General features: G+C 41.0%; 1 long non-coding RNA gene across 1 annotated transcript; it reads right to left on the bottom strand.

The window, feature by feature from the left end:
- Nucleotides 1-6,360: 6,360 nt before the first annotated feature.
- Nucleotides 6,361-43,538, bottom strand: LOC130541755 (uncharacterized). Its single transcript, XR_008955859.2, has 6 exons — nt 43,478-43,538; nt 15,546-15,682; nt 12,240-13,937; nt 11,410-11,443; nt 8,159-8,470; nt 6,361-7,878 (listed from the first exon to the last, which is right to left on the bottom strand). It is a non-coding gene; the product is annotated as an uncharacterized LOC130541755 (long non-coding RNA).
- Between the last annotated feature and the right edge of the window lie 28,551 nt (nt 43,539-72,089).

Below are 72,089 nucleotides of genomic sequence, written 5' to 3' on the forward strand. Positions count from 1 at the left end.
CAACAGAGTGAGACCTCATCTCAAAAAATATACATATATTTTGTATTTTACCCAATATATCAAAAATATTATTTCAATAAGGAATCAATATAAAAATGATTAAAGCAATCTTTTACATTTTTTAAAAGCCAATTACAGATTTTGGTAATGAGAGTGAGGTGCTGATGTAACAAATACCTGAAAGTGTGGAAGTGACTTTTGGCTTGGGCAGTGGACAAAGGCTGGAAACATTTTGAGGAGAACGATAGAAAAATCCTAGATTGCCATGAACAGATGAGAGTCTGTTCAAGAAATATGGACATTAATGACGCTGTCAATGAAGCCTGAGAAGGAAATAGGGGAGCATGGTAGAGAAAGCATGTATCACCTTAGAAAGTTGCTCAGGAGGCTGGGCACAGTGGCTCACGCCTGTTATCCCAGCACTTCAGGAGGCCGAGGCAGGTGGATCATCTGAGGTCAGGAGTTCAATATAGGCCTGGCTAACATGGTGAAACCTCACCACTAGAAAAGTATAAAAAGTAGCAGGACATGATGGCAGGTGCCTGTAATCCCAGTTACTCAGGAGGTTGAGGCAGAAGAATCACTTGAACCCAGAGGCGAAGGTTGCAGTAAGCCAAGATCGTGCCATTGCACTCCAGCTCAGGCGACAGAGCGAGACTCCGTCTCAAAAAAAGAAAAGAAAAGAAAAGAAAGTCGCTCAGTAATCATTAACAGACTGTTGGTAGGTTTAGAGGAAAAACTGTTCAGCAAAAATGTAACCAGTTAACCAGGACTTGCTGGTTTGGGGGATTCTCAGCCTTTCTGGATTGCAATTGATGCTAAAATTTAAGACTTTCACTGGCAGGAGAGAAAAAAACGCTGAGCATGTGGATGCATAAACTTTTGCTAATACCTCAAAACCATCAAAAGGTCAAGGTATTTAGTCATATGTCACAAAAAAGATTAAGTGTGTGACTAATACATCTCTTCAGCCCTCTCAGGAGAAGCCAAAAATAAAGATGAGATTGTCTAAGAAAGATTTTGGAGGACCTCTTGTCTAATGGAGTGAATCTCCAGTGCATGTGACATATACTGGAGACCTACAAGGTTCTTGAGAATTTTAAATACTAGCAGAAACATTGCCATCTTAGATCTAAAAGGACAAATAGAGTACAAAATGAAAGATGGCTGTTGGACAGCCAAAAGTCTACAGGCAGGAAACTGATAAAACTACTCAGTTGCAAAAATGTGCTACTTTTTCTGAAAAAGAAGAGGTAACTCAGAGCTGAGAGCCTAGAGAGTAGGACCCAAGCTACAGACAGGTATTCTCAGGCCTTGAAACCCAATAAAGTTTTCTCATTGAATTTCTTTTTTTTTTTTTTTTTTTTTGAGATGGTGTCTTGCTCTGTTGCCCAGGATGGAGTGCAGTGGCTTGATCTCAGCTTACTGCAACCTCTGCCTCCCAGGTTCAAGTGATTCTCCTGCCTCAGCCTCCCGAGTAGCTGGGACTACAGGCACCCACCACGCCCTGCTAATTTGTTGTATTTTTAGTAGAGACGGGGTTTCACCGTGTTAGCCAGGATGGTCTCGATCTCCTGACCTCGTGATCCACCCAACTCGTTGAATTTTTTAATTACTTGGGTCTAGTGGCTCCTTTTTTTTATTCCATGGCTTCTCTTTTTGAACAGAAATGTCTAAAACTGCTATCCTATGCCAGTCCCACTATTGCATCTTGTATGCAGATCATTTGTTTTCTAGTTTAACAGGTCGATAGATGGAGATTAATTTTTCCCCAGGATGGATTACCACCAGACCCTCACCCATACCTGATTTAGATTATTTAGATAATCAAATTTAGAATGGTTGAGCTAATAAGATGTAGATGAGGTTGTGGAGTTTGGGGTGATGCTATAATGAGCTGAGAATTAAAGACATATGTCCTCGCAAAAATGGGTACAACATGGGTGAACTTTAGAAATGTTATGCTAAGTTAAAGAAGCCATACACAAAAAGCCACATAGTGTATAATTTCATTTTTGTGAAATTTCCAGAATATGCAAACACGTAGAGATAGAGAGTAGATTGGTGGTTGCCAGGGGCTAGGGGAAGGTGAATGACTGCTATGGCTATGGGGTTTCTTTTTGAGATTATGAAAATATTCTGGATTAGATAGAGATAATGGATGCACAGCTCTGTGAAAATACTACAAACCATTGAATTGTATATTTAAAAGGGTACACTTTATGGTATATGACCTATTTCTTTTTTTTTTTTTTTTTTTTTTTGAGATGGAGTCTCACTCTGTTGCCCAGGCTCGAGTACAGTGGCATGATCTCAGCTGACTACAACCTCCGCCTCCCAGGTTCAAGCGATTCTCCTGCCTCAGCCTCCAAAGTAGCTGGGACTACAGGCGTGGGCCACCACACTCAGCTAATTTTTGTATTTTTAGTAGAGGCAGGGTTTCACCATATTGGCCAGGCTGGTCTTGAACTCCTGACCTCGTGATCCGCCCTCCTCGGCCTCCCAAAGTGCTGGGATTACAGGCATAAGCCACCGCACCTGGCCAACATATTTCAACAAAGCTGTTATTTTTTTAAAAGTTAATGCTTATCAAAATGTTCTTTGGTGATCATAAAAACTTTTATTTCGAGAATAAAACTTTCATTATATCTTGCTAACAACTTCTAACCTTCATAAAGGACTAAAAATATGAGATTTCATTTTGTTTCTTATCATGCTTAAAATCTAGTTTTTAGTTTGTGTATATTCAAAGCCATAAATATTGAGTTTTTCATTTTTATTCATTCATTCAAGAAACATTTGTTGAATGGCTATTATAAATTAGGCACGGGATCATGTACAAAAATGCAGTGATAATCTTTGTCTTTAAGAAGGTTCATAAAGGACTTTTCTAAATAAACAGAAAATAAATGTTAAGATGCCTTGAGATGGCCGGGCATGGTGGCTCACGTCTGTAATCTCAGCACTTGGGGAGGTGGAGGCGAGCAGATCACCTGAGGTCGGGAGATCGAGACCAGACTGACCAACATGGAGAAACCCTATCTCTACTAAAAATACAAAATTAGCTGGGCATGGTGGCGCATGCCTGTAATCCTAGCTATTCAGGAGGCTGAGGCAGAATTGCTTGAACCCAGAAGGCAGAGGTTGTGGTGAAGTGAGATCGCGCCATTGCACTCCAGCCTGGGCAACAAGAGCGAAACTTCGTCTCAAAAAAAAAAAAAAGATGCCTTGAGATATATGTGCAAACTGCCATGATCACATCTTCCCGCTTACTTTCATGTGTTCATATGTGCTCTAACTTCTCTCAGGTTTCTTCAAATTACGTCTGTTCCCTAAGCCCAAGTTCATGTTTCATACACAGTTATTTCTGCAGCAAGTATTTCCCTCTCTCCTGCATCATCAATATTCCCTAGATGTTTCCTACTAGATTATTTCCATCACCATGCAAACCTGCAGATATTTCTCCTTTATTCTTTTAATTTCTTTTGACTTCAATTCTCTTTTTCAGCTGCTACTATTTTTCTTTCCTTCTATTTATAGTAAAACTTCTTGAAATAGTTGTTGGTACTGTGAAAGTTGTCAGAATCAAAATGGAGTCACTTGTGTAAAAAAAAAAAAAAACCTGAAAAACAGCCAGGAAAGGTCATGAAGGGAGAGTTCTTATGCACAAATGCCTGATAACAAAACTACCACCAAAGACTGAAAAAAACACAACCTTGCACAAAGTCCATCACAATCTAACACATAAAAAATACTTCTTCGAGGACATATGTCCAGCAACTGCCTGTCCAACATTGGGCTGACACCACCCTTGCTATTGATCTTTGCAGCCAAAGATAATTATCTCAGAGGAATTATATAATCCTCCTCTTTTTTTCTTTTAAAAAGCTTTCTCTTTCTTTACCTCCCTGAATACACACATAGTTTACTGAAGTATGCATATGCCTTGCAATGCCCATTCCCAAATAGACATTATTTTCTTTTAGAAAGTCACCCTCTCTGGTTGCTATTTTTGATGATAGTACTCTGTTTCTTCCTATTTCTCCATTCTCATTTTCTCTTGAGTACATACCAGTTTTCACTCCTACTGATTCACTGAAACTATTTAACGTCACCAGTGATTCAAACACCACATGCTCCAGGTTTTACTCCCGCTTTTGACTGTTTCTTCTAAATTTCTTTTGCAGATAAAAGATACATAACAAGTGTTGGTGAGGATGTGGAGTAAAGGGAACACTTGTACACTGTTAGTGGGAATGTAAATTAGTACAATCCTTATGCAACTCAGTAGGGAGTTTCCTCAAAAAAATTGAAAACAGCACTATCATAAAACCCAGCAATCCTACTGCTAGGTGTATATTCAAAAACTATAAAAATCAGCATATCAAAGAGATGTCTGCCCTCCTTCGTTCATTTCAGCATTGTTCACAATAGCCAATATATGAAATCAATCTAAGTGTCCATCAACAGATGAATGAATAAAGAAAATGCGGCATATATACAAAATGGAGTACTAGTCAGCCTTCAAAAAGAAGGAAATCCTGTCATTGATGACAACATGGATAAACCTGCCAGACATTGTTAGGTGAAATAAGCCAGGCACAGAAAGACAATTCCTGCATTATCTTACTTATATGTGGACTCCAAAAATTCAAACTCAAGGAAGCACAGAGTAGAATGATAGTTATCAGAGCCTGGGGGCTAGATGGATTAGGAAGATCTATTGTACAAATAATGACTATAATTCATAATAATGTATTATATACCTAAAAATTGCTAGGAGTAGATTTTAAATGTTCTCACCACAATAAATGAGAAACATGTGAGGTAATGGATGTGTTAATTAGCTTGATTTAGCCTTTCCACAATGTATACATAAATTAAAACATCATGTAGTATACCACAAATACGTGCAATTTTTGTCAATTAGAAAATAAATACAATTTAAAATTAAAAAAATAAATCTCTTTTGTCCCAGATATTTTTTTTTACTCAACTCTCCTATTCTAAGGAAACTCTAGAGATTTCAATCTCCCAATCTTGGAATGTTGGAAAGCCCTAGAGCTCCGTTTTTGGTCTTATTCTATCTATATTCATTCTCTATTTTCTCTCATCTGGTCACATGATCTTAAATATATCCTTTTGCCCCAAATGTATATCTATAACCTGAACCTCTCCCCTGAACTCCAAACCTGTATATCCAGTTGCCTACTTGATATCAACAATCGATGCCTAATAAGCATCTCAAGGTCAATATGTCCAAAATGAGCTCTTGAGATTCTTCCAAAACAATTCCTTCACCTATAGTCTTCTGCATCTCATTGAAAGTAACTCTATCCTTCCAATCACTCTAGCCTAAAAACTCACCTCCCCCCTTTTTTTCCCAACTCCTACATCTGGTCCTACCATCTGCAAATCCTATCAGTAGTATCTTCAAAATAAAATTCATCAAAAGCTCAAGTACTTTTCGTTATCCCCACAGTCTCCATTTTGATGCAACAGTCGTCTCCCTTCTGGATTAGTTCAGTAACCTCCTAACTAGTCTCTCTCCTTTAGCCCCTGTCAAATCAGCCTTTTTTCAACCCAGACACATCATATTACTTTCATGCTGAAAACCTGCAAACTGATCCAGCTCGCTCAAAGTCTTTACCATTACTTAAAAGATCCTACATGGTATGGCTCTCCATTACCTCACATGTCTTCTCTCTGCCACTCATCCTCCCTCCAACCACACTGGCCCTCTGCACTTCCCTGAACCCCTCAGGCACGTTTCCACATCAGGACCTAGATGCTTGCTTGATCCTCTGCCTGGGATGTCCTTCTCTGAGACAGCTCCCTCACTTTATCCATATCTTTATTCAAAATGTACCTTCTTAGTGAGGCCTCCCCTGGCCACCTTATCTTAGTTCAATATTCCCCAGCAATTTACATCTTTTTCCTCTTTGAGTTTTTGCGGTTATCACTAGAACTATATTTGACTCCTGTATTTTATTCATCTTCTTTCTCCCTCACTAGAGTGTAAGCTCGGTAGGGACAGAAATTTTGTCCATTTTGTTCACAGTGTACCCCCAATGCATGCACGAGAGAGTCAGGCTGTGTGCAAGTCACATAGTGCTCAGAAATGAGTTATTGGATGATTCATAAATGAAGAAATACAGATGTTTTTATGAAAACAATGAAGATGGAGAATGGAGTTATCTTAAGGAAGAAAATGATAACTCATTATTGGATACAACCATAATTTGTCTCTCATATTGTGAAGAATTCTACAACAATCCTGATTCTTACTGCTCTTTGAAGCTCCAACGCATGTTTCATCTTTTTCATGAATTCTTCCCTCACGGACTTAGTACTCAGGGATTCTCACCATTGCCCACCTCCTAAACCCTTACAGTCAGCATTAACCACTTACCACTTAAAGGCCTTGTATGGTACCTTAGCTGTACATGTGTAAGTGTGTGGGTACATTTGCAAATTCTTTTTCCAGCCCAACTGTCATCTTTTTGAGAACATGACCCTTATCTTATACTTCCATGTATCCCTCTCTTCCCTCCACTGAGAACTCCTGTAATTCTGTGTATGTCTTTTATCTGTGTTTCCTGGATATGAGGGGGACTAGAGCATCAAGATGTTTTTAAAAGTCAAGATTCACCAGGGCTCAGAGCGCTGGACATTCCTAGAAGTCTACCAGGAGAAACATCTCTGAATAACAGGGGAAGGTAAGAATGGCAACATTAGGATTGCAGTTTTTCTCTTTTTTCTTTTTTTCTTCCCCCAACCCCTGCCAATTATTATTCTTTTTTATTTTGGTAACATAACATAGATAAAATTTACCATCTTAACTATTTTTAAGTACGGTTCAGTGGTATTAAGTGCATTCCCACAGTTGTGAACCATTATCCCCGTCTCTTTCTTACATAAGCCTTTTTAGATGTCTGCTTCAGAAGCAAGTTAAAGATTTTCATATTCTTCCTTACATGGCACCACTACATCAGCGGCAACCCCTAAATTCCTGGGAGCCAAAGCTGCCCTTCATTTTTTGTTTTTGTTGCTTGTTTGTTTGTTTGTTTGTCTGTTTTCTAAAGCTACCTCAGGAATTTAAGGCACCATAATTACTGAAAAGGGATCCTGGCACTGGACATGCTAACTAGATAGGAATAGGCAAATACAGAAAACCATCAAAAAGTGTCAAGTAACAGCAAGCTTGGCAAATAACGTTTAAAACTGTTCCAAATAAAATTAAAGATAACTTCAAGTAATTTTACATTACCAAGAAAGCTTCATTGCAACAAAGTTTGTTTTCATTACCCAAAGGTTATTTTATAAATTTATTACAAGTATTTCACAACAAGTAATTTATTACAAGTATTTCACAACAAGTAATTTTGTACAACAGATGTTTTCCCCTCATCCTTGTCCATTTAACAGTTGTTCTCTATGATGAGTTACCTCATTCTATGTTCCCAGTAATTGCAGGCCAGGCAAACCAAGTGAGGTTGCTGAGCCATTGTAACCAACCTCTTTACCTATCCACTGGCCTCCAGCAAGTAGCATTTCCCCTTAATCTCCTATTCCTCTCCCTGTAAAACATTTCAATGGTTTTTTTTGTTTTGTTTTGTTTTTTGCTTTTTTGTTTTGTTTTGTTTTTTTGAGACAGAGTCACTCTGTCGCCCAGGCTGGAGTGCAGTGGCACGATCTCGGCTCACTGCAACCTCCGCCTCCTGGCTTCAAGTGATTCTCCTGCCTCAGCCTCCTGAGTAGCTGGGATTACAGGCGTGTGCCACCATACCCAGCTAATTTTTATATTCTTAGTAGAGACAGGGTTTCACTATGTTGGCCAGGTGGGTCTCGAACTACTGACCTCAAGTGATCACCCGCCTCGGCCTCCCAAAGTGCTGGGATTACAGGCATGAGTCAAGGCACCTGGGCTCAATAGGTTTTTTTTTTTTAGATGGAGTCTAGCTCTGTTGTCAGGCTAGAGTGCAGTAGCGCGATCTCGGCTCACTGCAACCTCTGCCTCCCAGGTTCAAGTGATTCTCCTGCCTCAGCCTCCTGAGTAGCAGGGATTACAGGCATCCGCCACCACACCCAGCTAATTTTTATATTTTTAGTAGAGACGGGGGTTGGTCTCGAACTCCTGACCTCGTGATCCGCCCACCTCGGCCTCCCAAAGTGCTTGGATTACAGGCATGAGCCACCACGCCCAGCCCTCAATAGGTTTTTTAAAAACAAACTCATAAGTTATTTACTAAATACATAGACATAAGTCCAGAAGAAGGCACTGGGAAAAGGTATTGTCTGTGTAATACAAATTTGCAGTCCAGGGCAGTCCTCCTCAGGAAGCCATATTTGCAGCACTTCAAAGCAAAGACTTTGAGCCATGCAGGCTTCAGTTCCCATCCTGATCCCTCCATGCATGAGCTGCACAACTCAGGAAAGACACCGTATCTCTGAACTTCACCTCCAGCCACTGGAAAATGGAGTGTAATAGCAGTAGTTACTTCTCATGATGTTTGTAAAGGTTAAATGGAGTAGGTGCAACTATAGCTCTAAGTTCTGTGCCCATACACAGTAAAATGTTTGATAAGAATTTATGAAGTATGCTAATAAATAATTATTTGTATTATTATTATGTAAGAGGAAGAAAAAGCAGCAGCAATATAAAAATCAATCATCACTCTTGAAGTGGGGAGAATAAATTTTAAACTGCACCCCTTCACTAACAAACTGTGAGTAGGAAAAAAAACTGCTTAAGAATTTGATCACAGTCTGGGCAATATAGAAGACTCTGCCTCTACAAAAAATTTAAAAATTAGCCAGGTGTGGTGGTGCTACAGGTAGGTGGTCTGTAGTCCTACCTACTCAAGCGGCTAAAGTGGGAGGATCCCGTGAGCCCAGGAGTTCAAAGTTGCAGTGAGTCACGATCATGCCACTGCACTCCAGCCTAGGTGACAGAGTGAGACTCTATATCCAAAGGGGAAAAAAAAATGATCATCAAGAATTTGATTTTCTTTCTCCAAAAATCAAAGCTTTTACCAGTTCTTCATATCACATTTCCACCACGCCCAGCTAATTTTTTTATTTTTATTTTATTTTAGTAGAGACGGTGTTTCACCACATTGGGCAGGCTGGTCTTGAACTCCTGGCCTCAGGAATTCAAGAACTCGGCCTCCCAAAGTGCTGGGATTACAGGCATGAGCCACCACACCCGGCCTAATTTTTGTATTTTTAGTAGAGATGAGGTTTCACCATGTTGGCCAGGCTGGTCTCAAACTCCTGACCTCAAGTGATCTGCCTGCCTTGGACTCCCAAAGTGCTGGGATTACAGGCATGAGCCACCACACCCAGCCCCTACAACCTTCCTAACAGTCTGTTGTATGCATTGCCTTGTCGGTGGTGCATGAGGCAACGAGGAAGCAGGCACTGGGGCCGATCTGGGGTCATGTGGGCAGGAAAAAGCCAGGAGCCAAAGGACAGGAGATTGGTGAGGAGAAAATGAAATAAAAGAGCTAATACGAATTATGAGTTAAAAAGGCAGGAGAGAATAGAAGCTCTAACAAGAATCCTAGAAAGTACTGGGGAGGGCACTAGACAGACAACATGCGATGAGATGAAAGCTTCAGTTACGCTGTTTGGAACAGATGTTAAAGAAAAATAGGAAGGCTGGAGGACTCGGGGATACTATGATTACAATTGTTAATTCACATATCTGCTGCTAACTTAAAATTTTATGCAACTGTTCACTTATATTTGGTCAGATCTAATTACAAAATGTTAGCTAAGAATCATCAGTTAGGAAGTTAAAATTTACAAGGATATTTTACTTAAAACCTGTGGACAAGGTGATTATTTGATCAAAACTCTTACATTTAAATAAGTGCAAAAGTACAAATCAGTAACTATTTTAAAATATCATATAATATATTAAAAGCATGCCAGGCGTGGTGGCTCACACCTATAATCCCAGCACTTTGGGAGGCTGAAGCTGGAGGATCGCTTTAGCCCAGGAGTTTGGGGCAAGTCTCTACAAAATTCAAAAATTAGCCAGGTGTGGTGGTATGCACCTGTAGTCCCAGCTACTCAAGAGGCTGAGGCAGAAGGATCACTTGAGCCCAGGAATTCGAGGCAGTGAGCTGTGATCACGCCACCACACTCCAGCCTGGGCAATAGCAAGACCCTGCCTCAAAAAAATAAAATAAAAACTAATTTGTGTATATATGTGTGTGTATATACATGTATTTATGTGTGTGTGTGTGTGTGTGTGTATATATATATAGAGAGAGAGAGAGAGAAAGCAAAATTGATGAAAATTGATGTAGGAATCAGCCTAAGTCAATGCAAATTTCACTTTTGCTGCTTTGTGTGAGTTGGAAAACTCATTTAAGCTGGGGAACTTCCATGAGTCTTATCTGTCAGTGAGGACAAGGAAGCCCTGGTCTGTCAGGCTGGACATACACAACCCGCATACCTGACCCCACCATTCATTCATTAGTGGGCTCCCTCCATTATTGAAGCTGCCATCTCTCCAGCCCTCTTGGATTTTTCTGGACTCTCCAAAATCCTCTGTGGATTTTTTTTGACTTGAACATCCCTTAAGAGTCTGGGCCTGGCTCATTCATTCAGTTTCTGCAGCTCCTTCACTCCACCCCTCCCCACTGCCTTGGACGTGGACTTCCTACTGCAGACACCATTCCTGCCACGGCACCTGCTCGTGCCCAAGAAGCCCAGCCTCAGGAAGCAGACAAGATTTTGACAATAACACCCACCACTAGGTTCCCATGATAATCAAATGAAATCATGTCTACAGAAGTTTTGTATAAAAATAAGGCTTTAGAACATGATTTTGTATTAGTCGTCACAAAAAGATGCCTAAATACCCCATGTTTTATATTAAGTCCTTCCAGCTTGGATTTAAATATATATATGCTAATCTACATAGTGTGCTTTCAGTTGCTATTTCTCTTGTGATGACATTCTCAACAGAATCCTCCTTAACTAAGATTTTAACACCTTAGTCCAGGACATAAGTTCTACTAGATGGTTCCAGGTGCCAAGTCATTTGGTAGCTGTAACTGAGCAACCCATCATCCCTGAGGTTTGTGTAAAGTTGATGTACTGGGGTATTCTAAGTAAGAAACAGAATTTTGCCAATCATTGAAAGTTAAAATAGCTGAGCATGGTGGCTCATGCCTGTAATCCCAGCATTTTGGGAGGCTGAAGGAGGCGGATCACTTGAGCCCAAGAGTTTAAGACCAGTCTGGGAAACATGTCAAAACCCTGTCTCTATAAAAAACACAAAAATTAGCAGGGCATGGTGGCACATGCCTATGGTCCCAGCTACTCAGGAGGCTGCATTAGGAGGATTATTTGAGCCCCGGGAGGCGGAGGTAAAGTGAACTGAGATCTCACCACTGCACTCCAGCCTGGGTGATAGAGTGAGACTCTGTCTCAAAAAAAAAAAAGGTTAAAATTATTTTAAAATTGTCAAGACATTTAGTATTAAATTCATTACTGGATAAAGAAATAGTCAACATAGCATTTGTAGAGGGCAATTGCGAGCACTTTCCGGGAAACTAAGTCTATTCTCACAGACTCTGGTTAGCCGGTTTCATTAAGGCTGTCTTTCCTACTGTCCCCTCTGTCAGTTACAGTCACTGGCTGACTCAGCCACAAAAGCTCCCTGTCATTTCTGGACAGGATTCCGACAGCTTCCAGAGCATCAATTCTGTCACTAACACTTATTTCTCTCCAACCTACATAAGATTGTATTAACTTAACCAGGCTAGAGACCTTCTTGTTCTGTTAAGATCAACCTTTAGGCCAGACCTGTCCTCGCTCTGAGTTTTTCTGCAGGGTCCACTTCAAGGCCTCTCCTTCCTGCTCCCTCTCAGCTGCCTCAGTCAGTGACTCAGTTCATGGTAGTCACGCTCAAGAACACACAAAAAAATGTTTCCCTCGGTTAACACTCCATTAGCTTTGGAGGTGAATTACTTTAGAGGTGGGCTTCTGCTAAATTATAACTGGCACATTCAGGTCAATTTCCCCTCCTCTATCTATTCTGACATATTTCTCTCTGGGGCAGTAAGAACTGCCACTTCTCTCCCAGAACCACCCGCTGTGCCTCTGCACAGGTGGTGCCCAGGTGCCGGAGCTGCCCAGGTGGGGGAGCATTCCAAACTATCTCCCTTGAAGAACACTCATGCTTCCAAGTGTCCCTCATGTATGTCATGAAAACTCACACAACACTGAAGATGCATCATGGTTATTTTCCACACAGAGGATACCCCGGGACCTTTTGCTGATTTCTGTAGAAATAACACAATATGCGTTAATGTTTGCTAATAATAATTAAGCTCAGTGAACTAGTCCATGTAGGATATCATGTAAAATTGACTGGACTTGGAAACTAACTGGAAATGGAGATGAGAGAGGTTTTACAAAAGGTTGAGTAGAGTGAGGAGGCGGGTGGTGAAGCCTTTACATGAAAATGGAATTTCAGGAGTGGGAGCAGGGTGGGAGAGGGATTGAAAGGTGGAGGAGCAGGGGAATAGCAGGGAATTAAATTGATTTTAGATATGTTGTGTTTGAGATACCTACAAAATGAGAATGGAGAACTGAAATGTAAAAGAAAGGTAGAGGCTGGAGAAACTGATTTGAGAATGATCATCATAAGAGATTATTCCTGAAGCCAGGGAAGTAGTTGAGAATTGCAGAAAAAAGAAGACAGAGGAAGAAAAGAGAAAGCTAATCTGTAAGACATGTTGCCATGCTTCTTTTGTCTGTCCCCTTTTGGGCACAAGTCTATTTATGGAAGAATGAGTAAGTGTTGTGACTAGAGAGAGCTTAGGATGGATGGAGAGACAGAGCACGGTACAAGAACAAGACTGAGGAGGACACATTTCAGTTAAGAAAGTCCTTATTTTCTCAGCTTTATCATTAGAAGTTAAGCCATTATCTTAACACCAACCAGGAATTCAGTAGTAAATTAATTCCCAGAATATGAATCAGTCAGCACAGCAATTGTGGAGAGAAATTGCAAGCACTTTATGCTAAGTCTACTCTCATACCCAGTAAAATACACAAGTCCTGCTAAAACTGTCTGCATCACCCATGCCCCCACAAACTTATTTATTCACACTGGACAAGGAAGCTTAGTAATCTACTAGACAGATCCAGAAAACAAAACTCTACTCTATCTGTGGTTAGACAATAAAAACCCAATTTATTTTTTTTCTACAAGATCTCAGAAAAGTCCACCTAAAATTTTGTATGCGAGCATTGATTTGTTCAATCACAATCATTATTTTCCCCATGATAACAAAATCTAGATTGGAAATTTTAACTTTCACTTTAAAGTTATTCAACTGTACTCGATACTAGCGCCAAGGAACGTGGTTTCTACCTGCTATTATAACAATCATACTGTAAATTTCTAGAATTATAACAGTCTTGTGTCTAGGTTAAGTCTGTACTAGTATTGCCCAATAAAAAACACAGATTACTGGTTCAGTAATCTGTGTTTCATCTCACTGGACACTCAAGGTTCTCCCACATGGGACTTTTTACCAAGCCCTACAACAATTCGGTAGAGTCTCACTGAAAATTGCTATTCTGTGCATCTCCTTTTGTTAACATGACTATAAAAGAAAAGAAGAGAATGACACACAGGCATCAGGCCAGGCGCGGTGGCTCACGCCTTTTATCCCGGCACTTTGGGAGGCTGAGGCTAAGGTCAGGAGTTGAAAACCAGCCTGGCCAACATAGTGAAACCCCATCTCTACTAAAAATACAAAAATTAGCCAGACGTGGTGGTAGGCTCCTGTAATTTCAGCTACTTGGGAGACTGAGGTGGGAGGATCAGTTGAGCCTGGGAGATTGAGGTTGAAGTGAACCGACATTGTGCCACTGCATTCCAGCCTGGGTGACAAAGTGAGACCCTGTTTCCAAAAAAAAAGAAAAGAAAAGAAATACAGGCATCAGATACATCTATTGTTTTTCTTGCCCTCCTCTCTGCTTCATCTTCTCTCTCCTTGAATCTGACCCATTCACACTCAAAGATTTTCTTATTGGGCTGGTTTGTTATTAATAGTTTCAGGCTCAGCTGTTTAGCATAGAGACTCCTAAACACAACTCTTTTTTTCCTCTCTCTCTCTCACACAGCCTGATGATGGACAGTGCTGAGAGTCAGCAGCTCTGCTCCCTGAGATCATGCAGGGACCCACATTCTTTCTACCTTCTTGTCCCCACTGTATCCAAAAGTTGCTGTTTACAAACCCATTTTCAAAGCTAGCTAACCACCACCATGGCCTGCAAAAGGAGGAAGGAGAAAGTGGAGGTACCACATTTCACTTCTGCTCACCCCCCACTGGCCAGAGGTTGGGAAATATAGTCCCTAGCCAGACAGCCTGTGCTCACTGAAATTAAGAGGTATATAGGGTTTTTTTAACTGAAGGAAGAAGGAGGGAACGGACTTTGCAGGACAATGAGCAGTCTCTACAGCAGCTAGTTCAGATTTAGGCTTAGAAATGCCAGGCTCAGCTGGGCACGGTGGCTCACACCTATAATCCCAGCACTTTAGGAGGCCAAGGCAGGTGGATCGCTTGAGCCCAGGAATTCGACACCAGCCTGGGCAACATGGCGAAACCCCATCTCTACAAAAAATACAAAACTTATCTGGGCACGGTGATGCACACCTGTAGCCCCAAGTGAGAATCTCACCTCAGCCCCCGACCCCCGAGAACAGGGGCCCGAGTACAGAGGATGGGGGTCCAAGTACAGGGGTCAGCAGGCCAAATACAGAGGTCAAGGGGCCGAGTACAGGGTTCAGGGGGCCAAGTACAGCGGTCAAGGGGCTGAGGTGCAAGGATCACTTGAGCCCAGGAGGCAGAGGTAAGCTAAGACTGCACCACTGCACTCCGGCCTGGGTGACAGAGTGAGAACCTGTCTCAAAAAAGAAAAGAAAAGAAAAGAAAATGCCAGGCTCACCCCGTCAGATCACAAAGACGTAGACATTTTTCATATTAGATCTTTGAGAAGGCTCAGCTATGGGTGCAGTATTAATCATGTCTCCAGGAAAGATATTATGTCTCAGGTATTGTGCCAAATACTTTATATACATGAACTCATATAACCCTCACAGCAAACATGGGATGTGGATACCCTCACAGCAAACATGGGATGTGCATACCACCATTCTCATTTTAGAGATAAAAAAGATGTATTTAGAGTAGTAAGGCAATTTTCCCAAGCTCAGACAGCTAAGTGGCAGCAACACGGGACAGGGTAGAGGGAGGTGGTAGATTTGAAATAAACTAGACAATTGGGCAAAGCTTAAAGCTAATGGGAATGGGATTGAAAGTCAGGCCTCCATGAGGTACTAGAGTGTGGACTAGGAACCAAGGACAATGGCAGAAGGCCATTCAGCTTGGATGACCCATGATGCCAGGATTAAATAAATAAGCCCTGGCCTGATTCTCACTAAGACACTGAGCAAGGGATGTGCTTACCCAGGGGCCCACCAAACCCTGAATCTAGTAGTAACTCACCTCTTCTGCCCCACCTCACTGGGTGGGGAAACTCCTGCATGGTGCTATAATCAATTTCCACGTTTCAGGACCAGGAAGGGACTCTGCCCCTACTCAGTCATTCAGCACATGTATTGGGTGCCATCCTTTGATCAGACCTTGGGAATATAGAGGTAAACAAGAACAAAATCATGCCTTCTCTCACAGAATGCATGGAAGAGAAAGTAGACACTAGATATTGTGCTCACAATAATGGGTAGCAAATGTTGTGGTAGGGAAAGTGCCGGGCGATGGCCTTCCTGATGTGAAGAGAGAGGTGCCCTCCAACAGGAGGGAGGAGCCCATTCACAACCAGGAGAGAGGGATCCTTTCACAACCAGCAGGGAGAAGCCCATTCATAGCCAGAGGGGTCCATTCACAACCAGGAGAGAGGGGTGCATTCATCACCAGGAGAGAGGGGCCCATTCACAACCAGGAGGGAGGGGCACTTCATCAGGAGGGAGGGGCCCATTTATAACAAGGAGGGAAAGGCCCATTCACAACCAGGAGGGAAAGTCCATTCTTTCCAGAGAACTAAAGGATAATGGTTTAAGCAAGTGGGCAGGAAGACTGTGAAGACTGACAACAAGGATGAGCTGAGACAATAACCAGAGAAGTATTCTGTGTAGACCACAGAACACAAGTACTGCTGCTTTAAGCCACTGTTCTATGGTTGCAAAAAGAAGATGGCATAAGAGTTTTTAAAAGGACCCAATAATCAAATGATTGTACCACTGACTTTCTTCTTGAAACCTCATTTCCAAGATCCTGACTCTGATTTATTTTAATTTGATCTTTTATCAAGGACTATCTTTTTCTGGTGACCCTTACCTCCCTCGTATTGATGCTTTAATTTAATCCCTTCAACTTCACTGATCTGATTCCTTTCCCCTACCACTTTTTCCTGGGGCAACCAGTGCTTATGACAGACAACATCTTCTAAGCAAACAGTTGCTACAAAATGTTAGTGGCAATCACTACTGCTAATGAAAGTAAACTACAAGAATATTTGTATCATCAGTCTAACTGTCAGAGGCGTTCGAACAAGAGCAACTCCATCTTGAATATGGGCTGGGTAAATTAAGGCTGAGACCTACTGGGCTACATTCCCAGAGGGTTAAACATCCTAAGTCACAGGATAAGGTAGGAGGTCGGCACAAGATACAGGTCGTGAAGACCTTCTGATAAAACAGGTTGCAGTAAAGAAGCTGGCCAAAACCCACCAAAACCAAGATGGCAATGAGAGTGACCTCTGCTCTCCTCACTGCTGCATACTCCCACTAGCGCCATGACAGTTTACAAATGCCATGGCAACAACAAGAAGTCACCCTATATGACCTAAAAAGGGAGGCATAAGTAATCCACCCCTTGTTTAACATATAATAAAGAAATAACCATAAAAATGGGCAACCTGGGCCAGGCACGGTGGCTCACACCTGTAATCTCGCAGGTTGGGAGGCTGAGGCAGGCAGATCACCTGAGGTCAGGAGTTTCAGACCAGCCTGGCCAACACGGTGAAACCCCATCTCTACTAAAAATACAAAAATTAGCCGGGCGTGGTCGTGGGTGCCTGTAATCCCAGCTACTCAGGAGGGTGAGGCAGGAGAATCACTTGAACCTGGGAGGCGGAGGTTGCAGTGAGCCAAGATCACACCACTGAACTCCAGCCCAGGCGACAGTGCGAGACTCCATTTCAAAAAAAAAAAAAAAAGGGCAACCTGCAGCACTCAAGCTGCTCTGCCTATGAAGTACCCATTCTTTTATTCCTTTACTTTCTTAATAAACTTACTTTCACTTTATGGACTTGCCTCAAATTCTTTCTTGCATGAGATCCAAGAACCCTCTCCTGGGGTCTGGACTAGCACCTTTTCCCAGTAACACAACTATAGCACTCCTTGAACACTTTCAATTTAAAGTATAATTCCCACGTTCTTAAGATCAGAAACATACACTATTGTAAAGGAGAATTAAGTGACACAATGAACAGTGTTGGTGTCATTACCCACAGGAGCTAAGAATTCAGGCTGTTAGGTGAAGAACGGGGAAGACAGCCAGGTGCAGTGGCTCACTCCTGTAATCCCAGCACTTTGGGAGGCCAAGGCGGGAGGATCATTTGAGTCAGGAGTTTAAGACCAGCCTGGTCAACATGGTGAAACCCCATCTCTACTAAAAATACAAAAAATTAGCCTAGCGTGGTGGCGGACGCCTGTAATCCCAGCTACTCAGGAGGCTGAGGCAGGAAAATTGCTTGTACCCAGGAGGCAGAGGTTGTAGTGAGCTGAGATCGTGCCACTGCACTCCAGTCTGGGCGACAGAGTGAGCTCCGTCTCCAAAAAAAACAAAAAAAAAAGAACGGGGAAGGCTACATAGTGTGTGTCCTGGAGTGTGGACCCTCATTATTGACTAGGTCCAGAATTAACTCAGTTCAAAGAGCAATGACGGAACAAAAAACCCCTTGGCAAAAAGTAAAAAACAGCAAAAAATTTAAGAAGCAGTGTTTGCAACTTCAGAGGGTGCTAAGATTTGAATATTTGTCACCTCCGAAAACTCATGTTAAAATTTAATCTCCAATTGGCAGTATTATCAGGTTGGGCCTTTAAGAGGTAACTGAGCCATGAGGGGTCTGCTGTCATGAATGGACTTGTCCATTCATGGATTAATGGGCATCATGGAAGTAGGACTGGTGGCTTTATAGGAAGAAGAAGAGAGACAAGAACCAGCACTCTCGGCCCCTCACCGTGCGATGCTCTGCACTACCTTGAGACTCTGCACAGAGTCCCCACCAGCAGAAAGCCCTCACCAGATGTAGCCCCTTGACCTTGGATTTCTCAGCCTCCGTAATACAAGAAATAAATTTCTTTAATTTGTAATTTACCCAGTCTCGGGTATTCTGTTATAAGCAACAGAAAATGGGCTAAAACAGAGAAGTAAGTTCTCCATTTTGAGGTACTTTATACCTCGGACTGTGTTGCTGTATACACCACAAATACTTCATCCCACAAGTACTTATTGAACACCTACTACATACCACACCATCTGATGGGTACTGAAAATGACACAGTAACAAATGCAGTTCTTGCCATGTGGACAGATAGACATTCAAATAAATCTATCATCATAAACTGTGATAAAGGCTATGGAGGAAAGTTAAAGAGTTTGATGAACAGTTTGAAATGACAGTAATTTAGATTAAGAAGCCAGGGAAAGCATCTATGGAGAAAACACTGGAGCCCAAAATAAATAGGAACAGGCCAACAAAGTGACAGGAAGTGAGAATGGCGGAGAGCGTTGAACACAGATGAACACAGAATTAGACGACCTGGGCTCCCGCAGAGGGAAGCAAGGCTCCTGTGTTCTGCAGCACCTTCGCTCCCTGGGCTGCAGCAACCCAAGAGGGCTATAAAAGATCCTTTTCTAGGCTGGGGGCAGTGGCTCACACCTGTAATCCCAGCACTTTGGGAGGCTGAGGCTGGTGGATTACCTGAGGTCAGGAGTTCAAGACCAGCCTGGGCAACACGGGGAAACCCCGTCTCTACTAAAAATACAAAAAATAAAAACTAAAAATTAGTCAAGCATAGTGGTGCATGCCTGTTGTCACAGGTACTTGGGAGGCTGAGGCAGGAGAATCGCTTGAACCCAAGAAAGGGAGGTTGCAGTGAGCCAAGATCACACCACTGCACTCCAGCCTGGACGACAGAGCAAGACTCTGTTTCAAAAAACAAAAAATTAGCCAGGCATGGTGGCTACAGGCATAGCGCCTGTAGGCCCAGCTACTCAGGAGGCTGAGGCAGGAGAATCGCTTGTGCCCAGGAGACAGAGGTTGCAGTGAGCCGAGAGCATGCCACTGCACTCCAGCCTGGGCAACAGAGTGAGACTCCGTCTCAAAAATCAAAAAAAAAGACCCGCTTCTCAACCCAGGTCACCAGACCTTCAGAGGTAAGTTGTTCTCTGCCTTTAGAGTCAAGATAGGAGGAAAGAAGTTACAAACAATATGAATTCTGACTGTGAGGTTGTCGTTAAGTCAATCCTTGAACTCTCAGGTAGAATTAATCATTAGATATTCTGAGTTCCCATAATGTTTTGACTGCATTTTTCTGTCTCACTGCTACTGTATTATAATTACATCTTTACACATTTTTCTCCATTTTAGCTCTTGAGGTTATAGAGCATAGAAATATGTTACTTCTATTTATACTCCTGGAGTCTAGCACACTGCCTGGAAAAGAGTAGCTACTCTATAAATGTAAAATAAATAAATGCTTGAAAAAACGAATCAATTCATCAATCAGTTGTTAGGCTCTATAGAATTTTTTTATAATTCGAGTTGATATAGGTTTACATACATTATGTATTTTTATGTGAAAGTGTCTAAAGATAATAGTTTAATAAGAAATAGCTTCTTTATTGAATGTTTCTCAAAATCTTAATGAAAGAAAAGAAAATGGAAAAATATGCTGACCCAACCATTGGGTATGCTACTAGTTATTTTCTTAAAGAAATGTCAGTGCAGGCCGGGCACGGTGGCTCCCACCTGTAATCTCAGCACTTTGGGAGGCCAAGGCGGGTGGATCACTTGAGGCCAGGAGTTCGAGACCAGCCTGGGCAACATGGTGAAACCCTATCTCCACTAAAAATACAAAAATCAGCAGGGCAGGTGGTGCATGCTTGTAATCCCAGCTACTCAGGAGGCTGAGGCAGGAGGATGGCTTGAACCTAGGAGGTGGAGGTTGCAGTGAGCCGAGATCATGCCACTGCACTCCAGCCTGGGCAACAGAGCTAGACTGTCTCAAAAAAAAAAAAAAGAAACATCAGTGGATTATGAAGGCAAGTCAGCTGAAGATACAGAGCCCTCCACGTCACCACCTGACTCCAAAAATAAATGCATCCAGCTGCAAAAAAGCAAGTCAGCACTGAGTTCTTTTGTGCACTCATTGAAAATCCGATGATTTTGACTAAGAAAAGACTTATATTCCAAACTAATAGCCTATGAATGCAATTATTCACAAAACGTCCTATTTGCAATCATTACATTTTGCACAACAATGCCAGCCACCCACAGTTGCTGAAACTCTCACCACCAACAATGGCTGAATATCAAGTGTAATAGGACCAGACGCAGCAAACAAATTAAAATGTGTGTCTTTGTCGAATGATAATGTTTCAAGGAGTGTAAGTGACATGGCAATTAATGTCTGTGAACAGCTGGTTTTAAAGATTAAAGAAAGTGATTATTTTGCCCAGGCAATGGACAGATACGCCTAAATGTGCTGAGATGCTGGCATTTTAAGTCACATTTCTGTGAAATACTATGGATAAGAGCATGCTGTTTAGAAAAATTTAGTCCAGTATTACAACAGAAGACCATTTTGAAATATTTCAAGAGACAACCGAGAATTTCCACATGCCAGCTGGGAATTGTGTATTGCTGTTTATATGGTTCAGAGAGTAATTACAGACTTCTCAAAGCAGGAAATTATTTTATTGCAAAGAATGATTCAGATCCTTTTTTTTTTTTTTTTTTTTTGAGACAGTCTTGCTTTGTCACCCGGGCTGGAGTGCAGTGGCGCAATCTCGGTTCACTGCAGCCTCCACCTCCCAGGTTCAAGCAGCTATCATACCTCAGCCTCCTGAGTAGCTGGAACTACAGGTACGTGCCTCCACACATGGCTAATTTTTCTATTTTTAGTAGAGACGGGGTTTTGCCATGTTGGCCAGGCTAGTCTCGAAATCCTGGCCTCAAGTCATCCACCCACCTCAGCCTCCCAAAGTTCTGGGATTACAGGCATGAGCCACCACGCTTGGCTGATTCAGATTCCTATTGCTTTTTAAAAGGGAGAGAGAGAGAGAGAAAACATATTTCCCCATATCGGGAGGACTACCATCAGTTTTAACAGGAGCAACCCTCAAAATGGCTATGTAATAAAGAAGCACCAAGGCCATGAGTGTAAAGAATATCCAAGTCCAATTATCAGTATCTCTTTAGACCAAAATGTCTCCACTAGCAAACTGGCATGGTAAGCATAGTGATCAAACCCATAATAGTATAGTCACAAATCCCAAGGGACACATCCTGTGAACTTCCGTCTCTTAAGAACATTCTAGAACAGTAGCACAGACTAGCAATAGATTGTGGGGGGTTTTTGAGGATTTTTTTTTTTTTTTTTTTTGAGACGGAGTTTTGTTCTTGTCTCCCAGGCTGGAGTACAATGGCGCGATCTTGGCTCACTGCAACATCTGCCTCCAGGGTTCAAGCCATTCCCCTGCCTCAGCCTCCCGAGTAGCTGGGATTACAGGCACCCACCATCACGCCTGGCTAATTTTCAAGAGGTTTATTCCTTGGAAAATGAGGCCAATTCATTCACATAACAAATATGTATTAAGGTCTTTCTTTTGCAACTCAGATGCCTCCAAATGACAGTTTCACAATGTTCTTGACTCCACACTCCAGCAAATGTACAAACTGGGGAGTTGCTTTCACACAGCCAATGCCCATGTTATGCTTTCATACATATAAACATTTGTAGAAGATTTTTAAAGAGATGATTACACACTTTAAATTTTCCTGAATTTTATTCCTTATTTGGAAAAATGTGACAAATGCATTGCCCTAAGGCCAGTCAAGACCTAATTTCACACAGCATGCATGACCTTAAACAACCCTCTTTCTTGCCAGGGCAGGCCCTTTTTAAATTTTTTTAACACAAGTAACCTTTGCTTCTCCTCTTCATAGAGATATATTTATCTCAGGTCTCTCAGGGGCCCAACAATAAGCCCACAAGCTGTCTTCACTGCAGAAGACCAAGGAGACTCTAGGACTCCTAGTCCTGTTATGGGAATAAGTTGTCTGCTATTAGCACTGTTATCCCAGATTTCTTAAAGACATACTTGCCGATTAGGCCTCATCCATGCCCTTGTTTCATAAGAAATAGCTAAAGAAATGCAAGTAAGTATATGAAGTGAATTAGTTAGAAATTAAGTCTTTGAGACAATAAGTCTTGACCTTAATCATGAAGAAGGTGTCAGGGCAATACCTCAAACAAAGGTGGGAACAAGCACCTCTTTATTGTAAGCCTTGCCTGAAAAGAAGAGGCCATGACAGAGGAATGGCATGCATAGGTACAGAGGCAATAAGCTGGTCGGTCTCCCCTAGTGTAAAGCGAAGGAACTCAGATTTGATCAGGCAGGTAAATTCTTCAGTAGAAGAATAGCAGACTAACAAATATCTGAGAAAATTTAATCTATTAACAAAAAAAAATCCAAGAAAATGAACCGAAAGGAAACTGAGTTACAGTATTACCTCGATAATTTGAACACACAGGGATGAAAACTGGAAAGGTCTACAGTTTTGCAAACAATGAGAGAGAACCCCATCTAAATGATACTGTCCATAGTGAATCAGCAGACACTGGAAACTGACCAGATAGAAGCCTGAAGCAGGGACTAGCACCAAAATAACTCCAAAATGTTGACCCAGGAGCATACTGTAGAATTTAATACAAAAGGAGAATTGAACCAGATAACCTCTAAGTTCCAGTTAAACTCTTACTGCTATGATTCCAAAAAAGGTGAAGACCTCACGTTTTTAAAAAAACAAGGAAGTCATCAAACTTCTTTAATTCTAAAAGTATTTACTGAGCACAAACTATGTACCAGGCACTGTCCAAAGCCCCAAAAATACAATGGCACATAAGAAAGGTCTTTGTCTTATACAGGCTATATTCTAAAGGGGGTGCACATAAAAAAAGTCACTGAAGGGCTTAAACAGAGATTGATCCAATCCAATTTATGTTGTGAGATTACTTTTCTGCTGGGTAGAGAGTGAGTTAAAGGGATCAAAGGCTAAAGAGGTAAGATTTTTTTGAAGGCAGTTAGAGGGATAAAGGGGGTCATATTGAAGATGTAAAGAAGTAAAACTTAAAAGATATTTACAGATAGAGTTTCTAATTGGACTGGATATGGTCAATGAGAATAATGGTGGAATCTTGAATAATTGCTTTATTTCTGGCTGAAGTAATCAGGGGTATGTGATACCTTTTACTGTGATGTGGAAAATTAGGGGGAAGTAGGAAGAATGGAAGTTTAAGGAGGGAAAACAAACCTCCTCAGGAAAACATTATTGTTGAAGAAGGTATTACTGACTGACAATGTAAGTAAGAAAATGTGGGTCAATTCATCCATCAGTGGACATTTAGATTGTTTCCTATATATCTTGACTATTGTGAACAATGCTGCAATGAATATGGGGGTACAAGTGTCCCTTCAAGATCCCAATTTTAATTCTTTTGTAGAAATACCCAGAAGTGGGATTGCTGAATCATATTGTAATTCTATTTTTAATTTTGTTATATACACTGACTGGGATATTATTCAGCCGTTAACTAAAGGAAAATCTGTGAAATGCAACAACATGGATGATCCTTAAGGATGTTATGCTAAGAAAAATAAGCAAGTCACAGAAGGACAAATACTGAATGATTCTATTTATATGAGGTATTTAAAGTAGTCAAGTTCACAGAAGCACAGAGCAGAATGGTGGATGCCAGGGTCTGCAGGGAGGGGAAAATGGAGAGATGTTCAATGGATGTAAAGTTTCAGTTATGCAAGATGAATAAGTTCTAGAGATCTGCTGCACAAAGTTGTTCTTGTAGTTAACAATACTGTGTTGTACATTTAAAAATTTGTTTAAAAAAGAAAAAAAATGCTCCTGGGCACGGTGGCTCATGCCTGCAATCCCAACACTTTGGAAGGTCAAGATGGTAAGATTGCCTTAGCTCAGGAGTTCAAGACCAGCCTGGGCAACATAGAGAGACCGTGTTTTTACTAAAAATAAGAAATAAAAATTAGCACAGCGTGATGGCCTGTACCTGTAGTCCCAGCTGCTCGGGGGGATACTGAGATAGGAGCCCAGGAGATAGAGACTGCAGTGAGTTGTGATCATGCCACTGCATTCCAGCCTGAGTGACAGAGCAAAACCTGTCTCAAATTAAAAAAAAAAAAAAAGAAAAAGAAAGAAAAATAAAAAGAAATGCTGCATTATTGATGATCTTGATGGTCCAGAGACTGATATCCTGTGAAAAAGATAGGATTTTGACATGTAATTCAGAGGGATAAAATATAAATGTGGAGTCATTTTAGGAATATTTTAACCAACTTATTGAATTTATATTTTACTTCTTTTGAATGGAAATTAAAGTTCTAAATAATAAAAATCTATTTCCAAGTTTTTTTTTAATAAAAAGAAAAGGTGTATCAAGTGTCAGGTATTTGAGCCATGCCAAAGGAGTTTCCAGCTGTGTGGGACTCACCCCTCTACAGTGAGTATCAACATTTAGGGTTTGATCTGTTGGCTTTTTTTTTTGAGTATCCAAGAGCAAGTATTTGGGGTTTCAGTGGGCAGGGTGAAAGTGAAGCTTGCAGATTGAAGCTGAATAGATCTTTCATATGTAAGTCAGAAAAAAATTACAAAATATTTATGCATCATGAAGTAGCTTATTAGCGCTGTCACACCACATATTGATGACAGCAAAGAGTCTAGGCAGGGATGTTCTTTACCATCTTCATGCCACAGGCAAGACTCAAAGGCAAACAGAAATGTTTTGGGGGGAAATTAAGTGACTTCCCTGTAATATGTGAGTCTTAACGACAAAATCAATATCCTGCCCCATAAGCTCGTGTAATAGAAAATCTTTATTTACAATATTGGTCTCCATTATCATTGCTTTAATTGTTAGCTAAAAGTTACCATTTCTACTTTAATCCTTACTTAGAAACATCCAGTGCTGAAATATACTCATAGTTGCCAGAAACAGCTAATCAATGTTGTAAAGATTCTTCTGACATAGAAAATCAGAACTTGACAGATAAATGGACTCTCTGTCTTATCTCTAATCAATAGGTCAACCGGTTCTGGCGCCAAGTATTCAATATATATTTAACCTAAAAATAATAGACTCTTTTAACTTAGTTCCGTGAATCTCTCTAAGTTAGTAGGCTATGTCTATAAGTTATTTGGAAAAAATGGACAGGATCATTCAATGTAAAAAATGGACAGGATCATTCAATGTAAAAAGGCAGGAAATCATTTTCATGCAGGATCTTAAAGGCATCTCTGGTTCATTTCTTCTCTAAGTCTTATAGCTTTCAAATTTTCCTCTCTTCTTACCCATTGCCACTCTCAGTATCTCATCCTTCAGCAGTCTTCAAACTCTCTGATACTATTTAATTAATCCATCTAACATACATTAATTGAGCAGCTACTTATGTGGCAGACATTATTCTAGGTACTTCAGAACCAAGCAGACAAAACTTCCTGTCCTCGAGTTTACATTCTACTGAGGGGAGACGGGCAAACAAGAAACATAGTAAGTAAATAAATTAAATAGTATCTTAGAAAGTGATAAGTGCTGTGAAAAAAAAAAAGGCAAAGTAAAGGAAGGTAAGGAGGATCAGTACGGTAGTGTGAGAGGTTAGTTAGCTCATTGGACCAGGGAGTCCTTATGGAGAAGAAGAGAGCTAAGCAGACTTGGAGGAGGAAGAGTTGACCAAGCAGATAGCTGTGGGAAGAGCATCCCAGGCAGGGGAAATAGCCAGAGCAAATGCCCAAATCTAGGAGTGTGCCTGGCTTATTCCAGGAACAGCAAGGAAGCCCTTGTTGGCTACTGTGGCCAAGTAAGAGGTAGAGCTGCAGCAACAAAGTCAGTTTCTTTTCTGTTTCCCACACCAGGACTCAAGTCAGAAATGTAGGCATTATCATAGACTCCTCCTTCCTCCACCATCCATTCTATCATCAAATCATGTTGATTTTGCCTCATCCATATCTTTCTAATATCTTTTCTGGCTTATCTTATCTGGATGATAGGAATGCCAGTAAATTTTAATTTTTAGACACTTTCATTGCTTACTTTTTCTTTGTAAAACTGTATATTACATTTATAAAAAATAGTAAAATAATTTTATAATAAAAAGGTTATTAATAAGCTGTTGCATTAGGGGAAAGCCTTGCCCTACTTATTTATTGACATGGGGAAATATATGACATTGTTTAGTGAAAAAGCAATCTATCATTTTATACCACATCTGTATTTAGAGAAGAGAGACTACAAGATACACAATAATAAGTTAGAGATGATTTTCTCTGGACATTGTGATAACAGGTGATTTTCCATTTGCATTTTTCTACACTACTACATGTCTTATGCATTGAATATATATTATTTCTATAAATTTTTTTGAGATGGAGTTTTGCTCTTTCACCCAGGCTGCAGTGAAGTGGCTTGATCTCCACTCACTGCAACCTCCACCTCCCGGGTTCAAGCGATCCTCCTGCCTCAGCCTCCCAAGTAGCTGCGGTTATAGGCGCCCACCACCACACCCGGCTAATTTTTGTATTTTTAGTAGAGATGGGGTTTCTCCATGTTGGCCAGGCTGGTCTCAAACCCCCAACCTCAGGTGAAGCACCCGTCTTGGCCTCCCAACCTGCTGGGATTACAGGCATGAGCCACCGCCCCTGGCCTATTTCTATAATTTTTAAAAACAGCAATGTTGTTTTTTATATGTTTTATATATTTTAGTAAAACTAATACTAAAAACCTGAACAGTATTACATATTTACATTGAAGCTACCTTTGTTAATGCTAATTAAATCTTCTACCCATTCCTCCCTCTTGATATGCACTACAACCCTACTGACTGATTGGCCACATCTAGAATCCAAGAAAAGAAGACATTTGTGCAATTGTTTCTTGTTTATGCAGCCCTAAGATAAGTGAAAATGACTGAAAAAAATGACATTGGAGAGACTACATAGGAAGAATCTGCCATTCTTCTAAACGGCAATATGGTTAAGGGCTGGAACTATTAACATAAACTTGGGAATACTCATCACATTTTTGTTCAGATTCCCAGCACCAATAATATTGTCTATTTGGCTCAGCTGTTTAATACCGTTTAATTTCTATTTCTCTGACCTGAAAGCCTGTCTTCCCTCATATTGAGAAGAGTTCATTATCATTTCCATCTCTCCCCTGGGAATTGCATTCATTTGCTCACATCCTAATCATAAAGGGTTAAACTATGGGCCTCACCTTACCTTGTTCCTAGAAATCCTGACCAGAAAAGCTCTCCTCAATGAGCCCTCGGTGTCTTTATTTTATATCTAAGCCATCTTCCCAGTCAATGAGCCTCCCTAAAAGATTAATGTAGTTTGAACTTTTATAGAGGAATATCATTTGTGCACTGTCATATTTAGCACAAATGGTGCTTCAGTCACAGCTCAGTAATATTCCAGCATATTACTTCCAAGGCATTTGAGAGTTTAAAGAATTATTGAAGGGCACGCTGTACTCATTTGGTAATAAGGCAGAGAGCACTTCTTTCTACATATGATTTCAGCAAATGGAATCTCTGCTAATTTCATTGCACGTAGCAAAATAGTTGTGATAATAACCAAGGTAAAATATCCCACTGGAGGGAATAGATTAGATACATTTTTTATAAGATCTCCAAGAAGTATTGAGGAGGAAGTTCTAGAATTTGAGGGCAAGATGTTGAGAAATCATCTTCTCTCATTGAATACGTACCCTTGACATTGTGGTTTGTCAGCCCTGGGTGAGAAGTCACAGCCGTTACTTGGCCATTATTTGGCTGCAGAGTCCACTGAGCTACACTGGCACCATGCAGAGGGATGGGGGCAGTACAGGCATTAAAGAGAAATAAAGAAGTTAATATCATTTAGAGAAAAAAATGTAACTACACCAAAGCCCAGGTATTTGGTCAGAAAATTCCCTTTTGCAGCTTTGTAAAGAGCATAGATGAGATAAGTTTAGGTATTTTTTTAACATTTAAATTGATAGCTATGTTTTAGAGGAAGGAAAGGTCTTGCTCTCTGTCAGGTGTCACCAAACAGTAGTTTAAAGGTTTCTGGATGTGTGTGAATCAGAAAGAAAGAGAGACACCTGCTGTCATGAAAGGACCTTTTCATATAGATCCTGTTCCAACTCTATCTCAGGTGTTGGCCTTATTTCTTTACCAAATTATACATTCTAAGCAATTATAGCACTTACATTAATATCTCCTAGTAATGAGAATCCCGAGAGCAGAAGTGGAACTCCCATTTCTAGGTAAAGGAAGGCCTAATTTTGCCATTTGGGGAACAAACACATTTGAAATCCATTACAATTTCTTCTGCTTATTAAAAGTTACTCTCTGGTATTAGAATCAACTTGCTGAGACATTTTGAGAATACTCAGTTATTTGTATTAGTTTGAAAATATCCAACCCTTAACTTAGAGAGCAAACAGCTGCGCTCCTCTCTTCTCCCACTGCTTCTCAACAGTGTTGAGCCCTTCTACTCCACTGCTGTCTTTACTTCCAACCAGAGGAATGTCTGCCTTTTAAGTGGATGCTCCTGGGATATTATCTGTGGGCAGCATCTTCATGCCTCTTACTAAGGGAATGTGAAATTATTTCTGCGACATTTTGGTATCACCCACCACTTAGAAAAAGTAGTCAAAAGTACAGGTAGCACATGAAGCTCCTTAGATTTTCAACCAGATATAAACCCAATAAAAACCTTACAAAGTATACAAATGCCCAAAATGACTCATCTGACTGCTGCTGAGGTGACAATATGCCAAAATCCTTAAAAGTATAAAAAGATGCTTTTACAGATTTTTTTTGAATACAGAAATTTTATTATATAGTATTTAGTATCTTGTACATAAGACTATATATATATTTCTTTTTTTTTGAGACGGAATCTTGCTCTGTCACCCAGGTTGGAGTGCAATGGCATGATCTCGGCTCACTGTCACCTCCGCCTCCTGGGTTCAAGAGATTCTCCTGCCTTAGCCTCCCGAGTAGCTGGGATTACAGGCGTGCACTGCCAAACCCGGCAAATTTTTGTATTTTCAGTAGAGACGGGGTGTCACCATGTTGGTCAGGCTGGTCTCAAATTCCTGTCCTCGTGATCTGCCCGCCTTGGCCTCCCAAAGTGCTGGGATTACAGGCGTGAGCCACCGCACCTGGCCAAGACTACAATTTTTTTTTTTTTTTCAGGTAACTTACTCCTCTCCAGGTATCCTATGTTGACGTCAACAACCAACATATTCTATTTTCCTGCATATGTCATTGTTCAGGGATGACCATGGGCCTTTACAAGAGCCAGTAAACATGAAATTCAGAATATTGGTTCAGATGTATTCTTTTCCCCATTAAAATAAATTGTAAAAACACACAGCACTAAGAGTTACTGGACGTTATCTTGCAAGCACTAGGGAGAATCAGACTTGGGATAAAGCTGACAACTTAAAGGGCAAAGTAGAGGGAAGAAAAACAATGGCCCCCCCCTTGATAATATTATTGAGCCTCGACACCACGTTCTGAAGCCCAACTTAGCTTTGTTTTACAGCAACATAAACTAATTGGCCCCTCTTAATAATAAGGTAATTTAAGACAGGCTTTCAGTTTTTTAGGTTTGTTTGTTTGTTTGTTTGTTTTGAGAAGCCTCTGTCGCCCAGGCTGTAGTGCAATGGCACTGTCTTGACTCACTGCAACTTCCGCCTCCCAGATTCAAGTGATTCTCCTGCCTCAGCCTCACGAGTAGCTGGGATTGCAGGCACCCACCACCACACCTGCCTAATTTTTGTATTTTTGGTAGAGACGGGGGGGGTCCCGCCACGTTGGTCAGGCTGGTCTCGAACTCCTGACCTCAGGTGATCCTCCCACCTCAGCCTCCCAAAGTGCTGAGAGGACAAGCATGAGCCACCATGCCTGGCCAGTTTTCAGTTATTTATAACAACATAAAGTGCTAACTAATAAAGATCTAACAGATCCAGAAAAAAAATATTAAAACTCTAATCAAGAAGCACATTGTCAAAGACTAAATAAAGCATTTTTTGGCTTATAATTTTATATAGTAATCATCACCAGGCCACCCAGACTCTGTGACAAATGAGCAAGTATGATAATTTAGAACAAGACACCATACGATTTCTCAGGTTCTGCCTGCAAAAGACCTTTTTTACTTTTTTATTTTCTTCTTTTTTTTAAATCTCTGAACAAAACTGGAATCAGGATTAGATGCAATTTTCTCTTTCATTCAGGGCCCAGATGGCAGATTGGAAGAACTTAATTTCTGGTCTCTTAGTAGAAATTTGAGGACTGTCAGCTCTTAAGATTTTAAGTAATTCAGTTAAGTGACTATAAGCTCTGAGGTTTGAGAACTGTGCTGTCTTCAGTTTTGTGGTTGTTGTGTTGTTTTGTGTTGTTTTTAATCATTGTAACGTATCTCAATATTCATAGGCCATCCTTGGAGAAAATTGGCAGGGCTCTCCCCTGTGTCTGACAACACGGATTTGTGTACAAGCCAAAGATCCCCACGGATCTGAATTGGAGCAGCTGGAGTTTCTAAGGACTGGTGTGATGGAGCTTAGTGAACATTTGGGGACATTTGGGGAACTGCACCATGAGGTGTTTCCTTGAGAGAGGCTTGAGAATAGAAGAATGATGACATAGCAGAGGCAGACCAGGGCCCAGAGGAATGTAGGCTGTCTATGGTACTCTGGAGAGACTTTTAAAGCTCACAGATTCAATGCACCATAGGGTTGTGTGTGGGGCAGCAGGCAACATGCTAAAATGGTCACCAAGATTTCCTGCCTCCTCACCCCCCTCTCTGTACACACCCTGCAGGATCCCCAGTACTGTTAATGTGATGAATGTTTCCCCTGTGATTCCATTATGTAATATGGCACAGGTGACTGTAAGAAAGAAGGATTATTGAGATGTACATAACCCAATGACCTGAAAGCCTTAAAAGCAGGGAGTTTTCTCTAGCTAGTGGCAGAAGGGAAGATTAGAAACTGGGAGAATCAGAGGGATTTGCTTCATCATTGCAGGTCTGCAAATGGAGGGGCTACGTGGCAGGGAATGTGAGCAGGATCTGGTTGCTGAGAGCAGCCCCAGCTGACAACCAGCAAGGAGGTAGAAATTCTAGTCCTGCAACTGCAACCAAGGGAATTCTGCTAACAACAAGCATAAACTGAAAAGTTGATTTTTCTCTAGAGCCTCCAGACAAGAACTCAGCCCAAGTGACACCCTGATTTTGGCCTTGAGTTCATCCTACACAGAGAACCCCACCTTGCCATGCTGGACTTTGACTTACAGAACTGTGGGCTAATAAGTGGGTGCTGTTTTAAGCCTCTAAATTTGTGGTAACTTGTTACCCAGCAATAGATAATGAATGCATTTCTCAAATCAAAACAGTAAACAGAGGAAACTATTTTGGCAGGAACAGTGAAGAATGAATGCAAGGAGGTAGAGCCGCATGTAGGAAACCTACTGAAATCATCTGGGGTTTCCATGCATAATAAGAACCAGTGGCAAATGGTAACATAGTTCAGACCTGCACATTTTGATACTAATCATATTACTGAGTTGGAGAAGAAAGGTTTTCAACACAGAAGATGTATAAAAATCACATGGAAAGGGATATCATCTTCATAACTTCCAAAGCTCAGCCCTTATGCAGTATTGGTGGCAACACCGGGAATGAATAACTGATTTATAATTGTATTTGTAACTCAGCCAAGTGAGTATAAATTTTTTGGCTATACAGATATATATATGTGTGTATATATATGTGTGTGTATATATGTGTGTATATATGGGTGTGTGTGTATATATATTTTATATATATATATGTTTTTGATAGATATTTACTAATGATGGGACAAATATGTAAGAAGAAACTTGAGACTTACTGCCAGAGTACTAGCTCAGCAAATGGTCCCATGCATGTGGGTTAAGAAATCAGAGGTGATAGGATAAGCTAATTTTTATGTTTCTTGGTTTTCACATTAGCCCCTCTATCAATTGTTTTCTGGTTTTGTTTTTATTTCTATTGGGTGATCTTGAACTATTTTCACCAGCTAGAGACTGATAGATTAAATGACAGACAAATAGATAGGCAGAGGCAGCTTTGTTGTTTACTAAAGAGTTGTATCTGATTATGTACAGCTTTCTACATGTGAATCTTCAAGCCTCATTTTAAAGAATAATGTGAAGCTATCATTCACAAAAAGTTTTATTAATAGGTATCATTTTTTAAAGCAGTTACAGATTCATAGCAAAATTGGGTGGAAAGTGCAGAGATTTTCTATATATCCCTGCCCCCACCCATGCACAGCCTCCCCCACTATCAACATCCTCCACCAGAATGGTTCTAATAGTTCTAACATTTGTTAGAACTGAGGAACCTACATTGACACATCATTATCAACCAAGGTTTATAGTTTAGACTGGGTGTTGTGCATTCTATGAGTTTGGACAAATGTAATGACATATGTCCACCACTGTAGTATCATAAAGAACAGTTTCACTGCCCTAAATATCCTCTGTGCTCCACCTGGTGCTCCTCCAAACCCCTAGCACCCATGACTTTTTTGTACAGTCTCCATAGTTTCACCTTTTCAAGAATTTCATCTAATTGGAATCATACAGCTTCTTTTACTTAGTAATATGCATGTCAGTTCCCTCCATGTCTTTTCATGGCTTCATAGCTCATTTCTTTTTAGCACTGAATAATATTCCATTGATTGGGTGTATATCTTGGTTGTTGCCAAGTTTTGACAATTACGAATAAAGGTTTAATAAACATATGTGTGTAGGTTTTTGTGTGGACCTAAGTTTTCAGTTCCTTTAGGAAATACCAAGGAGTGCAATTGCTGGATCATATGGTAAGAGTGTGTTTCGTTTTGTAAGAAACTGTCAACTTGCCTTCCAAAGTTGGGGTACCATTTTGCATTCCCACCAGCAACGAATGAGAGTTCCTGTTGCTTCACATCCTCACCAGCATTTGGTGTTGTCAGTGTTCTGGATTTTGGCCATTCTAATAGGCATGAAGTGATATCGCATTGTTATTTTTAGTTTGCCTTTCCCTAAGGAGATGTAATGTGGAGCATCAATTCATATGTTTATTTGCCATCTGTATGTCTTTTTTGGTGAGGTGTGTGTTCAGATCTGTTGCCCATTTTTTAATTGGGCTGTTTAATCAGGTTGCTTAATTGGGTTGTTAAGTTTTTAAGAGCTCTTTTTATATTTTGGATTGCAGTCCTTCACCACATATGTCTTTTGCAAATATTTTCTTCCAGTTTGTGGCTTATCTTTTCATTCTTTTGACACTGTCTACTGTCTTTTGCAGAGCAGATATTCTTTTTTTTTTTTTTCTTTTTGGGGATGGGGCCTCACTCTGTCACCCAGGTTAGAGTGCAATGATGCAATCATGGCTCACTGCAGCCTAGACCTCTGGGGCTCAAGCAACTCTCCCACCTCAGCCTCCCATGTAGCTGGTACTACAGGCATGTGCCACCACACCTAGCTATTTTTTGTTGTTATTTGTAGAGACAGGGTCCCTGATGTTGCCCAGGCTGGTCTCAAACTCCTGGGCTAAAGTGATCATCCTGCCTCAGCCTCGCAAAGTATTGGGATTACAGGTATGAGCCACTGCGCCCAGCCAAAATTATTCATTTTAACGAAGTCCAGCTCATCAATTCTTTCTTTCATGGATCATGCCTTTGGTGTTCTATCTAAAAAGTCTTCATCAAACCCAAGGTCATCAAGATTTTTCTCCTGTTACCTTCTAGTAGTTTTATAGTTTTGTATTGTACATTTAGGTCTATGATACATTTTGAGTTAATTTTCACGAAGAGGTGAAGGTCTGTGTCTAGGTTCATTTTTTGGTATGTGAATGTCCGATTGTTTTGCCACCATTTGTTGAAACACAAAACACTTTTCCTTTCCCTACCAACCCAAAGAAGACAAAAGTGGGGTGCCCTAGTCGTGGGGAGGATGCATCTGTGGAGACAGTCTCAGATTTGTCATATATGAGCTGAGACTTGAGACAAGTTTACTCACATTAATTCCTCCCCTGTACATTTTGTAGAGGGATTAAATGATGCACTGCACATAAAACACAGTATTCCATGGAACAACAGATGTGGAAATGATAGGTATTTTATCTCAGCCAAGCCATTTAACCTCTGTGCCTCTTTTTTTTAATCTTTAAAACGGTAGTGGTAATATGAGTAGCCATCAATGGAAATGAGAGAAAGCATGCAGGGTATGTGGTCAGCAGTGAGTACTGCGTGAACAGCAGCCTCCCATCCGGGACCAATATAGGGATTACCACCTGATAGAAGTTGTGTGATTCTGTGATTGTTAAAACTTACACTTTTTTTTTTTTTTTTTTTTTTAAGATGGCCCGCTCTGTCGCCCAGGCTGGAGTGCTGTGGTGCCATCTCAGCTCACTACAACCTCCGCCTCCCAGGTTCAAGCGATTCTCTTGCCTCAGCCTCCGAGTAGTTGCGATTACAGGCACACACCACCATGCCCGGCTAATTTTTTTGTCTTTTTAGTAGAGACAGGGTTTCACCATGTTGGCCAGGCTGGTCTCAAACTTCTGACCTGAGGTGATCTGCCTGCCTTGGCCTCTCAAAGTGCTAGGATTACAGGCATAAGCCAAAGCACCCGGCCAAAACTTATACTTTTTTTTTTCAGTAATATTAAGGGTCTTTAATTAGGTACTGCTCATTTGAGGAAGTGTCCCATTTTTCGCTGTCTTGGTTAGAAAAATACTGTGACATCTGTTTATTTGTTTGTGAATTGATGAATCACAAGTGAGTTTAAGATCACTGCAGTTCCCCACTCATGGACTGGTACCTCCTGACACACACATCGAAGACTTTGACGTCCAGTCAACATTGAGAAAAACTGCTATGGAAAGTTCACATGGATTCTGAAGACACCATCCATTCTGGATTTTGACACGTGGTTTGACCTAATAATTTCTACTCCATAATAAACCAAATCTTATTCATTCCTCCCTGAAGCCATATGTACGTACTAGGCCATTGGTGGCCAGAAGGTACAAGTCCTCTCTAACCACAGAAAATCTCCATCAAGACTTCTGTGAGATCTGACCTGGGTGCTGAATAGGTCCAGTATTCTAGCACAATGCAAGGCACTCATTTGACACTCAGTGTAAGTTTTTTGAATAAATGGCATTTTCAAACTTTGTGGGTTAGTTGTAGATAACTCTATATCTATTTTATATATTATTGGAATTCTGACAGTGACTACGTTCAAATTAGCAAGATAATCTCTATGCTTCTTTCTCACTTCATCCTTTTGTACTATTAGAAGTAGTATTATCTAGAGCCTGACCAAAATAATACCTCTAACTGGACTGGTGCTTAACAACTCCTCTCAGGGGTCTTTGAAACTTATTAAAATGAGTGGCCCAATTGTATTCATGTTCTACTGCTGTTATAGCAAATTACCAAAAACTACCTGGCTTAAAACAACCAAATGTAACCTCTCACAGTTCTGGAGGTCACAAGTCTAAAATCGAGGTGTCAGCAGGGCTATGCTCCCTCTGGAGGTATCAGGGTACAGTTTATTTCCTTTTCCTTGCAGGACTTCTAGAAGCACCTGCTTTCCTTGACTCGTGGTCCCCTTCTCACATCACTTCAACTTCTTGCTTCCATCATCATATCTCCTACTACTGATTCAGGTCCTCCTGCCTCCCTCTTATAAAGACCCCTGCAATGATATTGGCTCATCTGGATAATCCAGAATAATCTCATCTTAAAATTCTTGACCATATCTGCAAAGTCCCCTTTACTATATAAGATGACATATTCATGGGTCTCAAGCATCAGGGCATGAACATCTTTGGGTGGCCACTGTAACAGCCTACTACATCAATGATTTCTCAATTCATCTAAAATACGTATTGACAGATTGACTATCTAAAATGTACAAGGCACACTTGGGTATTGTCAGGATCATAAGGATAAGACCAAGTTCCCAATCTTAAAGAATGTATTACCTAATAAAGCAAAATAAGATACATTCATAAATGACTCTCAGTTTAAAGATTCATATAGGCAAGCACAAGGGACAGAACAATAAGGCTCTCAGAGCCAAATACAGGAAATTAAGTAGGACACTAAATTCAGAAAGTGCCAAAAGTTAAGGTTGTCATGGCAACATGAACTCAGCAACACAGCAAAACCTGTTCATCAAAAGTATACACTTAACAGTTTTTCACAAATATGATCTGCTGAACGAGCAGCTTTCATTCAATGATCCAGAACCTCTTACAACTATGGATTAGCTCTTTTTCTGTGGCTATAAGAAATTGTTTCACTAACCAAACTCAATTTCACAAATATTTAGATGTCATCGACTATGTGTGAGATGTGTAAGACAAGAAGCTAAGGTCTGAGGGCATGCAAAGATAGATAAGACATCATTCTTGATCCCAAGGAACTTTTCATCCAGGGCTACGGGCATGCAAATTATGGTAGGGAAAGTCCACTAAGCAGAAAATTGCTAAGGAAGGTCAAAGGGGTGAGAGGGCTCAGACGGCTGGGGGCGAAGAAAATTCTCCTAGATTGTGTGGCATTTGAAATGGGCTTCAAATGATGAATGGGATATTTGCAAGGAAGTGGTACGGTGACAACAGCCAAATAAAAGATCCAAAGCTGGAAAGAGCAAGGCATGTAGGGAAACAGTAGCAGTCTGGCTGAAATAAAGACTACAGGAAAGAGTCAAGTTGCTTGAAATGTGAGATTTCTACTTGTCTTATAAAGCCAGGGCCTGGAATGATATGTAGTAATGTATTTAGCAGATAGCAGTATTTTTCATAAAGACATTACCAAATTTAAAAGATCAAAGGCCTCTTTCCTCTGTCTATTTTCCCTGATTCCCTACTGTAAAAATTTACTTTCAGAAAACCTCATATCTGATTTTCTCAAACTTCTTACTGTCCATGCTGTTTTGTGGCCTATATTGTTCCCCCGAAATGCAAGGCAAAAGTTATATCCATTTTCAAATAAGGAGACTGAAAATCAGAGGTAAATTTCTCAAGTTTACACAAGGAAGGCAGCGGTGACGCAGCTTATCTGTGCGACTACAAAGCCCAAGCCATTTTTTTTTTACTTTGTTGACCTTATCACACCGTGTTGCAATTGCTTGTTTGAATGTCTCTCTCTCCCAAGTTAAACTGTAAGGATCTTTTGGATAAGATTCATATCTTGCTCAATTTTGAATTTTTTTTTTTTTTTTTTTTGAGACGGAGTCTCACTCTGTTGCCCAGGCTGGAGTGCAGTGGTGTGATCTCGGCTCACTGCAAGCTCCGCCTCCCGGGTTCATGCCATTCTGCTGCCTCGGCCTCCCGAGTAGCTGGGACTACAGGCGCCTGCCACCACGCCCAGCTGATTTTTTGTATTTTTTAGTAGAGATGGGGTTTCACCATATTAGCCAGGATGGTCTCGATCTCCTGACCTCGTGATCCACCTGCCTCGGCCTCCCAAAGTGCTAGGATTACAGGCATGAGCCACCGCGCCTGGCAATTTTGTATTCTTAGAATCTAATTTGACAAATGACACAGAACCAGAGCCATGTGAGTTTTGTCAAATAAGGAATTATGGATTTTAGGCAAGCAGTTACTGAAGGCACAGAGTTCTTTTCTTTGTGAAAATATAGCAGTAATGTCAATTGTATGACCTGTTATAGCAAACACTTAGTCAGTTTTATTCATCACTTGGCTATTTATAAAAATACAAAAATAGATAGGAACTTGATGGAGGTCTCTTCTCTCATGTTAATTCACACTTGCATCTTTCTCTTTTTCTTTTCTGCCCAAAACTTGTTCCCAGCAATACTGAAAAAAATAAAATAATCTCCAATCCTGCTGGTATCCTCGGAGGACAAGACAAAAGTCTAGCTTCCTTGCCAATTGGGTTGTTATGGCCCATGGTCCAGAGACCCCACATCAAACTTCTCTGTAACTTGTGACACCACAGGGCACCATCAGCCTCTCAGCATCCTGTTTGAGCTGGTTCCCAGTGAAACTTTGGCCTGGATCACGGCCTCCCTCAGCCTTTCTGTCCTCTCCCGGAAGCTTTTTATCATCTAAGAGCACTGCAATGACCATTTCCTTTTTCTAATTAGGATAAGAGAAAATCATTTGCTCTTTGGCTATTACTTCGCCTGACCCCACTAAACCCCCCAATCTCCTTTATCCTGAATTTTCATACCATGAGTTTATGTACTCTGCCTAGTGCTTTTTCTATAAGAACTGTTATATTAAGCATTTCTCAAGAGACACATTACCTACTCTTCATGCGTGGCCCTTCCCTGGTTCTAGTTTCCAAGTATTGGAAAGACTGCCAGCATCTCTTCAAAGCTACAAAGTAGAAACGTTGGAATAGTATTGAATTCATCTCCTAGCCCATACTCAGAATGCTAAATTAGTTGCCAAGTTCTGCCAATGTTTTCTGTAACAAATTTTTCATAACTACCCCTTCCCTTCTATCCCTCGCTCACTACAGCTTTGTTGAGTTTCTTATATTTTTCCAACACTCTTTGCCTTTAGACTAGCCTTATTACTGCTGACGAAGGTATTTTCTCCACGTTCTGCTATAAATTGGGGGCTATTTCACTCTTAAACCATAATGGAATCGCACAGGCCTTTCGATCACATCAAAAGTCTTTACCGTGTGCTTCATCAAGATGCTAGGAATTACCTGAATTCTTAGCCTCCTCCCAAAACTCTCCCTCCCTTGACAGGATTATCTCCTTAATGATCCCACCCCACTCTGCTCTTTTAAGTTTTTTCTTCTGCTTCTCCATTCATTTAAATTGTTTTAGAAATTCTCTCCTTCCTTGGAGGCTTGCTAGGTAGATCCTGGACTATCAGGAAAAATTGATTTGGAAGGTCAGCATCACCTTCAAAATACAGGCACAATCTCTATTTCCACTGCTACCCCCGGGACAGGCCACGGTCATGTCTTTCTAGGACTGCAGCAATCAGTTCTATAGGTCTCCCTTCCTGCCCCTCTGTCTGTCCTCAATACAGCAGCTCCAATAACCTTTTCAAAAATCAAATCAAATCACTTTACTCCTCCACTTAAAATCCAAAATGGTTCCCCCAGGTTACTCATAGTAAAGGCAAAGTCCTGTCCAGACCACACAGGCCCATGTAGTCCAGCCCTCTTCCCTCCCTGAGCTGGCATCATACTCTCTCCTTCTGCAATCCACTCCCACCACAAAGGCCTGGCCTCATACTTGCCAGGCATTTGCCATCCGTCCTGCTTGGGGCACTGCTTTCCCTTCCATCCATTCCTTCGGGTCATTGTTCAAATGCCATCCCACTCATCCATGAGTAAAGCCTACCCTGACATCCCACCTAACAATGCAATTCATCCCCTTTCCATGCTTTGTTTTTCTCCTTGGCACTGATCACCACCTCATATACTAAGAATGGTTAATTTGCTTACTGTCCCTATGTACTAAAAATTGAGTACCCCGAGGGCAAGAAGTTTTATCTCTTTTGCTCATAAAACAGTGACAAGAACAATAGCTGGCATACAGCAATTTCTCAATGCAAACTTGTTGAATGAATGAACTCAAAATATTAATTTACTACAAGTTTTCTATTTGGCCATTGTTACTATTCAAACTTCATAGAGATACAGAACATTTGGCCATTGTTACTATTTGGCCATTGTTACTATTCAAACTTCACAGAGATACAGAACATATAAAACACAGCCTCTGCAGTGCAGAGGGCACATGCAATGCTTTAACTTTCCAATGTTTTGCTCATAAGCAGCAAAACCATATTGCTTTTTTTTTTCTGTAGTCACCAACAATGCATTTGCTGCCTTCAGAACCTAAAGGGTGCCTCTTAAACACTAGACCCACATCTAGGAGTCCAGTCTACAAAATTAGACGCAGTTCAAAATGGAGGAAGAAGAGGCAGACATTATTGTAAAAGAATAATGAGGGCCAGGCTCGGTGGCTCACGCCTGTAATCCCAGCACGTTGGGAAGCTGAAGCGGGCGGATCATGAGGTCAGGAGTTCAAGACCAGCCTGGCCAACATCCTGAAACCCCATCTCTACTAAAAATACAAAAATTAGCCGGACATGGTGGCACGTGCCTGTAGTCCCAGCTACTCAGGAGGCTGAGGCAGGAGAATCACTTGAACCTGGGAGACAGAGGTTGCAATGAGCCGAGATCAAGCCACTGCACTCCAGCTTGGGCAACGGAGTGAGACTTCGTCTCAAAAAAATAAAAAATAAAATATAGAAATAATGAGAAAAATGGCTGCCTTATATGGTAAGAAAAAGTTGTGTCTAATGGTCTTGTTTACAAATCCTAGGACCTTATAAATGGAAGAGTCCGGATCTTTTTCAAGATCCTAGTTACCCAGGATATTTTTAAATATCACCTAGTTGATAAAGGTTGAGATCATCCATTGCTGCAATCCCAGAGACACCCTCCAGATCCCTCAAAAAGGCCAGATAATATAACGACTGGGATACAAGATTCGATTAAAAAACACTCTTGGGACTTGAAAAGGAGTTCTGAATGTGAAATGTTACACCTGTTGTCTTAAATTTGAATTTCCATTATTTGTATAAAATGTTTTCCTTCCTTTTCATGAAATAAATGAGTCTGAATCCCTTGGCTGAGAAATTCTGTCATAAAACAATACTTTGCCAGCGTTCGCCCCTCCGTGTGAAGTGGCAGAGATGATGAGATGATCTCCGCAGCTCGGCGGGCCTGCGGGTGAGGGGGCCGCCATAAGGCGACCACTCAGGAAAACGCTGGAGCAAACAGATGGGGCCTCCGTTGTGCCCCGAAGGCAAACAGTCCCGGCCCTGCTGGACCCGGGCGGAGCGCATTCCAGAGTCCTGCCCTCCTTGACAATGCCCTGCCCCTGGCTTCCCAGACTTCAGACCTTCCCCTCCTTGATCTCTGGCACCGTGGAGGAATCGAAGAGAAAGAGGGTCCCCAGGGACAGCGCATTTCATTCCTGCCTGGCTGAATAGATAAAAGCCAACACCTGCTGGCGCAGCGAGGTGCGCCTGGAGCCAGTACTATCGGGGCCTCACAGGTGTGAAGACCGCAGCGGAGGGCCAAGCTCTGGGGAAGCCGTGGCCACGGAGTGCCTGGTGCAAGCCTAGAGCGGGCGCGCGCTGCCGCTGTTCACACACAGGCTTCCTCCTAGTGCTCTCAAAAAGAAGAGAGCTTCACCAACATGTTCCCACGTGTAATGTACCAGCTCTGCCCATATGGGTGTCATCATAGGATTTTATTACTAATTTCAATTGTGGTGTTCCACTTCTGAAAATGCTATTTGGTCAAAAGTTTAGATTTTAAATACTCACAGAGAAACATACAAAATTGCTCCGTGCAGCATTGTAATTATAGCAACAAAAAACATGGAAAACAATATCCATCAATAGAGTTAATTTAAAACATTATGTCACGAACATGTAATGGAATAATCTGTGGCTTATAAAAACCAAACATGGAAAGATGTCCATTATAGAGTAAATTTGAAACCTAAGTTGCAACGCAGTATCAGTGCTGTATGATCTCATTTGTTAAAATATGTAAATGTGTTCATCTTTCCTTAGAGAAATATCTGCAAGAATATTCACAAACTACCTCAAGGGATTGTGGGACTCTTCATTTTCTATTTCATATATTCCTGTATGATTTAAAAGTTTGCAACAAGCATGTCCTATTTATATAAACAAAAAGCACATTCAAGCATGCGTATGTGGGGTGTGTGTGTGTGTGTGCTTGTGTGTGTGCGCATGTGTGTGTGTGTAATTAAGTTTCCAAGCTTCAGGCATAATGAAATCCAAAGTAATAAATGATACAGAGTAGTGGTAATTAATTTATTATTAATTATATCTATAGAACAGACTTATATTGTGCCTTTTATCACTTCATAAGAAATACATGACACTAAAATTAGAAAATTGAGGTCATTTATAGGAAAACAATTTTTCTTCTGAATAAAAAGCACCTGCAACTATCTATTGTTAACTCCAATTACTCCCTCTAACAAATAAGTGAAAACGTAGCTGATAATGTAAATATAATACAAATTTAGGTGAAAACTGCAGTCTCTATGGAAATATCCTTTTTCCCCACACACTCCCTCTCTTCTTACCCCAATCACCACCCACTCCCCCACCTAAACTCAGGCTCCAATACCTGAAAACCATCTCTTTTCACTTTCTTGTTTGTTCCTAAAGGATGGTGGCATCAGGTTGTAAATCACCACAAAGAACACTCTTAGTGATGTCCCAAAATTTATTGTTCCCAGCTTTTCCAAGGTTACTTATGAGAATGCTCACTGTGAAAGAAAAACATAGCCCAGCAAGTACATTTCCAGGCATTTAGACCTGGTTCTTGCTGCAAAATGTAGTGAGCAAGGAAAACAACTTTAAGACCAATAAAAATTAAAATAAAATAAAACTCTCATTACGTCTCTTATAAAACACATGAGAAATGACTTAAAAATTCTAACTGGTTACTCTATGTTTAGAAAGGACCAAATTACAAAGGTTAGTCTATTTTTTGTTAAAGTGCACTTGTAGCAACCTCTCCATAGATGATAAATTTAAATGAACATTTCTCTGCTGCCATCTCGTGGATTATTTAGGTAATGTACTCAAAGGCAAAGGCAAATCTAAAGTCCTTCCCACTAAAATTTTACCGGATGTGAAAAGTCATATTGATTACTTAGTCATTTATTTGACAGAACACAACATAACTTAATGTATATAGCATGCTACATATAACATATTAAACCTCATCCTAAGAACAAGGTTTAAGATCCTTTCACTTTTAAATGTTGTTAACCTTGATAGAGAAAACAAAATGCTTTTGCCATTGCATAAGCAATAATTACTACAAAAGACATTATATCTCTATGCAATAATCACTAAAAGTAACGAGATCACACCATTGCACTCCAGCCTAGGAGACAAGAGCGAAACTCCGTCTCAAAAAAAAAAAAAGATAGGAAACAGGGCACTGCTTTACCTTTGGTTGTAATTTAGATGGTTCTGTGGGAAGAGAAGGGTGTTCACAATGCACAATACACAATGGTGGCATTATCTCGACTTCACAGATGCTCTCCTCTGCAAAGGCTGGGACCAGAGAAGGATGGGAAAGGGGCCATCCCTGGTCAGATTCTGAACATGGTCCCAGTAGCAAATGCTACTGTGATGACAGGAGATATGTTTAATAAGTGGCTGTCACACCCACTATCAAGCAGTGTTAATGATTCATGCAGCACTTTCCAAACCGTTCCTGGATCTTCAGGTACTCCTTGGAGTAACCAAGTTTTAGAGTCAGCAATAAACCCAGAAAGGAATAAAGGGGGGAAAAAGTAGAAACCCTTGTCAGTCATAATGCATGCATTGGAGAATCAAGGAAAAAAACTGGAAAAAAATTTTGTCTACCTACCCCCTCAATTATTTCCGTAATAAATCAGAAATGTATAAAAATTTTCCATTTGGAAAGAATTTTCAATTCTATATGAGAAATTTTAAATCTTTTTGAGACACTTCAAGTTTGTTCTTCAGAAGCCCATGAACAAGATCTAAGACTTGTATTTCTTTTTTTATATATACTTTTAAGTTCTAGGGTACATCTGCACAACGTGCAGGTTTGTTACATATGTATACATGTGCCATGTTGGTGTGCTGCACCCATTAACTCATCATTTAGCATTAGGTATATCTCCTAATGCTATCCCTCCCCCATCCCCCCACCCCACAACAGGCCCCCATGTGTGATGTTCCCCTTCCTGTGTCCATGTGTTCTCATTGTTCAATTCCCACCTATGAGTGAGAACATGCGGTGTGTGGTTTTCTGTCCTTGCGATAGTTTGCTGAGAATGATGGTTGCCAGCTTCATCCATGTCCCTACAAAGGACATGAACTCATCATTTTTTATGGCTGCACAGTGTTCCATGGTGTGTATGTGCCACATTTTCCTAATCCAGTCTATCATTGTTGGATATTTGGGTTGGTTCCAAGTCTTTGCTATTGTGAATAGTGCCACAATAAACATATGTGTGCATGTGTCTTTATAGCAGCATGATTTATAATCCTTTGGGTATATACCCAGTAATGGGATGGCTGGGTCAAATGGTATCTCTAGTTCTAGATCCCTGAGGAATCGCCACACTGTCTCCCACAATGGTTGATCTAGTTTACAGTCCCACCAACAGTGTAAAAGTGTTCCTATTTCTCCACATCCTCTCCAGCACCTGTTGTTTCCTGACTTTTTAATGATTGCAATTCTAACTGGTGTGAGATGGTATCTCATTGTGGTTTTGATTTGCATTTCTCTGACGGCCAGTGATGATGAGCATTTTTTGATGTGTCTGTTGACTGCATAAATGTCTTCTTTTGAGAAGTGTCTGTTCATATCCTTAGCCCACTTTTTGATGGGGTTTTTTCTTGTAAATTTGTTTGAGTTCTTTGTAGATTCTGGATATTAGCCCTTTGTCAAATGAGTAGATTGCAAAAATTTTCTCCCATTCTGTAGGTTGCCTGTTCACTCTGACGGTAGTTTATTTTGCTGTACAGAAGCTCTTTAGTTTAATTAGATCCCATTTGTCAATTTTGGCTTTTGTTGCCATTGTTTTTGGTGTTTTAGACATGAAGTCCTTGCCCATGCCTATGTCCTGAATGGTATTGCCTAGGTTTTATTCTAGGGTTTTTATGGTTTTAGGTCTAGCATTTAAGTCTTTGATCCATCTTGAATTAATTTTTGTATAAGGTGTAAGGAAGGGATCCAGTTTCAGCTTTCTACATATGGCTAGCCAGTTTTCCCAGCATCATTTTATTAAATAGGGAATCCTTTCCCCATTGCTTGTTTTTGTCACGTTTGTCAAAGATCAGATAGTTGTAGATGTGTGGTATTATTTCTGACGGCTCTGTTCTGTTCCATTGGTCTATATCTATGTTTTGGTACCAGTACCATGCTGTTTTGGTTACTGTAGCCTTGTAGTATAGTTTGAAGTCAGGTAGCATGATGCCTCCAGCTTTGTTCTTTTGGCTTAGGATTGTCTTGGCAATGTGGGCTCTTTTTTGGTTCCATATGAACTTTAAAGTAGTTTTTTGAATTTTAAAGTAGCTTGATGGGGATGGCACTGAATCTATAAATTACCTTGGGCAGTATGGCCATTTTCACAATATTGATTCTTCCTATCCATGAGCATGGAATGTTCTTCCATTTGTTTGTGTCCTCTTTTATTTCATTGAGCAGTGTTTTGTAGTTCTTCTTGAAGAGGTCCTTCACATCCCTTTTAAGTTGGATTCCTAGGTATTCTATTCTCTTTGAAGCAATTGTGAATGGGAGTTCATTCATGATCTGGCTCTCTGTTTGTCTGTTATTGGTGTATAAGAATGCTTGTGATTTTTGCACATTGATTTTGTATCCTGAGACTTTGCTGAAGTTGCTTATCAGCTTAAGGAGATTTTGGGCTGAGACAATGGGGTTTTCTAAATATACAATCATGTCATCTGCAAACAGGGACAATTTGACTTCCTCTTTTCCTAATTAAATACCCTTTATTTCTTTCTCCTGCCTGATTGCCCTGACCAAAACTTCCAACACTATGGTGAATAGGAGTGGTGAGAGAGGGCATCCCTGTCTTGTGCCAGTTTTCAAAGGGAATGCTTCCAGTTTCTGCCCATTCAGTATTTCTACACCCATTGTCCCACTACCACCTTTGAGCGGGTTGCTACTCAGGCATAATATATACAATAAATCCCTTTTAAAGAAAGATGGGAGGCCAGGTGCAGTGGCTGACGTCTGTAATCTCAGCACTTTGGGAAGCTGAGGCGGGTGGATCACCTGAGGTTAGGAGTTTGAGACCAGCCTGGCCAACTTGGTGAAACCCCATCTCTACTAAAAACACAAAAAATTAGCCAAGCGTGGTGGCAGGCGCCTGTAATCCCAGCTACTCAGGAGACTGAGGCCGGAGAATCACTTGAACCCCAGAGGTGGGGGTTGCAGTGAGACGAGATCACACCATTGCACTCCAGCCTGGGCAACGAGAGTGAAACTCCATCTCAAAAAGAAAAAAAAAAGGGGGGAAAGCAGAGCGCTGCTGCTGTGTGCTCTCAGTTGGATATTTCTTTACCTTTGGTTGTAATTTAGATGGTTCTGTGGTAAGAAAAGGGTGTTGGCCTAACAGATCATGTCTTCTGAGCTAGATCCTGGCCTCCAAGATTCTATTTCTCCATTATATTCTAGAACCTACGTTTGGAAGGCTTCGACATGGAATATTGGATACTCCAAGAGTAGAGCCTGGGATTGGTAGATTTAGGGGGAAAAAATAGAACACCCAGTTCAATTAAAATTTCAGAAACACAACAAACAATTGGGACATATTTACCCTAAAAAGATCCTTGTTATTTATCTGAAAGTCAAATGTCTAATGGACATCCTGAATTTTATCTAGTAACCCCATATAAATTTTCTCCTTCCCCAAAGTACTGTTGATGCCAGTTAAAGAAAATGGATATTGCAACTAGGAAAAATAGACTGGATCTCTTTCTAACATAAAGTTATTTTTTAATCATTAAGATAAAATAGCAGCGTGGTGGCTCACACCTGTAATCCCAGCACTTTGGGAAGCCCAGGCAGGAGGATTGCTTCAGCTCAGAAGTTTGAGACCAGCCTGGGCAAACCCTTTCTTTACAAAATAATTTTTTTAATTAAATTATAAAAAGATAAAATAGCATAAGAATACACTGAGTAAGAGGTTTTCCAAATATTATGGGGAAAAAACAAGGCAAATTATATCAAGGTTATAATTTAACGGTACAATTGAAGGTTGGTGGAATTATCTAGTTTAGGCATTCAGATATTTGGTAAGCACCATGTTAGATAGGCACCATCCATGCTGGACATGGGGAAGAAGATGAACAAGGCACAGCCCCTGTTCCCAAGAAGCTCACAGTCTAGTAGAGGAAAGAGACAAAAAGAGATGGCAAACATGTGATATAAATAGAAACATAAAGGAAATGGGGATTTCATCCTGTCCTCTCCCCTCTCCCCTGCCCCCCAGTAAAGCCTACAGTGCCTGGTCTCATCACTAATGAGATGTGACTATCAGGTGAAGAGATTTATTTAAAAGAAATAGACTAGAACTGTCTGCACTGATTCTTGGTAAACATCAGAACCTATACATTGTCTGCCAGATAATAAAATGTCAAAGCTGGTAATAACCTTGGAGATCTCATCTAGCATGTGCGTTTTATGAAACAGAAGCCTGCCATCCCCCAGCCAGCAGTCATCAAAGCAGCTGACTCCTAGTCTACAAACTTCATCTAGAGTTTTTCCTAGCTGCTGCTTCCTTAGGTGAGGTCTAACAATGAAGATGGTTTGGCCCATATCTCAGTTTCCAAATAATTTATTAATTCATCCTTCCAGCGACCAAAACTATTAAAGCAGAGAGAATTATAAAAAGAGTTACAAGAAAGCCTGCTGCCTAAATTGGAACTAACACTCCAACCAAAGTAACATGCAGAGTGAGCTTAGGAAAGGAAAGGAAAAAAAATTATTAACATCAGAGGTGATGCTTCCACCCTATTCAGCAAATAAAATCTACTCATCCCATCCTTTGTCCTCATATAGTTGCTTCTAAAGGCTAATCTCTGGACTTTGATACAAACTAACCAGGAAAATTCACATTGTGTTGACAGTTCACAGAAGCAGGTAGAGGGTAGACATGGACTGATAAACTACTCATGTTAGTTATTTATGCTAAAAGTCCTACTTGTTACGTTAACTTAAAAGAATAAAGAGGGGGAAAAGGAAAGAATAGAGCTGAGATCCAGTCTCTGAGAAAAGGAGAAAATGGCATCAAAGTAGTAGAGGATATGTCTTCATTTTCCTCTTAGTTCCAGTTCTTCCAATCTCCCTTTCCCTAGGCCATCTTCCTCTTTGAAGTCCTTGATGTCATGTTGAGAAAGTCTTCTCTCTCTCTCCCATGTTCCCATATGTGTAAGTATAGTATAGGCTGATCTCTTCTAGAAATAGAAAAATTGATTAAGACCATTCTCAATAAAATGTGAGTGATTAATAGTTTTCAACCTTCTCAATCCACCCAGTAGCACCTCCCTGTTCTAAAAAAACTGGTGAAATTTCAGATATAAACACAGACATACTTTTAATCATCAAGGGTTTAGGCTGGATGCAGAAGCTCACATCTGTAATCTCAGCTCTTTGGGAGGTTGAGGTGGGAGGACGGCTTGAGCCCAGGAGATCAAGGCTGCAGTGAGCTGTGTTTGCACCACTGCACTCCAGCCTGGGCAACAGAGCAAGACACTGTCTCAAACACACACACACACACACACACACACAAAAGGTTTATTTTTCTGCCTACCCCTCCACACATACTCACATACATCTGTAACAGTGAGATATAAGGGACCTCTGGACAATTTTTAAGGTACATACTTACCACTCTCCGGTTTACTACCCTCCATCTCAGTAAAATGCCCAATACTCATTTACCTTTTGCCCCTACTTATTCAAAACGCCCAATATTTATCTATATTATATTATTGCAGAAAGTATTTGTTATGTGTTATGGCTAGGACTCCCTGTCCTGAGGTTACCCCATTTTGCTCTGTTTGGCCGTGTCCTGCTACAGTCAGCCTTTGTGTTTGAATCTACTCTGCAACCTAGGCCAAAACTCTATGGTCAGACAGGCTCTTCCCTAATGGAAGAAAGATGACTATGGCTGCACTAGTGTACACCTTCCCACTTCCATTCCCACAGCAACTGGAATTTGTTTAGGAATGTGTCCAGTCAGAGACAGCACACTGCAATGAGACCCCTACTGGGAACTCTAGGAAGAGGACTTCACTCATTCTCATGGAATATTAGCTTGTGTGGGTTGAGCCTGCTGCTGCCTATTGCTACCATGAAGGGAGAGTGAGAATGGAGCTACAACAAGCAAAGGTAAGATGAAAATGGAAATCAGGTCCTTGTGACATCATTTAAGCTCCTATATCAAACTAAACTATACCCAAAGTAAGCCCTACTACTGAACTTTTTAGATTTGTGAGCATTAAGTTCCTTCTTTCCTTATGCAGTTTAGGAAGTGATTTTCTATCACTTGCAATTAAAAGAAGTTGATATCATTAGTATACTTAGGAATATCTGAGACAATAGGTGAGATATGCCCCTCTAAAAAACAGGACTAAGTGCCAGAAAGATTCCTTAAAATCAAAAGTATCGTTTCCTCAATTAAAATTTCAATAAAAGGCCTAGAAGAGAAAGTTGGGAAAATGTCTCAGAATGTAAACCAGAAAGATGAAACCATGGAAAATACAAGAAAAAAGTTGGAGAATGGAGATCAACTGAGGAAGCCTAATATTAGTCAAATAGTCATTACAGGAGGAAAAAAGAGACAACTAACTGGGAGAAAATAGAAGAAAATTCTTAGAGCTAAAAAGATGTAAGTGTACAGCACAAAATGCCATTAGGATAAATAAAAAGATTTATACCTAAGTGTATCCTTATAGAACTACAGGACTCCAAGGAAAAGGTGAACATCCTAAAGCTTCTAGACTAAAAACAGTTTCCCTACAGAAGAATGGAATTTTACGTAATATTAGATTTCTCAACAGGGTCCCTGAATATTAGAAGACAATGTCTTTAAAATTAGGAAGAAAAAAAATCGTATGGACCTACAATTCTATCCCACATAGTACTGGACGTTCTGACCAATGCGACAAAAAAAAAAAATAAGGACTGGAAGGAAAAAGATCAAACTGATTATTTGTAGATGCTTTTATCTCCAAAGCAGTTAACTCTTAGACCTAATAAGAGAGTTGAGCAAAGTTCCCAACTAAAAGATCAACTTATCAATAGTGTTGTTCTGCACTCATCATTTAGAAAAGATAACTGAAAGTAAGCTACCGTTCACAGCAGCAACAAAATCAAGTGTGAGGAAAAAACGCTTTATAGATATAAAAGTACTATTTTGACACACCCTTCTGGAAAAATTACATAGCATCTGAAAAAAATGACACCAACCCAGGGAGTGCAATGAGAAGAAATGCCCAGATGGCAGCTCTGTGGCTGGAACACGAAGTTAGAAGGTATAAAAAGAACATCTATGCAAATCAAAACCACAATGAGATACCATCTCACACCAGTTAGAATTGCAATCATTAAAAAGTCAGGAAACAACAGGTGCTGGAGAGGATGTGGAGAAATAGGAACACTTTTACACTGTTGGTGGGACTGTAAACTAGTTCAACCATTGTGGAAGACAGTGTGGTGATTCCTCAGGGATCTAGAACTAGACATACCATTTGACCCAGCCATCCCATTACTGGGTATATACCCAAAGGATTATAAATCATGCTGCTATAAAGACACATGCACACATATGTTTATTGTGGCACTATTCACAATAGCAAAGACTTGGAACCAACCTAAATGTCCAACAATGATAGACTGGATTAGGAAAATGTGGCACATACACACCATGGAACACTGTGCAGCCATAAAAAGTGATGAGTTCATGTCCTTTGTAGGGACATGGATGAAGCTGGCAACCATCATTCTCAGCAAACTATCGCAAGGACAGAAAACCAAACACCGCATGTTCTCACTCATAGGTGGGAATCGAACAATGAGAACACATGGACACAGGAAGGGGAACATCATACACCGGGGCCTGTTGTGGGGTGGGGAGATGGGGGTGGGATAGCATTAGGAGATACACCTAATGTTAAATGACAAGTTAATGGGTGCAGCACACCAACATGGCACATGTATACATATGTAACAAACCTGCACATGTACCCTAAAACTTAAAGTATTAAAAAAAAAAAAAGAACGTCTTCAATGTCGGAATGGACTTCATTCTACAAATCATAGATTAGGAGGCTGAAAGAACTTAGTGAGATGGCCAAGAAGAATTATTTTTTTCTCAACAAGAATTTAAAAAGCCACACTAGAACTCTGAGAAGAATTTGAGAAATTACAAAAAAGTCATCAGCCAAATAGGAAGCATTCTCCTTCAAAGGCACAGGTTTAGTGAAGCAGGAGTATATGTCCTTCTCTGCTGTTCCAATCCTACTGACTCAGTGTTAAATAATATTACATGTTTACATAATAAGACTATATATTTAAATTTCATAATGCTAATAATTTAAATGCTGTATTTATTTCTAACTTGTTTATTTGTTTGTTTGTTTTAGAGATAGGATCTCACTGTGTCGCCCAGGCTGTGTCGCCCATGCAGTGGCATGATCATAGCTCACTGCAGTTTCCAACTTCTGGGCTCAAGCAATCCTCCTGCCTCAACCTACTAGGTAGCTGGCATTACAGGTACTGGCTGTACCTGGCTTATTTATTTTATTTTTGTTTTTTGAAACAGAGTCTCACTGTGTCACCCAGGCTAGAGTGCAGTGGCACAATCTTCGCTCACTGCAGCCTCGATCCCCCGGGCTCAGGCGATCTTCCCACTTCAGTCTCTCAAGTAGCTGGGATTACAGGCTCACTCCACCATGCCTGGCTAATTTTTTGTAGAGACAGGGTTTCACCATGTTGCCCAGGCTGGTCCTGAACTCTGGGCTCAAGTGATTCTCCCACCCAGACCTCCCAAAGTGCTAGGATTGAAGGTGTGAGCCACCACGCCCGGCTTATTTTTTTATTGATATATAATATTTAAAAATCAATGGGGTACATGTGATATTTTGTAACATGCATAGAATGTGTAATTATCAGGTCAGGTGAGGGTATTGAGGTGTCGTCCATCACTCTGAGCATTTATAATTTCTACATATTGGGAAGAACTCAAGTCCTCTCTTCTAGCTACTTTGAAGTATACAATACATTGATGTTAATGATAATCACTCTTCTCTGCTGTGGAACAATAGAACTTCTACCTTTTATCTAACTGTATTTGTGTACCCCTTAACTTACCTCTTTTCATACCCCAACCGCACCCACCCACCTTTGATACCTACCATTCTACTGTCTATCTTTATGAGATCAACTATTTTAGCTCCCACAAATGAGTGAGAACATGCAATATTTGTCTTTCTAGGCCTGGCTTATTTCATTCAACATAATGACCTCCAGTTCCACCATGTTGCTGCAAATGACATGATTTCTTTTTTTTTTTTTTTTTTAAGACAGCGTCTTGCTCTTTTGCCCAGGCTGAAGAGCAGTGGCACAATCTTGGCTCACTGCAAACTCCACCTCCTAGGCTCAAGCAATTATTGTGCTTCTTGGTCTCCGCAGTAGCTGGGACTACAGGTGCCCACCACATCTGGCTAAGTTTTGTATTTTTAGTAGAGATGGGGTTTCACCATGTTGGCCAGGCTGGTCTCAAACTCCCAGGCTCAAGTGAGCCTCCCAATTCGGCCTCCCAAAGTGCTGGGATTACAGGTGTGAGCCACCAAGCCCAGCCTTATTTCATGATTTTTTCATGGTTTAATAGTATTTCATTGTGTATATATACCACATTTACTTTATCCAGTTATCCATTGATGGACAGTTAGGTTGATTACATATCTTTGCTATTGTGAATAGTATTGCAATAAACAGGTCCTTTTGATATACTAATTTCTTTTCCTTTGGGTAGGTATCCAGGAGTGGGACTAATGGAACCTATGGTAGTTCTATTTTTAGTTTGCTGAGAAATTTCCATACTGTTTATCATAGAGGTTGTACTAATTTACATCCCCACTAACAGTGTATGAGAATGCCCTTTTCTCCACATCCTCACCATCATCTATTATTTTTTTACTTTTTAGTAATAGCCATTCTAACAGGATAAGCTGATATCTCATGGTGGCTTTGATTTGAATTTCCCTGATGACTAGTGATGTTGAACATTTTTTCATATACCTGTTGTCCATTTGTATGTCTTCTTTTGAGAATTATCTATTCATGTATTTGCCCAGTTTTTAATGGGATATTATTATTATTGAGTTTCTTGAATTCCTTGTATGTTCTGGATATTAGTCCCTTATCAGATGAACAGTTTGCAAATATTTTCTCCCATTCTACAGGTTGTACATTCTATGAATGTTTCCTTTGCTGGCAGAAGCTTTTTAGTTTAATTAAGTCCCATTTGTCTATTTTTGTTTTAGTTGTCTGTGTTTTGTCTTTTTTTTGTCTTAATCACAAAATCTTTGCATAGGCCAGTATCCTGAAGTACTTTCCCTATGTTTTCTTCTATTCGTTTTATAGATTCAAGTCTTATGTTTAAGTCTTAAATCCATCTTGGTAGATTTTTTCGTATGTGATGAGAGGGGTCTAGCTTTATTCATTTGCATATGGATATCCATTTTTTCCAGCACCATTTATTGAAGAGGGGGTCATTTCCCCAGTGCATGTTCCTGGTGCTTTTGTCAAAGATCAGTTGGCTGTAAATATGTGGCTTTATTTCTGGGTTCTCTATTCTGCTCCATTGATCTGTGTATCTATTTTTATACCAATAACATGCTGTTTTGGTTACTGTAGCCTTGTAATATATTTTTGAAGTCAGGTGGTATGATGTTCCAGCTTTGTTCTTTTTGCTCAGGATTGCTTTAGTTATTTGGGCTCTTTCTGTTGTTGTTGTTCCATATGAATTTTCTAATTATTTTTTTCTAATTCGGTGAAAAGTGACTTTGGTATTTTCATAGGGATTGCATTGAATCTGTAGATTGTTTTAGGCAATATAGTCATTTTATTAATTGGTCGATGTGGTAATTTCCAGTCCACGAACATGGAATGTCTTTCCATTTGCTTGTGTCCTCTTTAATTTCTTTCATCAGTGTTTTGTTGTTCTCCTTGTAGAGGGCTTTCACCTTCTTGGTTAAATTTACTTTCAGGCTTTTTTTGTAGCTATTGTAAATGAGATTGCCTTCTTGATTCCTTTTTTGGCTATTTCATTATTGGTGTATAGAAGTACTACTGATGTCTCTAAAACAACCATTGGATTTTTTAGAATTTTAAAAATAAAGAAATGCTATTGATTTTTGTAATGTTGACTTCATCTGCAACTCCTAGCCTCAAGCGATTCTCTCACTTCAGCCTCCCAAGTAACTGAAATTACAGACACACTATATGTTGATTTTGTGTACTGAAACTTTTCTGTATTTGTTCATCAGTTCTAAGAGGTTTTTGGTGGAATCTTTCGGTTTTTCTGAATATAAGATCATGTCATCTACAAAGAGGGGCAATTTGATTTCTTTTTTTTTTTTTTTTTTTTTTGAGACAGAGTCTCACTCTGTTGCCCAGGGTAGAGTGCAGTGGCATGATCGCGGCTCACTGCAACCTCTGCCTCCTGGGTTCAAGTGATTCTCCTGCCTCAGCCTCCCCATTATCTGGGACTACAGGCACACACCTCCACGCCCGGCAAATTTTTTGTATTTTTAGTAGAGACGGGATTTCATCGTGTTAGCCAGGATGGTCTTGATCTCCTGACCTCATGATCTGCCCACCTCAGCCTCCCAAAGTGCTGGGATTATAGGTGTGAGCCACTGCACCTGGCTGATTTCCTCTTTTCCCAATTTGGATGCTGATATGGTTTGGATGTTTGTCCAAATCTAATGTTGAAATATAATCCCTAATTTTGGAGGTGGGGCCTGGTGGAAGGTGTTTGGATCACAGAGGCAGATCCCTCATGAATGGCTTAGCACCATCCCCTTGGTGATGAGTGAGTTCTTGCTCAGTTAGTTCACATGAGATCTGGTTGCTTAGAAACCTGGGATCTCCCTCCTCTTCTTGCTTTCTGTCTCACCATGTGATACGTCTGCTCCCGCTTCGCCTTCCACCACTATTGAAAGCTTCCTGAGACCCTCACCAGGAGCAGATGTTGGCAACATGCTTCCTGTACAGATTGCAAACCATGAGACAATTAAACCTCTTTTCTTTATCAATTACCCAGCCTCAGGTATTTCTTTATAGCAATGAAAGAATGGACTAACATAGATGCCTTTTATTTCTTTCTCTTGCTGATTGCTCTGGCTAAGACTTCCAGAACTATGTTGAACAGGGGTGGTGAAAGTAAGCATCTTTGTCTTGTTCCAGTTCTTAGAAGAAAGGCTTTCAACTTTTCCCCATTCACTAAGACATTAGCTGTGGGTTTGTAATACATGGTCTTTATTATTTGAGGTATGTTCCTCCTATATCTACATTGTTGAGCATTTTATCATGAAATAATGTTGAATTTTACTAAATGCTTTTCTGCATCTATTGAAATGATTAGTTTTTCTTTGATTCTGTTGATGAGATGTATCACGTTTATTTATTTGCACCTGGGCACGGTAGCTCACACCCAGCACCTTAGGCGGCTAAGACAGGAGGAATTCTTGAGTCCTGGAGTTCAAGACCAGCCTAGGCAACAGAGCAAGAACCTGTCTCTACATTTTTTTTTATTTAGTTGGGCATGGTGGTGTGCATCTGTAGTCTCAGCTACTCAGGAGACTGAGGCAGAAGGATCACTTGAGCTCAAGAGGTTGAGGCTAAAGTGAGCCATGATCATGCCATTCCACTCCAGCCTGGGCGAGAGAGAGAGAGATCCTCTCTAAAAAAAGTTTTTAATTAAAAATCTAAAAATAAAAAATAGTGATTTGCATATGTTAAGCTATCTTTGCATCCCTGGCATAAATCCCAAATTGTCTCGATGCATTATCTTTTTATATGCGGTTGAATTTGGTTTGACAGCTTGTTTTTGGTTTCTTGTGTTTTTGTTTTGTTTTGAGAGAGTCTCGCTGTCACCCAGGCTGGAGTGAAGTGGCATAATCTAGGCTCACTGCAACCTCTGCCTCCTGGGTTCAAGTGATTCTCCTGCCTCAGCCTCCCAAGTAGCTGGGATTACAGGCATGCACCACCATACCCGGCTAATTTTTGTATTTTTAGTAGAGACGGGGTTTCACCATGTTGGCCAGGCTGGTCTCAAACTCCTGGCCTCAAGCGATCTGCCCGCCTTGGCCTCCCAAAGTGCTGGGATTACAGGTGTGAGCCACTGTGCCTGGCCGATTTGACAGTATTTTTTTAGGATTTTTGTATCTATGTTCATCAGTGATATTGGCCTGTAGTTTTCTTTTTTTGTTGTATCCTTCTCTGGTTTGGTATCAGGGTAATGCTGGCCTCACAGAATAACTTAGGAAGAATTTTCTATTCTTCAGTTTTTTGGAATAATTTTAGGAGGATTGATATGAGTTCTCTATGTTTGGTAGAATTTGGCAGTAAATTCATCCTGCCCTAGGTTTTTCTTTGCTGGGAGACTTTCTATTACTGATTCAATCTCACTACTCATAATTAGTTTGCTCGGGTTTTCTATGTTTTCCTTATTCAATCTGGGTAGGTTATATGTTTCAAGGAATTTAACCATTTTCTCTAGGTTTTCCAGTTTCTTAGTGTACAGATGTTCATAATAGTATCTGGTGATCTTTTGTATTTCCATAGTGCCAATTGTAATGTCTCCTTTTCCATTTCTGATTTTGCTTATTGGGTCTTCTCTCTTCTTTCCTTGGTTTGCGTAGCTAGCAGTTTATCAATTTTATTTATCTTTTCAAAGAATCAGCTTTTTTTCATTGATTCTTTGAAATTTTTTTAAGTCTCCATTTTATTTAGTTCTGATCTTTATTATTGCTTTCCTTCCAATTTTGGATTTGGTCTGTTTGCTTTTCTAGTTTCTAAGATGCATTATTAGATTGTGTATCTGAAACCTTTTTACTTTTTGATATAGGTGTTTATTGCTATAAACTATCCTCTTAGTACTACCTTTGCTGTATTGCACAGATTATAGTCTATTGATTTTCATTTTCAAGAAATTTTTTAATTTTCATTTTAATTCCTTTATTGACTCAATGTTCATTCACGGGCATGTGTTCAATTTCCATGTATTTGTATAGTTTCCAAAGTTTCTCTTGGTATTGATTTCTAGTTTTATCCCACTGTGTCTAAGAAGATACTTGATATGATTTCAGTTTTTCTAAATTTGTTAAGACTTGTTTTGTGGCCTGACATATGGTCTATCCTAGAGAGTGTTCCATGTGCTGATGAAAAGAATGTGTATTTAGCAGTTGTTAAATAAAATGTTCTGTAAATGTCTGTTTAGAACCATTTGGTCCAAAGTCCAGTTTAAATCCATTGCTTTTTGTTGATTTTCTGCCTGGATGATCTGTCTAATGATGAAAGTGGGGTGTTGAAGACTCCCACTATTATTGTACGGGAGTCTCTCTCTTTAGATCTGGTAATATTTGCTTTATGAATCTGGGTGCTCCATTGTTGGGTGCATATATATTTAGCTTGTTATTTCCTTCTGGTGAATTGATCCCTTTGTCATTATATAATGACCTTCTTTGTCTGTTTTACTATTTTAGCTTAATGTCTTGTTTACCTGATATAAGTATACTTGCTAATGCTTGCTTTTGGTTTCTGCTTGCATAGAATATCTTTTTCCATCTGTTTACTTTCAGTCTATACATATCTCTACAAGTAAAATCAATTTCTTCTAAACAGTGTATAGTTGGATCATTGTTTTAATCCACTCAGCCAGTGTATATCTTTTAAGTGAAGAATATAATCCATTTATATTCAAGATTATTATTGTTATGTGAGGTTTTTTTCTGTTATATTTTTTATTATTCACTGGTTGTTTTGTACATTCTTTGTTCCTTTCTTTTTCTCTTATTGTCATATTGGTTTGGTGGTTATCTATAGTGGTACCATTTGAGTCCTTCTCTTTCTCATGTATGTGTTTGCTTTGCTAGTGAGTTGTATACTTTTGTGTGTTTTCATGATGGTAAATGTCATCCTTTTGCTTCCAGGTTTAGGAATCCCTTGAGCATTTTTGCAGGGCTAGTGATGAATTCTCCTACTTTTATTTGTGTAAGAAAGACTTTTTCTCCTTCATTTATAAAGGATAATTTTGCTGTATATGTTATCTTGGCTGGCAGTTGTTTTCTTTCAGCACTTCAAATACATTATCCTTTTCTTTCCTGGCCTATAACATTTCTGCTGAGAAACCTGCTATTAATCTGTTTGCCTGATGGGGGTTCCTTTAAAGGTAACTAGACACTTTTCTCTTGCTGTTTTTAGAATTTGTCATTGACTTTCAACATTTTGACTATAATGTGCTGTAGAGATCTTTTGCATTGTATCTGTTTGGGGATTACTGGGCCTCCTGTTTCTGGATGTCTAAATCTCTTGCTATACTTGGGAAGTTTACATCTATTATTTCATCACATTGATATTTGAATGCTTTCATTCTCTCTTCGCCTTCCAGGATACCAATAATTTCTTTATTTGGTCACTTTATGGTCTCCCATGTATCAAGAAGGCTTTGTTCATTCCTTTTTATTATTTTTCTTTATTTTTCTCTGACTAGGGTATTTCAAAAGATCTGTCTTTAAGTTCTAAGATTCTTTTCTCTTTTTTTTTTTTTTTTTTTGGAGACAGGACTCACCTGTCACCCAGGCTAGAGTGCACTGCAGCCTTAAACTCCTGGGCTCAAATGATCCTCCCACCTCGGTCTCCCAAAGGTTGGGAATACAGGTATGAGGCACCGTGCCCAGTGATTCTTTCTTCTGTTTGATCTACTCTATTGTTGAAGCTTTCAAATGTATTTTGTGATTAATTAAATGAATTCTTCAGTTCCAGATGTTCTGTTTGGTTCTCTTTTATGATATCTATCTCCTTGGTAAATTTCTTATTTATATCCTGAATTGTTTTTCTGATTTATTTGTATTTGTATTGTTTTTTCAGTTCGGTGCAAGCCACCTGCTGGTCTAGCCTTGTGCCTCAGCCCCTGGTGCAATGGCTTATGGTTGCTTGCACCTGAGAGTCTCTTGTATCTCACTGAGCTTCTTTAGAATCAATAATTTTAATTCTTTTTACAGGCTTTCATGAATTTCTTTTTGATTTGGATATATTCCTGGAGAACTACTGTGTTCCTTTGGAGTTATCACACTTTCTTGCTCTTCATGCTTCCTGTATCCTTATGTTAATATCTGCACATCTGGCTTATTAGCTGCTTCTTCCAGGTTTTTGAATTTGCTTTCATAGGGGAGGACTTTCTCCTGAGGATGAATCCATAATGTCAGCTGGGTAAAACACTTTGACTTTTATTCTGGGTCTGTGCAATAATGTAGTCTCTGTATGATTTCTTTTGCTGTAAACAGTATCAGGGGTAACCAAGATTTCTTTGGTGGCTTATAGTATGGTATTTGTGGAGGCTGTGTACAGTTTTACTAGGGACTGGGATGTCAGGTAGCCCAGTCTTTGGGCTCTAGTGGTGGGAGCCATGGGCTGAGCATGCCTGTCCTTTGGTGGCATATGCTGGCACCAGTGTAGCAGGTACATGTGGATCAATTTTTGGGCCTCCACATAGCTTACTCAGATGCTGGTGGTGGCATCCATGGACCAGGCAGGTAGGTAGGTTCTCAGGCCCCTGGGCAGGCAGTGTGGTGGGGGTTGTGGCAGTGACAGGATGACCCTCCAGGTCTAATGCCATGCAGTGTGCACTGATGTTGGTGGTGGCTGCAATGGGCTGGGCAAGCCAGTCTCCAGGCCCACAGGTGGCACATGCAGGTAAGCGCCAGCTGTGATTTTAGTGGCCAGGTGTGTAGGCCCAATCTCAGACCCTCAGGGGAGTGTTCAGGTACCAATGATGGTGGGCTGGGCTGGGTAATAACCTGGCTTTGATTGGGTGCTCTGGTATGAGGTGGGATGACTTGTTCTCAAAACCCCCAATCATGTGTACAGGAGCTGGATGTGGTAGATAACGACAAGGCAATCTCTAAGCCACCAGCAGAATGCTCGGGTGGCAGACAGCAGCAGCTCTGCTGTTGCTCTGCCACAGGGTGTAAGGGAGTGCTACCTTTGGTGATAGCAGCCTAGGCCAGCAGCTGGGGAGCATACATGCCATTCATGCCTCAGCCCCGGGTGCAGCAGCCCACAGTTGCTTGTACCTAAGCACAAGGGTTAACAGCCAGCTCTTCTTGTACGCCTCAGTCCCAGCACCAGTGGGCTCCAGAACAGTGAACAGTTTGTTGGGGATGGGGCTCTAGAATGGCACCTCACTTGCACCTCAGTCCTAAAGGCAGCTGCACACCTCAGCCATGTCTTCACCCCCAGTGCAGTAGCTACAGTTGCTTGCACCTAAGCCCCAAAGCCACAGCCTGTGTTTCTCTCGCACTTTAGCCCAGAACCACTGGGCTCCAGGCAATCTACTGAGGATAGCGTTCCAAAATGGTACCTCGCAAAAAACATCCCATGCTCTGTTCTCATTCATAAGTGGGAGTTGAACAGTGAGAACATGGGCACAGGGAGGCGAACATCACACACTGGGGCCTGTCAGGGGGTAGGGGGAAAGGGGAGGGGTAGCATTAGGAGAAATACCTCATGTAGATGACGGGTTGATGGGTGCAGCAAACCACCATGGCACATGTATACCTATGTAACAAACCTGCACGTTCTGCACATGTATCCCAGAACTTAAGTATAATTTAAAAATCTCAAATTTTAATTGAAAAAAAAATCCCATGCTCATAATTAGAATAATTAATATCATTTCAATGACCATACTGCCCAAAGCAATCTATAGATTCGATGCAATCCCCATCAAAATACCAATGTCATTTTTCTTTTCTTTTTTATTTATTTATTTTTTTTGAGACGTAGTTTTGCTCTTGTCACCCAGGATGGAGTGCAGTGGTGCAATCTCAGCTCACTGCAACCTCCACCTCCAGGGTTCAAGTGATTCTCCTGCCTCAGCCTCCCAAGTAGCTGGGATTACAGAGGCCCACCATCACACCTGGCTAGTTTTTTTTTTTTTTGTATTTTTAGTAAAGACGGAGTTTCACCATGTTGGCCAGGCTGGTCTTGAACCCTTGACCTTAGGTGATCCACCCGCCTTGGCCTCCCAAAGTGCTGGGATTACAGGCATGAGCCACGGTGCCCCGCCCAATGTCATTTTTCATAGAATTAGAAATAACAATCCTAAAATTCACATGGAATCAGAAAAGAGTCCAAATAGCTAAAGTAATCTTGAACAAAAAGAACAAAGCTAGAGGCATCACATTACCCAACCTCAAATTATACTCCAAGGATATAGCAACCCAAACAGCATAGTACTGGCATAAAAATAGACACATAGATCAACGGAATAGAATAGAGAACCCAGAAATAAAGCCACATATTTACAGCCAACTGATTTTAGACAAAGGTGCCAAGAACACACACCGGGGAAAGAACACCCTCTTCAATAAATGGTGCTGAGAAAATTGGATATCCATATGCAGAAGAATTAAACTAAATCCCTGTCACCATATACAAAAATCTACTCAAGATGGATTAAAGACTTAAATGTAAGACCTGAAATTATTTAAAAATACTAGGGGAAAACTTTTCTGGACATTGGTCTAGGAAAAGAATTGCCTTTAGAGGTCTTAGAGTGCTTAAGAGCTCAAAAGAATTGCCTTTGGAGGTCTTAGAGTGCCTAAGACCTCAAAAGAATAAACAATAAAAACAAGGGACAAACGGGACTTGATTAAACTAAAGAGCTTCTACACAGCAAAAGAAACTGTCAACAGAGTGAACAGACGACATGCAGAATGGAAGAACTTTGCATTCAATAGAGGACTAATATTCAGAATATACTTAACTCAATAACAACAAAAAAACAAGTAACCCCATTAAAAGTGGGCAAAGGACGTGAATAAACATTTTTCAAAAGAAGACACACAAATAGCCAACATACATATGAAAAAATACTCAACACCACTAACCATCAGAGGAATACAAATTTCAACCACAAAGAGATATCATCGTACATCAGTGAGAATGACCATTATTAAAAAGTCGAGAAATAACAAATGTTGGCAAGTGTATTAGTCCGTTTTCATGCTGCTGATAATGACATACTGAAGACTGGGAAGAAAAATAAGTTGAATTGGACTTGCAGTTCCACATGGCTGGGAAGACCTCAGAATCATGGTGGGAGGTGAAAGGCACTTCTTACATGGTGGCAGCAAGAGAAAAATCAGGAAGAAACAAAAGCAGAAACCCTGATAAACCCATCAGATGTCATGAGACTTATTCACTATCACGAGAATAGCATGGGAAAGACCAGCCACCATGACTTAATTACCTCCCCCTTGGTCCCTCCCACAACATGTGGGAATTCTGAGAGATACGATTCAAATTGAGATTTGGGTGGGGACAGAGCCAAACCATATCAGTGAGGATGTGGAGTAAAGGGAACACTTATAGACTGTTGGTGGGAATGTAAATTAGTACAATCTCTATCAAAAGCAGTATGGAGATTTCTGAAAATAAAAATAAAAATAGAACTACTATTTGATCCAGCAATCACACTAGCCAATGGAAAATCATTATATCAAAAAGCTACCTGTATTTGTATGTGTATCAGTACTATTTGCAACAGCAAAGATATGCAATCCACCTAACAGTCCATCAATAAATTATTGGATAAAGAAATATGCCAGGCAGCTCGGTGCAGTGGCTCATGCCTTTAATCACAGCACTTTGGGAGGCTGAGGCAGGTGGATCACTTGAGATCAGAAGTTCAAGACCAGCCTGGCCAACATGGTGAAACCCTGTAATCCTAGCTACTCAGTTGGCTTAGGCAGAAGGATCACTTGAGCCTAAGAGGCAAAGGTTGCACTCCAGCCTGGGTGACAGAATGAGACTCTGTGGAGGAGGAGGAGGAGGAGGAGGAGGAAGAGAAGAAGAAGAAGAAGAAGAAGAAGAAGAAGAAGAAGAAGAAGAAGAAGAAGAAGAAGAAGAAGAAGAAGAAGAAGAAGAAGAAGAAGAAGAAAAAGAGGAAGAAGGAGAAGGAGGAGAAGAAGGAGGAGGAAGAGGAGAAGAAAGGGAAGAAGGGGAAGAGGGAGAAGAGAAAGAAGAAGAAGAAGGAGGAGGGGGAGGGGGAGGTGAGGGGGAGGAGGAGGAAGGTGCAGGGGAAGGGGGAAGAGAGAAGAAAGAAGAGGAGGAAGAGGAAGAAGAACTATGCAAAGGTTGCACTTCAGCCTGGGTGACAGAATGAGACAAGAAGAAGAGGAAGGAGAAGGAGAGGGAGAGGAAGAAGAAGAAGAAGAAGAGGAAGAAGAAGAAGAGGAGGAGGAGAAGGAGAAGGAGGCAGGGGAAGGGGAAGAAGAAGAAGGAGGAGGAGGAGGAGATGGAAAAGGAGGGGGAGGGGAGGGGAGAGGGATGGGGAGAGGGAGAGGGAAGAAAGAAGAAAGAAGAAGAGAAAGAGGAAGAACTATGCCGGGCACACTTGTAATCCCAGCACTTTGGGAGGCCAAGGCAGGAGGGTCACTTGAGTCCGGGGGTTCGAGATCAGCCTGGACAACATAGTGGGATCCCCATCTCTACAAAAATTAAAAATTAAAAAATTAGTCAGGTGTGGTGGCACATACCTGTAGTCCCAGCTACTTGAGAGGCTTGAGGTGGGAGAACTACTTGAGCCCAGGAGGTCGAGGCTGTAGTGAGCTGTGACCACACCACTGCACTCCAACCTGGGCAACAGAATGAGATCCCCATCTTAAAAAAATAAAAATTAAAAAATTACTAAAAAGAAATACACGTGTATTTATTATATACACACACAATGAAATACTATTCAGTCATTTAAAAAAAATAAATCATGTATTTTGCAGCAACATGGATGGAACTGGAGGCCATTATCTTAAGTGAAAAATCTCAGAAACAGAAAGCCAAATACTACAGGTTCTCACTTGCAAGTGGGAGCTAAATAATATGTATACATGGACATAAAGTGTGGAATAATAGACATTGGAGTCTTGGAAGGGTGGAAGGGCGGCAGGAGGTGAGAGATGAAAAGTTAGTTAGTGGGTACAATGTACACTGTTCAAGTGACAGTTATGCTAAAAGCCCAGACTTCACCACTGTGCAGTATATCCATTTAACAAAATTGCACTTGTACTCTGTAAATTTAGACACAATTTAACATTTAACCCTTCATTTTAAAAAATTGAGGCTGGGCACAGTGGCTCACACCTGTAATCCCAGCACTTTTGGAGGCCAAGGTAGGTGGATTGCTTGAGCTCAGGAGTTCGAGACCAGCCTGAGCAACAAGATGAAACCCTGTCTCTACAAAAAAATACAAAAATTAGCCAGGTGTGGTGGTGCGCACCTGTAGTCCCAGCTACTTGGGAGGCTGAGGCAGGAGGATGGCTTGAGCTGGGGAGGTGGAGGTTGCAGTGAGCCAAGATCAAGCCACTGCACTTCAGCCTGGGTGACAGAGTGAGACCCTCTCTCAAAAAAAAAAAAAAAAAAAAAAAAAGAAAGAAAGAAATGGAAAGAGTGGGAAAAAAGTAATCAATTGAGCAATAAAAAATATATTTAAAAAGGAGGGAATCCCCAAAAGAAAAGAATAAAATGACACCTTGCTGTAGCTGCTTAGACCTCAGGAATGTGAAGGACCCAGTGCAAGCTTCCTCCCTGAGGAAGGGGCAGTGCAAGTTTTTTAGGGCTCCAGGATCAACTTGGCATTAACTCCCAAATATAGTCAACCCTCTAGAGGGTTTGTTTTTTCAGGCTTCTTTATGGATTATAAGGCTGTCACATTTCACTTTTTTCATGAATATCATCTAAAACCCACACTAGAAGTTAATTCGCAAAACAGAAGCCTCACTGTGATGATAGGACACAGAGAGTCTAGAATCAGGAACGTACTGTTTGCCATTGAATTATCTGGCTGGGCCATGCATATGGACAGGATGAGATTCTGACCATAAGAGGACAATTAATCAAAGATGCCCCTAAGGCTGGGCACGATGGTGCACGCCTGTACTCCTGACACTTTGGGAAGCCAAGGCAGGCAGATCACTTGAGGTTAGGAGTTCGACAGTAGCCTGGTCAACGTGGTGAAACCCCATCTCTACTAAAAATACAAAAATTAGCCTGGCATGGTGATGGGTGCCTGTAATCCTAGGTACTCGGGATGCTTAAGCAGAAGAAACGCTTGAACTCAGGAGGTAGAGGTTGCAGTGAGCTGAGATCATGCCACTGCACTCCAGCCTGGGTGACAGTATGAGACATTGTCTCAAAAAATAAAACTAAGAAATAACAAAGATGCCCATAAAAAACTATTCTGGGGTCAGCCCACCTAAAAGAGGAAGTACTGCAAGGCATAGTCACAGCAAAACACACCTCCAAACAAAGTGATACTACTATAGAAACAAGGGAGAGAGGCCAAGCTAATGCATCAGTCAGACACATAACAACTAATTCTAAACCCAGGAAAATCATACAGGTGAAGATCCTTGACTGCAGATATAGAAGACAGGGCCTAAGAATCTCACATTATTCCTAACTAAAGGATGCTTATCCTTTTACCAGAGAGCAATGAGGAGCAGTGGCACAGATGTGACCCTGGGTGATCGCTGGCAGCTGCCCCAGTTTGTCCCCAGTGTGTACACACAGGGTCGCGTCTGTGCACTGCTCCTCACTGCTCTCTGGTAAAAAGATCTTGCCTCTTCCCGGCTCCAGAGATGGGCACATGGTTAGGTTAATCCCAGAGCCCCTCTGCATCCCAGCCACATTGCTGGGCAGGGTTGGACAATGGCCAACCTGTAGCTAAGAAGCGGGCCTCCTGTTGCCTCCCAGATTGCAGCCATAGATGGCCTGAGCATTGGTCCCCACCACTTGGGAAAAGCCCTTCCACAGTAATCTATAGAGGCAAAAATGAAGCCAACATGTGCACAAGCTCCAATGGCCTTTACATCTGTAGATCCAGTGGACCCTGGGGCAGGTTCTATGTCTGCCCTGTCTGCAATTTATCTATAGGAACTGATGCATTCTTTTTGGCTTTAACTAAAGTTGGGTGAAAGAGCACTAATGCCTTTCATCTGCATAACAGTTTTATTGAAGAGACTCACCTCTTTGGGGAAATAAATGTAAAATAATTTTTTTTTTTCAAATGACTGCCTCAAGCTGTACTACATTGAGCCTCCCTCTCATCTTTTAAAAATATGCACAGATTAAATGCCTTTCAGTTGTTATAGGGGTCAGCAAAGTTTTTCTGTAAAGAGCTAGATAGTAAACATTTTAAGCTTTGTGGGCTACATATGATCTCTATTGCATATTCTTGTTTATTTTACAATCCTCTAAAAATGTCAGAACCAGGAGCTGGGCTGCATCTGGCCCATGGGTTATTAAAACAGCTCAGCTTTGGGCTTCAATCTCATTGTTAGGATAGGCGCTTTGGGCCTGGAGAGCCCCGACATGTTCCTGCTAAGTGGACTAGACTGCCAGGACTACATGTCCTTTGACATAGAAAATTCTGTAGCTAGTCTCACAGGCAGCTGAATAAGTCAGTAAGTCAGTGGGAAGTCCAGTAGGACAAGCAGAGCTAGGAAGAGGGTAGGGCAAGCAAGTCCCCCAGGGCATAAGATTTAAGGAAGCTCTCCCTCTCAGGTGCCAATTCTGCATTTGCACAAACCTGAGAGTGAGTACCACCTTATGTTGTCTGCCTTGGGCACCATCCCTTGCCTCATCCTCATCCCAGAGTGGATGACCACCACCTAACTGCTCATTCTTGAGGCCAGGGGAACCAGCTTGCCTGTGGTTTGCTACGATGTGTGCTGCTTGATCAAAAAGCACTGGGCTCTTGGCCCTGGCTTCTCCTGGAACAAAACCCACTGCCAGTGTTTGTGTTATCTCAGCCCATGAAATCACCCTCATGGGACTTGGGAACAAGAAAAACCAACAAATACCCTGAGGCTCATGCTTTCATCATGCTGTGAGTATGAAAAGCCACTTGTTTCTGACCCAGGAGTCTGACATCTTCTGCTAGCAGATATGAAATCATAGTAGGCTAGTAAGTTGGGTAAAATCATACCCTTCATACTTCTCGGCTCATATCTGACGCAAAATCTCCACCCATCCCTACTCCTATGACTATCTCAATCACGGACTGGATGCCAACTCCAGGGGCTCGTAGCAGGGTTGTCTGTCTTTGTAACACCTTCTCTCCTTTCATCTTAAGGCTGGAGTTGGGGGAAGGGAGGAAGGATTAGGGAGACCAAAATGTGATGTACTTGCCTGCCTGCCTCATGGTGGTAGGAAGGGGCCCTCATGATTGGACTTGGTTCTCCCTGATGCTGGTGGTCTCCAAACAGCTATCTGTTTGTTCTTGGGTTACTGTAAACTTCACCATGGCTCCTTTGGTTGCTGAGAAGCCCCTCAGGGAGGAAAAGCCTAGTCCCCTTTGACCCTGAGAGTGGTAATGTCCCAACCCCCTCTTGAGGTGGGTTGCCTTCTCACTTGACCTAGGTGACTCTACAGTTCCTGCCCTTTCTTAAACCTCCAAGCTCCTTCACAAGGAGCCCAAATAACCTCTGGATACCTCTTCTAGAGACTCTGAGGACTATGGACACTTAGAATGGGGTGGCAGTTGCCACCTTCTATCCAGGCATGCCACATCAAGGTCCTTTCAAGCTCTGCTGACACAGGCTACTTGTACTGATCTCGCATCTTCAGAAGCCTCTGGATAGACACACGGGTATTGGTTTCTATGTACACATTACTGCCCCAAATTCATATGGGATATATTGCAAGCTCTCTCCAGGCTCTGTCCATCTCCACTGAAGTGACAATACAAGAAGGGCCTGTAAGCACTCTTGGTCTCAAGATTGATTCTCTTGAAGCCACCCTCCCCACTCCCTGGGCTTGGGGAAAACCCTCACTCTTCTCCCCATGAGGAGAGGAAGTGGCCTTCTGCTACAGAAACTGTTTTCCCCCAAGGCCAAAGTGTCACTCCTCCTTCCCAAGACTTTCCTTATATACACCTGGGGGTGAAGGAAGTGGTTTATAATGTAAATTTGGAATTCGGCAGTGCTGGGCAACAGAAACGAGAGAATCTAGAACCCGTTGCTCTCAGCTTTGGGCCTTGCCAGCAATTCCAGAATAGTAAGAAAGGCCCATCTTAGCTCATTTTCTGTAGCTATAACAGATTACCACAGATTGGATAATTTATAAAGAAAAGAAATTTATTTCCTACAGTTCTGGAGGCTGGGAAGTCCAAGGTCAAGAAGCTGTATCTGGTGAGCGCCCTCTTACTGTGCCATAACAAGGCACAAGATATCACATGCTGAGAGAAGAAGAGCATGCCAGCTCAAGGTCTCTCTTCCTTTCTCATAAAGCCACAAGTACCACCATGGGGACCCAACCTTGATGACCTTACCTAATTCTAGTTACCTCACAAAGACTCCACCTCCTAATACCATCAGTATATAAATTTGAGGATTAAGTTTTCAACACATGAAATTTGGGAGACATATTCCAACCATAGCAGGCCCCATTGAATATCCTGACACAGGTATTTGTAAGACATGTGTCTTTTTTTTTTTTTTTTTTTTTTTTTGAGATGGAGTTGCTCTGTCACCCAGGCTGGAGTGCAATGGCACAATCTTGGATCACTGCAACCTCCACCTACTGGGTTCAAGCAATTCTCCCACCTCAGCCACCAAGTAGCTGAGATTACAGGCGTGTGCCACCACGCCTGGTTAATTTTTGTATTTTTAGTAGTGATGGAGTTTTGCCATGTTGGCCAGGCTGGTCTTGAACTCCTGACCTCAAGTGATCCACCCACCTTGGCCTTCCAAAGTGCTGGGATTAGAGGCGTGAGCCACCACACCCAGCCAGACATAGGTCTTTTGAAACCACACTTGAAATGCTCATAGGCAACAATACTGCATTTTTAGGTCTCACTCTAACAACAGGAAACCTCACGCTATTTTCTTTTTCTTTTTTTCTTTTCTTTTCCTTTCAAGATAGAGTCCTGTTCTGTCACCCAGGCTGGAGTGCAGTGGCGCAATCTCGGCTTACTGCAACCTCTGCCTCCTGGGGTCAAGTGATTCTCCTGCCTCAGCTTCCGAAGTAGCTGGGATTACAGGCACGTGCCACAATGCCTGGCTAATTTTTGTAATTTTAGTAGAGACAGGGTTTAGCCATGTTGGTTAGGCTGGTCTCAAACTCCTGACCTCAAGTGATCCACCTGCCTCAGCCTCCCAAAGTGCGGGGATTACAGGTGTGAGCCACCGTGCCCGGCCATGCTATTTTCATAGTTTTTAGTATATATGTTAATAGCACAAATGAAGGCTGGTCTCAAATTTAAGGAGAAATTTTCAAGAGAAATTTAGATGCATTCAAACATATTAAACAGAAAAGTCAACTTCAGAAATTGGAAAAGCAAACATGTCCTTACTAGAAGTATTAAAATCTGACTCAATAGAGTGCTTACAGCTATTTCAGTGCTCAAATTACTATCATGTGCACCAATGGGAACATTGCCAAAAGTAGCTATTTGTATAGTTTTAGGGTTGGCCTTAAAGAGGTCTAGATTTTTAGAGCAACGGTTCTCAAACTTCAGCACTATATACATCAGAATCCCCTGAGGCACTTGTTAAAACACCAAATGCTGGGTCCTGTCCCCAGAGTTTCTGACTCAGTAGCAACTGTCAAGTGGGGTCTGAGAATGTGCATTGCTAACAAGTTTCCAGTGACGCCATGCTGCTGGTCCGGGACTTACACCTTGAGAACTGCTTAGGGAATCATTTCTAGCTCTGAAAAGTCTATCGGTCAAATCCAATCTGTCACATGTTCATATAAATAAAGTTTTATTGTAACAATGAAATAATAATATATATATTGGTCTCTTCTCCCAGTTCCTGACACACAGGTCCTAAATCTCTTGGAATTTCCTGGATGGTAGGACAATCTTTTGTTCTAATGCGATGACTCTTGGTGGGCTCCTGGATAGCCTCAAAGCGATGGGCTGGTTGCCAGGTGAATTAACTATGTGATTAGAGGGTTTGAACTTTCAACCCCACTCCCTGACCCTCTGGGGAGGGGAAAGGCACTGAAGGTTGAGTTGATCACCAATGGCCTGTGCTCAATCTGGCTATGTAATGAAGCCTCCATTAAAACCCTCCAAAAAATGGAATCAGGAGAGCTTTGGATTGATGAACACATCCACATGCTGAAGGGTGAACAACTACATGAGGACAGAAGCTCCTGCTCTTGGGACCCTTCCAAAGCTCATCCTATGCATCCTTTTATCAGGCTGTTCATCTATATCCTTTGTTATATCCAATATTAATATGATAAGCTGATAAATGTGTTTCCCTGAGTTCTGTGAGTTGTCCTAGTAAATTAATCAAATTTGCTAAGAGGGGGTCATGGGAATCCCAACTTATGGCCAGTTGATCAGAAATACAGGCTAAAACCTGGAACTTACAAATGGTATCTAACGTTGGAGCAGTCTTGTGGACTTGAGCCTTAACCTGTGGGATCCAACACTATCTCTAGGTATAGTGTCAGAATTGAACTGAATTATAGGACACAAAGTTGGTGTCCACCGGAGAACTGGTTGTTGGTGGGAAGAAATCCCCGCACATTTTGGTGAGCAAAGGTGAAGTGGTGAGTGATGTTTCTACTGTCTCATACACAGCCACACTTGTTTACATATTGTCTGTGACTGCTTTCTCAGTACAACTGCAGAACTGAGCAATTGCAATAAACTTTACAGCCTGCAAAGCCTTTTTGATCCTTTACAGAAAAAGTGTGCTGATCTCTACTACAGAGCATCATCTTCTAGTCCACAGCCAGCCCTGTCAACATAGCCTTCTGGAATGGACAATTACAGATGATAACTCTATAAGGCTGCTGCCATGACCAGGGCTTACTTTGTTAATTTTATAAATGACTTTGTATGAGTCATTATAGTTACATGTAGTTTTTTAAATGTTTGCACAAAGCCCTGCTTTATATTCAGATCACTTAATTCTCTTAATGAATTTTTTTTTTTTTTGAGATGGAGTCTCACTCTGTCACCCAGGCTGGAGTGCAGTGGCACGATCTCGGCTCACTGCAACCTCCGCCTGCCAGGTTCAAGTGATTCTCCTGCCTCAGCCTCCCGAGAAGCTAGGACTACAGGTGCGCACCACCACGCCCAGCTAATTTTTGTATTTTTAGTAGAGATGGGATTTCACCATATTGTCCAGGCTGGTCTCGAACTCCTGACCTTATGATCCATCCGCCTTGGCCTCCCAAAGTGCTGGGATTACAGGCATGAGACACCACGCCCAGGCTATGAAAAGATTTTTTTAAGAGGTATCCACTCACCTTGGAAGATAAAGAGCTTTTTTGATTGTCTATGTTAACTGGTAACAAAGGAAAATTGGAAGGATGCAGCATTTATTATAGTGGTTGCATCTCATAGAGTTGTACACACAAGAAAAAAAATCTCATGGAGTCCAAATTATGCTTGAAAATCTAAGTCACCTTTAAAATACAGTATACAACATTTACAGACTATGTTGGAGGCAGATTCTCAATATGTCCAACACAGCCAGTTTTTCTTTCAGTGTTCAAACAGATGGCTCATTCTTTGGGTGAGCACCAGATGAAGTAGTTGGCTTGCTTTTGAGGCCATCTTGTACAAAAAATCCTTATCTTTAAACACTAGAATCACACTCTGCACAGTGAGAAGCTCACACTGCAAGCCACAAAGAATCTATGACCAATTGAGGGAACAGCAGATTAATGTCTCCCTTTTAACATTTACGCTGGGAAATACTCTTCAGAGAGATAGGCAGGCAGAAGCGACTGCACA

Source organism: Pan paniscus, chromosome 7, assembly GCF_029289425.2.
Source record: "Pan paniscus chromosome 7, NHGRI_mPanPan1-v2.0_pri, whole genome shotgun sequence".
Classification (NCBI taxonomy): domain Eukaryota; kingdom Metazoa; phylum Chordata; class Mammalia; order Primates; family Hominidae; genus Pan; species Pan paniscus.